At 39.3% G+C, this 72,089-nt stretch overlaps 3 protein-coding genes across 4 annotated transcripts; 2 read left to right on the forward strand and 1 right to left on the reverse strand.

Annotated features, from left to right (window-relative positions):
- The first annotated feature begins 3,696 nt into the window (after positions 1-3,696).
- Positions 3,697-8,877, forward strand: LOC139778124 (uncharacterized). Its single transcript, XM_071715938.1, has one exon. The coding sequence runs from the start codon at positions 3,697-3,699 to the stop codon at positions 8,875-8,877; it is 5,181 nt and encodes a 1,726-aa protein (XP_071572039.1).
- A 12,185-nt stretch (positions 8,878-21,062) lies between these two features.
- LOC139778130 (sodium- and chloride-dependent GABA transporter 1-like) lies at positions 21,063-32,719 on the reverse strand. 2 transcript variants are annotated; one of them, XM_071715945.1, is made up of 9 exons: positions 32,187-32,719; positions 29,194-29,542; positions 28,516-28,816; positions 28,204-28,390; positions 27,781-28,048; positions 27,042-27,416; positions 26,503-26,805; positions 24,457-24,624; positions 21,063-24,364 (listed from the first exon to the last, which is right to left on the reverse strand). In XM_071715945.1, exons 2-9 carry the CDS (start codon positions 29,344-29,346, stop codon positions 24,275-24,277), a joined length of 1,845 nt encoding a protein of 614 aa, XP_071572046.1. In that variant the 5' UTR covers positions 29,347-29,542; positions 32,187-32,719; the 3' UTR covers positions 21,063-24,274. The 2 variants fall into 2 exon arrangements, with proteins under 2 accessions (XP_071572046.1, XP_071572045.1); XM_071715944.1 differs by having other exon boundaries at positions 29,194-29,474; positions 32,187-32,718.
- An 8,875-nt stretch (positions 32,720-41,594) lies between these two features.
- Positions 41,595-43,759, forward strand: LOC139778136 (uncharacterized). The gene is made up of 5 exons (XM_071715956.1): positions 41,595-42,387; positions 42,500-42,580; positions 43,043-43,202; positions 43,404-43,570; positions 43,690-43,759. The coding sequence occupies exons 1-4, from the start codon at positions 42,235-42,237 to the stop codon at positions 43,448-43,450; spliced, it is 441 nt and encodes a 146-aa protein (XP_071572057.1). The 5' UTR covers positions 41,595-42,234; the 3' UTR covers positions 43,451-43,570; positions 43,690-43,759.
- The last annotated feature ends 28,330 nt before the right edge of the window (positions 43,760-72,089 follow it).

Genomic DNA, 72,089 nt, shown 5'->3' on the forward strand with positions numbered 1-72,089 from the left:
TGACTGATGACACGACGAATGCGCTGCCACAATCAGTGACTGATGACACGACGAATGCGATTTTGCGTCAGCTTGTGGAGCAGATGAAGTTGTCCGAAACCCGATCTGAGGCGCGATTTTCCTCTCTGGATGACAAACTCAATCAACTAAATAACTTAGCTAAAAGTGTCGACCGCAACAGCCAGCGTATCGCGGAATTGGAGCACCAGTGTGCTGCTCTCGCGAATGAAGTGCTCGATTTAAAGAACAGTTTAAAGAGCGACCTAAAGAATGAATTGAGGAGTGAATTAGAGGGCGACCGGAGTAGTTCTCGTCTTCCGCGATCTCCTTCGTCTCGAGTCTCACGAACTTCCGATATTATCATTTCCGGGATACCAGGTTCTCTAGCCGACACATCTGAACAGCTCGTTATTTGTGTTTTTCGCGCGCTGGGTACACCACAGCTTGTTTCCGATGTTCTTGAGATTCGAGAGGTAGGGGTTAGCAACGCGTCTGCGATGCATGATGTGGCGCCTAGCACTGTCTCCGCCTCCGCCTCTGATCGTGCTGCTAAACCACGATCAATTATTGTCATACTTAAGTCGCGAGAGATTCGTGACTACATTCTTGGTGCTATGCGCCGCAAGCGTCGACTGACTGTCTGCGATGTTCTCTCTAGAGATGTCCCCGGGCACATTTATATTAATGAGCTACTTCCTAAGGATATTTATAATTTGTTGCGCCGGACTCGTGAAAAGGCTAAATTGTTATCTTTTAAGCACGTATGGTGTAAAGATGGCCAGATCTTTGTCCGTAAAGACCATGGTCAATCTCCAATTCTTATCACTACTGAGACTGATTTAGCCGGGCTTCGGTGACTTGTTGATTCCGTCTGCTTCACATGATTGTCTCGAAATTGCTCACTTCAATGCTTGCTCCCTTCCTGCTCATCTTTTGAGTCAATTCAAGCCTTCTTACCGTTCAATTTTTTTCACATTATCTCGATTTCTGAGACCTGGCTTCACTCACATATTTCTGATGATCTAGTGCGTATCCCTGGCTATTATTTGTTGCGTGTAGACAGAGAGGGCAGGGAGGGAGGCGGTGTTGCATGTTACGTGCACGAATCGTGATGTGGCGTTAGTGCGTGATTGGTGCAGGTACATTTAGTCTTGGCTTGCCTAGTCACTGTACTTAAATCGTTGCTACTCCAACGTCTCAACTAGTTTTGTTTTAAGTATCAATGTTATTTTTCTGCGATTGTTGTTGGAGTGAGAGCACGACTGAATTCCGTTGATTTTTATTTCTTCAGCATTATTTCAGTTATTAATACTGTCAACGAAATTTAGTTCCGAAGCATTTGCTGAGGTGGAAATAATTAGTGATTATCATTACTCTTATCTTATTGTTTCCGCTTATGCTCACTGCTTTATTAAAATTGTCTTATCTGTTCTGTATTTTTCTAGTTCTTACTTATTTCAATTTTTTGTATTTATTTTACTCTTGTTTACTTCATGTATATCCTTGTATTTTTCATCATTTGCCTAAAGTCTTGACTATGGCATAATAAACAAACTCAAACTCTCTCTCTCTCTCTCTCTCTCTCTCTCTCTCTCTCTCTCTCTCTCTCTCTCTCTCTCTCTCTCTCTCTCTCTCTCTCTCTCTCTCTCTCTCTCTCTCTCTCTCTCTCTCTCTCTCTCTCTCTCTCTCTCTCTCTCTCTCTCTCTCTCTCTAAAATGCTATATAAATTGCTCTATAAATTGAAAAATATTACTTTTTTATCTAGTGAAGTTCAATTCCGTCGTATACAATTCTTTGAGATTCACTCAATTATTTCCTAAAAAGTTGGAAAAATTTCGTAACCAATTTCCAAAAAGATACCGGTTCCAAAAAATATCAATAACGAAAAACTATACAGTTTATAGCACTCCCCGGGAAATTCTACCCCTGTTTTATATGCAATTCTTTAAAATTCGATCAATTATTTCCCGAAAAATTAAAAAAACCGGTTTCCAAAAAATCAGTAACAAAAAACTATACACGTAGTGGCACTCCCCGGAAAATTCTACCCCTATTTCATATACTTTTGGTAGAAATTTGATCTATAATTCTTTGAGATTCGGTTAATTATTTTCCGAAAAATTAGAAAAATTAGAAAAACCGGTTTCCAGAAAATTGGTAACAAAAAACTATACACATAGTGGCACTCCCCGGAAAATTCTACCCCTATTTTATATACTTTTGGTAAAAATTCGGTTCAGGGATTTGGGCTGGGCGTTGATGAGTGAGTGAGTGAGTCAGTCAGGACATCTTCCTTTATATATATAGATATATGAAATGACTCGGGAAGACATCCCCAACAACTAATTTAAAAATAAAGCAAATCGGAGAGAAGGCCTCTTTTATGCATAATTACCATAATTCTTTGTGTAATAAATATACATCCCGACCTTTTTGTGTGTTACACTCTATAAATATATATATGTATAAATTATATACCACATTGTTTTTTTATTAATTCACATTTATTTACCGTTTACAAATCACGTTCCGTGAAAATTAAATTAACGTCATAAAATAACGTCTTTATAATGTATGTATACTGACATCAGCAATCTGTGTCATATCATTAGTCCGTCACTTTTTGGTTATAAATACGACATACAAACACGTCTTTTTGGTCACATAATAATCAGAATATGACGTCAAAATGACAAACGTTTGCTAGCTGGGATTATTATACTTGATTGTAGCAAAAAGTAAAACAACCCAGGTAGCATACCTACGTCAAAATGACATAAAAAACTTGTGATTACTGGTCCGATGATGTCAAGATGACCAAATAATACTTAATTTAAAACGTCTTTTTGTGATGTCTTAATGACGTTGTACAAAAACGTCATAATATCGTGATTTTTAAGTCATTTTTATAAATAAATTTTTTGTAATATAATTGCAAATATAAGTGTTCGCGATCGAACCGCAGTCCCCCGTGAATAATCGCGAGGAGAATTCTCGCTTAAGCCTAGCATTGTTTCGGGAAAGACCGTCGTTATTCCAGAAGTTCTCGAGAAGCCGAGAGACGATCGCTTGTTTTTCCACGCGTACTTACTCTGTCCCTTTTGCCTCAGCGCGCGACGTAAACATCAGGGACGGAGCACATGACCATGGCGAAAACAGCTGATCGGTTGCCGACTCCGAAAGTCGACGAGTAAATCGAAGGACAAGTCAGTGGGTCGGCGATCGATTGGCTGGGCTAATTGTTCGGCCCATTATCGGGGATGCGTGACGCGTGGGGATGAGGAGCTCGTACCTCCGCGCGCGCCGGGCCTCTCGAGCAGATACGTTCTCAGAGGCGAACAAAGCGTTTTTCGATAAAGCGAGGCGTTGCGCAAAGTCTCAACGACGACTCGATCCGCGTCTCGCTGAACAGTTCGCGCGACGATAACCGTGGCTCGCGGAATAAGCGTCGCCTTTCGAGGAATCTCAACCGCGTTTCGCGGACTCTTAAACTTGTAAATAACTGTGTGTAAATATACTTGTAAATAGACAAACTAACTTTGAGATAAGCCCCGTTCCCGTGCCTCTGATTCGATCCTTCTTCCGCTCACGCACATATTGGTCCTTCGAGCCGGATGTCGCGACCGATATCCGCGCCGCGAGTGAGTGGTCAAGGGTGAGCTTCTCGTGCTACGAGTGACCGCCTGGAAGACGAAGATGAGCGACTCCGAGATGGAGGGACTTATCCGTTCGCAGAACAAACTGCACGGCCGCATCGCGCGCGCCTACGATAACTTGAAGAAAGCGGGAGGCGCAAGATTTACAATGGGGCTGGTGGACGCGCGACTCCAAGCCCTGGAATCGAACTGGAAAAAATTCGAGGAGCAACACTGCAAGCTGCTCTTAATGCCTCCAGAGGCTCTCGCCGCCACTGACTATAAAAAGCAAGACCTCCCGACATTGGTGGAGGAGACTTTCGTGACGCAGAAGGGAATGTTCCTGGACGTCATTCGGTCGCACAAGGCGAGGGAGGAGGCCGCAGCTAAGATCGAGACTTCGGAGACGGCGGCGGCGACTCCTCGCACCACGTTGCCGCGAATTCAGCTGCCGGAATTCTCGGGCAAATACGAGGACTGGCCGTCGTTCCGCGACCTCTTCCGCTCCATCATCGGCCGGGACGCTAACACGACGCCGGTAGAGAAGCTGCACTACCTCAAAACTTCCTTAAAAGGTGAGGCTGAATTGTTAGTCCGGAATATCGCGACGACGACCGAGAATTATGACAGTGCGTGGGACGTGTTAAACACGTATTATGAGAACAAGCGACTCCTCACCCGCGCGTATCTGTCTAACTTCCTTGCGCTGACGAAAATGAAGAGTGAATCGGCGGTCGAGCTTCGCAAGATTTTCCACGGCGTCAAGGCAACGGTCAGTTCGTTGGCAAGTATCGGTCGGCCTATAAACCGCAGCGAGGACCTCTTCGTTTATTTAACGGTCGAGCTCCTAGATCCGCGTTTGCGCCGCGAGTGGGAGACGTCGATCGGAGACACGACCGAGCCTCCGACGTACGCGAATATCGAGCAATTCCTTGATCGACAGCTGCATACGCTCGAGTCGATGCAGCCTTCTAAAGTCGACGGAACCGCCGGCAAAGCCGCGAACGGAGCTGTCAAATCCACGCGTAGCCACCTTGCCCGAAAGCAGGAGGGAAAGCCCGACGCCAAGCGAGGACGTTGCCACTGCTGCCAAAAGGACCATATCCTCATGTTCTGCGAGGACTACAAAAGGAAAACGGCCCCGGAACGGAAGCAGCTCGTCGACGACAAGAACTTGTGCCTAAACTGCCTCGGTTCTCACAAGGTCAGTGAGTGCGCGTCGAAGAAGGGGTGTGCGGCGTGTGGCGCACGCCACCATACTTCCGTTCACGACGCGTGCCGCGAGGTCGAAGTCGCGAGGACGGTTCACGCGGCTCAAAAGCTTGGTGTAAAGCCGGGCGCGGTGCTCCTCGCCACCGCTCGCGTTCGCGTAGCCGACCGGTTCGGCGCCTTGCATCACGCTCGCGCGCTGGTCGACCAGGGATCCGAGTCGTCCCTCGTAACCGAGCGCCTCGCGCAAAGACTGAAATTACCGCGTTCTCGCACGTCGGTTTCGATATTCGGCGTCGGCGGACAGAAAACGGCCGTCGCGAAAGGACGCGTATCGTTGACACTCACTCCGCGAACCGACGGTCCCGCGATGTCGATCTCCGCGCTCGTGCTCCCCCGACTCACAATATACGCCGGCGGTGTCGAGGCCGGCGTTGACGCGTGGACCCATCTTCGGGGTTTGGAGCTGGCGGACCCCGAATTCAGCGCGCCCGACTCGGTGGATATCCTGCTCGGTGCCGATGTTTACGCGGAGATATTGAGGGAAGGACTTCGCAAGGGGGGCAGCCGCGAGCCCGTCGCGCAGAACACGGCTCTCGGCTGGATTCTGTCCGGCGCTATTGGCGGAGGTGCTTCGAGTCACGTCACGCAGTCCTATCAGTGCCGTGTCGAGAACGACCTGTCGCAACTAGTGAGGCGATTCTGGGAGCAGGAGGAGGTCCCGTCGGCTACCGTACCACTCTCGAAAGCCGATCAAGAGTGTGAGGAGCACTTCGCGCGCACGCATTCGCGTAAGCCCGACGGGCGCTACGTCGTGAGACTCCCCGTGATTGAGCCGATGCCGAACCTTAGTGGTACGCGCCGCGCGGCCGTTCGCGTGATGAAGGCCATGGAAGCGAAGTTCGCGCGGGATGCTCCCTTGCATGCGCAGTATACCGACTTCATGCGGCAATACGGCGAGCTCGGACATATGACAACGGTCGATCCTCCGGCCGATCCGACGAAAATGTCCGTCTGCTATCTGCCTCACCACGGAGTGATGAAAGAGACCAGCGCGACGACGAAATTGCGAGTCGTCTTCAACGGCTCGTCAGCGTTGCCGACGGGAGCGACGCTGAATAAGTATCTGCAAACCGGGCCGAACTTACTGCCGGCCTTGGCAGAGATCTTACTCCGGTGGCGACGCCACCGGTTTGTTTTCGCGGCGGACATTGAAAAAATGTACCGTCAGATCGAAGTCCACCCTGAGGACAGGGATCTGCAGCGCATAGTCTGGCGGGAGAGCCCTGGCGATGCGTTGCTGGAGTTCCTTTTAATCACGCTCACATACGGGCTTGCTTGTTCCGCGTTCCTGGCGATTCGCACGCTCTATCAACTGGCCAAGGACGAAGGAGTTGAGTTCCCGCTAGGAGCTATCGCCCTTCTACTGGAGACATACATGGACGACGTATTGTCTGGCGCGGACACGATTGCTAGGGCCAAGGAGATCCGTTGTCAGCTGGACCGAATCTGCATGGCGGGCGGCTTCCCGCTCAAGAAGTGGTCAGCGAACGAGGCTTCGATACTCGACGAGATCCCTCCTGAGGATCGCCTGCAACGCGAGCCCCGGTGGTGGCTGCCGGGAGAGAGCCACCTGACCCTCGGGCTGCGCTGGCATCCGCACGAAGATCAGTTCGCCTACTCGACGCAACTGATCCCACTGGAGGCTATTACGAAGCGATCGGTCTTATCTTTAGCCGCTCGGCTATTCGATCCGCTGGGGTGGCTCGCCCCTACTACCGTATTAGCTAAGATCTTGTTTCAGTCCACCTGGTTGCTGGGGTTGGATTGGGACACGCCGCTCCCCGACACCGACGTCCGACGATGGCTCGAATTCCAGGCCGAGCTCCCCCTGCTGGAAACGATCCTAGTCCCCCGATGGCTGAAGAGCGACCAAGAAGGCGTCAGACGCGAACTTCACGGATTCGCCGACGCCTCGGAAAAGGCGTACGCAGCGGTGGTCTACCTGCGGACCGAAAGCTCAAACGGCGAAGTGGTCGTGACCCTCGTGGCGGCGAAAACCAAGGTCGCTCCATTGAAGCAGGTCTGTCTGGCACGACTGGAGCTAAGCGCGGCCGCCTTACTCGTCCGACTCGCCGATCATGCTCAGCGGGTACTCGAGTTCAAAGAGGAGCCGATCCATCTGTGGACTGACGCGACCGTGGTGTTGGGCTGGATTCGAGGCCATCCGGCCTCCTGGAAAACATACGTGGCAAATAGAGTGAGTGAGATTCAGCTCACTCTCCCTGACGCCTGTTGGCATCACGTTCCCGGGCGTGAAAACCCCGCCGACTGCGCCTCCCGGGGTCTCTCGCCAAGGGAACTCGTGGAGCACCCACTCTGGTGGCAGGGCCCGGCTTGGCTCCGATCTAAGACCGGTCCGTGGACGGCCCCCTTGGAAGACGACATACCAGTCGACCTCCCCGAACGGCGCTCCCACATACATGCAGCGGCGGCCACCACGGAAGAGCCCGAGATGCTGACGCGGCACTCGTCCCTGACGAGCTTGGCGCGGACAACAGCCTGGTGCCGTCGTTGGCTGCGACGCCTGCGGGCGAGGCGGACTGCCCACGAGGGACAGCCCGATGCCTCCGCTGGCCCCGTACTGACACGCAAGGAGCTCAGCGACGCCATTGTGGGTTGGATCGGCTTAGTTCAATCCCGGCATTTCAAGGGGGAAACGACAGCTCTCAGAAAGAACACTCCACTGCCGGCGCGCAGTTCCTTGGCCCCACTGAGCCCCTTTCTGGACGAGCGAGGCCTGCTCCGCGTCGGCGGTCGACTCAAGAACGCCATGATTGCCTACGACGCTAGGCACCCCGTGATCCTGCCGGGACCGTCGCACTTAACGAGGCTTATCGTGGAGGCGTGCCACCGGCGGACGTTACACGGGGGAGTGCAGATGACCCTCGGGGCCCTTCGTCAGGAGTATTGGGTCCCTCGCGGTCGTGCTTTAGTAAAGGGGTGCATCCGGCGTTGCGTGACGTGCGTGCGATGGCGGGCGGCCTCCCCGCAGCCTCTCATGGGAAGCCTCCCTGGCCCAAGGGTAACTCCCGCTCGGCCGTTCCTCAACACGGGAGTCGACTACGCCGGACCAGTGTGGCTGAGGACCTCCAAGGGACGAGGCCAACGGGCCTCCAAAGCATTTATTGTCGTATTTGTGTGTCTGTGTTCCAGAGCGGTACACCTCGACGTGGCTACGGACTACACCGCCGACGCCTTCCTGGCTGCGCTGCGCCGATTCGTTTCCCGCCGAGGCTTGTGCCAAACGTTGTACAGCGACTGCGGCACAAATTTCGTCGGCGCCGACGCGCAATTGCGCGACCTATTCTCAGCAGGCGGCCGGGAGGGCCGACGCGTCGCCGAGCGCGTCGCCCAGGAGAGGATCTCGTGGCGCTTCAATCCCCCCGCTGCGCCTAACTTTGGCGGTATCTGGGAGGCGGCCGTCAAGTCGACCAAGCATCACTTGCGGCGAGTGATTGGCGAGGCAAAGCTCACCTACGAGGAGATGGCCACGTTACTATCTCAGGTAGAGGCGTGCCTGAATTCACGTCCTCTGCAGGCGTTGACCGACGACCCTGAGGACCTCAGCCCACTCACTCCCGGTCACTTCCTCATAGGCTCGGCCATCAACGCCATACCGGAGCCGTCACTGACGGAGGAGAAAACGGCTCGTTTGTCCCGCTGGCAACAGGTCCAGCAGATGCGGGACCAATTCTGGGCGCGGTGGTCCCGGGAGTACCTACAGACGCTAGCTCATCGTCCGAAATGGCTCAAGGCCGACATGGAGGTGCGAGCGGGACGCTTGTGCCTCGTGAGAAGTGAGACGACGCCCCCGACCAAGTGGCCCCTCGCTCGGATCGAGGAGCTACTCCCTGGAGACGACGGCCAAGTTCGCGTCGTCAAAGTGCGAACGGCGGCATCCACGCTCACACGGCCCGTGAGCAAGCTCGTCCTCCTCCCGGACTGCGCCGCACCGGAAAGCGAGGAGTAATCGCGAAATTGTCGTCTCCTTATCATGATCGCGGTATATGTCATAAGCGTAAAGTTAAAACCGCATATATCTCCCGCGTACGGCCATCGACTAAATACGCGAGCGAAACGGTCGCGAAAAGTAGACGCGTCGCGAACAAATTAACCTATTAATAATAGTTTAGTTAATAGTAGGTTTCCGGTTCTGCGAATACGCGACTCTCAGAGCGCATACACGTCTGCGAAAATAAATCGTAGGTTGCACCATACGAGGCGGGCGGAATGTTCGCGATCGAACCGCAGTCCCCCGTGAATAATCGCGAGGAGAATTCTCGCTTAAGCCTAGCATTGTTTCGGGAAAGACCGTCGTTATTCCAGAAGTTCTCGAGAAGCCGAGAGACGATCGCTTGTTTTTCCACGCGTACTTACTCTGTCCCTTTTGCCTCAGCGCGCGACGTAAACATCAGGGACGGAGCACATGACCATGGCGAAAACAGCTGATCGGTTGCCGACTCCGAAAGTCGACGAGTAAATCGAAGGACAAGTCAGTGGGTCGGCGATCGATTGGCTGGGCTAATTGTTCGGCCCATTATCGGGGATGCGTGACGCGTGGGGATGAGGAGCTCGTACCTCCGCGCGCGCCGGGCCTCTCGAGCAGATACGTTCTCAGAGGCGAACAAAGCGTTTTTCGATAAAGCGAGGCGTTGCGCAAAGTCTCAACGACGACTCGATCCGCGTCTCGCTGAACAGTTCGCGCGACGATAACCGTGGCTCGCGGAATAAGCGTCGCCTTTCGAGGAATCTCAACCGCGTTTCGCGGACTCTTAAACTTGTAAATAACTGTGTGTAAATATACTTGTAAATAGACAAACTAACTTTGAGATAAGCCCCGTTCCCGTGCCTCTGATTCGATCCTTCTTCCGCTCACGCACAATAAGAATGTCAACAGTTGTTACAGAACATTACAAACCAATTTGTATTACAAAATTAACTTCATAAATATCTATATATATATATATAAAATACTCTCCACCAAATAATATCATCATTTATTAAACCATTACAATACGTCCATTTCTTCCACCTTGGCAAAAGTCTGCACAATACCGAAAAAGAATAATAAATATAGATAACATAATATAGAAAAACAATCATATAAATTGAAAAAACAAATATGCATGAAAATAGAAAAGATAATAAACAGAATTTCTGCCGGAGAAGAAAAATAAATAAAATGAAGGAGAAATATTTATTATAATATATATAAGAAAAAATTGGGACTTGGTTGGCAGGTGTGACGGAGTGTGCATGCGTGTGTTGCTTGTCGAGAATATTAAGAGCTGTTTGTTGGAAAGAGGAGTGGAATCTTTGCAGTGGTGTGCTCTTTGGGTAGCGGAGAGTGTGTGTGTCGCGCGGTAGGGTTAGAGTAGGGTAGAGTGGAGGCGCCGCGCGTGGAGGGACGGAATTTGCGGTGAGAAAGGGAGTAAGTTAGGTTTAAGAGCGAAAGAGAGAGATAATAGGCGGAGCAAGATGGAAGGGATTGTGCCGAGTTCATTCGACGATAGATGCGATTTGTTGGAAGGAGAAACCGCGAGTGCGGAGCGCCAAGCGGCGAGTAGCGAAGATGCGAGTGCGGCGACGAATGAGAAGCCGAGTGTGGCGGCGGGCCAATCACTCGACGTAGTAGATAGGGATAGCGTATTGGGAGATAATGAGGAGGATGGGGAAGGGAATAGTTTGGAAACCCCGGTTACTAGATTCTTGTCAACAGAGGGGGTAGGTAAGAGAGGGAGGAGATCAAACAGGGAAAGGTTGGAGAGGGAGAAGGTTATATCCAAGGGGTGCATAGAGAAGTGGTTAGGCCAGGGGGGAGGGGGAAAGATATGGCGCAAGGAGTCAGAAAGAAGAGAAAGACATTATCGGAGGGGAATGGCAGTGACCGAGAAGAGACTGACTCCGACTTGGGGTCGGTCTTCGAATTTGAAGGAGCATGGGTGGATAGAATGAATAAACAAGAAAATATCATTGCAGAGCTGCAAAAAATGCTGGGGGGGGGCGGTAAAAGAGGAGGTGGCAAAGCTGAAGAGAGAGAAGGTAAAGGAGATTGAGAAACTGGAGAAGAAGATGAAGAGGGAAAGAGATGAGTTAAGGGAGGAGATGAAGAGGAAGGAGACAAAGTGGGAAGGAGAAAAGAAGCTGCTGTGGGAAAAGATTCTCAAACTGGAGAATGGTGAGACTAGAGAGGAGGAAATGGAGGTGGTGGAGGGGGGAAAAGAGGATGAAAAATCTCAGTCCTGGAGTGCGATTGCGAGGAGAGGAAAGAAGACGAAGACAGGGGTAAAGGAGACAGCTTTGGAAGCCAAGGTGCAGGAGCTATTGGATTGGAAACAGGAGAATCAGGAGCAAAAAAGAAAGAAAAGTTTGAGGATCAGCGGCCTGAAGTGGGACGGTAGAAATCCGCTGCAAAAAGCAAAGGTGTTTCTCCAGGAGAGGTTTAGTCTGGGACATTTGGTCGAGGACGCTTGGTGTGAAGGAGGGTCAAGAGAAGGGGGGAGACTGGGGGTTCAAGTGAAGGACCTGGCAGCAAAAATGGAGATACTAAGAAGGAAGAAGGAGTTAGGGAAGGAGCCGATTTTTATGGATGAGTTGCTATCCAAGGAGGAGGAGGAAATTCAATGGAGATTGAGAGGCATTGCGAGGGTAGTCAAAGGATGGGGGGAGCACACAAATGTCAGATTCAGGAGAGTCTTTTTGGTGGATAGATCGTTCAGTTGGAGACAGATTGAGAGGAAAGAACATGTCTCGCTGTTGAAGCAAACGGAGGAGAAATTTCGGAGCAAGAAGGGAAGAGCAGAAGAAGGAAATGCCCGAAAGGTTGCCGCAGAGACCGCGGGAATCGAGAATCCCGAGTCCCGACAAGGTTAGAGGTAAAATTAAGATAGGGTTCTGGAATGTAGCTGGGCTTAAGGGGAAAGGAGTGGACTTTTGGGAGTTTATAAGACAGCTGGACTTTGTTGGTATGGTGGAGACATGGATAAGGGAGGATGAGGGGGAAGCTTGGATAAAGAATCTACCTTCTGAGTTCGACTGGCACGTGCAATATGCGGTGAGAGAGCAGAGTAAAGGCAGGGGAAGTGGGGGAATAATTGTAGGAAACAGAAAAGGTGTACTGGTGACGGAGGAGGTCGACGACGGTAGGAGAGGCTTGGTGAAGTGGAAGGGACGAGGAGGTGGTCACAAGTGGACAATTAGTACGGTTTACGCTAAGGATGGTCCCGAAGAATTTAAGGAAGACATAGCTAACCCGGAGCAGCAACGTCCGGAAGAGCTGATGATAATTGGAGGGGACCTTAACGCTTGAACTGGAGAAGAAGGGGGGTGTACAGGGATGGGGTAGTAGAAGGAAGAAGGTCTAAGGACAAAAAGGTCAGCAAAGAGGGAGTGTGTCTGTTAGAATAGGTAGAGGAAGGGGGATGGTGTCTGGCCAATGGTACGAAGCAGGGGGATGAAGAGGGAGAATTCACGTACGTAGGGGCGAGAGGGGCCTCGGTTATTGACTATTTGTTAGTTAACACAGAGGGGTGGGACTTGCTAGAGGAGTTTGAGGTCAAGAGTAGGATAGAATCAGTCCATATGCCTCTGGTGAGTGTATGGACGTCGAAAGAAGGCCTGAAGGAAGAGGGGAGAAAGGAAGAAAGAAGACAGGTTGAGAGGATAATACAGTGCTGGGACGAGGAGAGCACAAGAATCTTTGCTGAAAGAACGGAGGAGATTAGTTTGTCGGAAGGGGGTTTGCTGGAGAAATGGGAAAAACTAAGAGGCAAGGTGGAAGAGGCGGTAGTAGAGAAGAAGGTCAGATGGAGAAAAAGGAAACTAGGCTACAAGAAATGGTGGGACAGAGAGTGTACCAGAAAGAAGAGAAAGGCAGAAAGAAAGCTAAAGAGATGGAGAAAAGGGTGTAGAAGCAAGGAAGCGGTGTTGCAGGTGAAAAGGGAGTTAGTGGAGCTCTGTGAAAAGAAGAGAGAAGAGTGGAGTAAAAGGGAAATGGAGGAGTTGAATGGAATCAGGACGGAGACAGAAGTCTGGAAATATATCAACAAGGAAAGGAAGGTCAGGGACAAGGTGAATGAAGAGATAACCATGGAGAGTTGGAGGCAGCATTTTATGGGTGTGCTGGAGGGGACAGATAAAAGGATTTTAGGGGAGGAAAGGAGAGGGGGTCACGATGAAGAGGACCTCACGGACGAAGAGATTGAAAAACAGATAAGGAGACTGAGGAGGGGGAAAGCGGCGGGGCCAGATGGCATAAGGAATGAGGCTTGGAAGTTCTGCAGGGGTCAGGTGAGAGAAAGGCTGAAGGAGGTGATCAAGGGGGTGTGGAGAGGTGAAGGTTGGCCGGAGTCGTGGAAGGAGGGTGTAATCTCCCCGTTGTATAAAAAGGGGGATAAACAATCCCCCGCTAATTACAGGGGAATTACCCTATTAAGCACGGCCTATAAGATCTATGCGGCGGTGCTGGCGGAGAGATTGATGAAGGATGTGGTGGAGAAGCAGATTCTTCCGGAGACCCAGACTGGCTTCCGGAAGGGAAGAGGTGTAATGGATAATATCTTCATCCTGAACCATCTGGTCGACAGGGAGCTGAATGGAGCGGGAAAAAAGGTGAATGCCTTCTTTATTGATTTAAAGGGGGCCTTTGACAGGGTGGATAGGAGTGTGCTATGGAGGGTGATGGAGGAGAGAGGGGTAAGGAGAGGTCTAACGGAGAGAGTGAAGCAAATCTACCAGGAGACTTGTAACAGGGTTAGGGTGGGGGACAGGGAGTCAAGCCCCTTTTGGACGACAAAGGGGGTAAGACAAGGATGTCCTCTGAGCCCGCTGCTGTTCTTTATCTTTATATCAGATCTGGAGGAGGAGATGGCCGGGGGGTTGGTAGGAGGCATGAGAATTGGACAGGGGAGGATTTGGACTCTGGCCTACGCGGATGACATTGTTCTGCTGGCTAGAGAGGAGGAGGCGCTAGAGGAGATGATTAAGAGGCTGGAGAAGTACTTGGGGAAGAGGAAGCTAGAATTAAACGTGGGAAAATCAAAGATCCTGAAGTTCAGAAGGGGAGGAGGGGTGGCAAGAGAGAAAGACTGGTACTGGAAAGACCGGAAGATTCAAGAGGTGAAGGAGTTTGAATACTTGGGCTTCATACTGCAGAGAAACGGAGGTCATGCGAAACATATTAGGGAGAGGGTAAGAAGAGCAACGTTAGTGATGAAGAAGACATGGAGCTTGGGGGAGAGGAAGTTTGCTAACGATTGGGGGAGGAGGATGATGTTGTTCGATAGTTTAGTAGGTAGCGTGATGGTATATGGGGCAGAAGTGTGGGGTTGATTAGAGCATAGTAACGTGGAAGGGGTGGAGACACGGTATCTGAGATGGCCTGGAAAGATGCACGCCAGGTTATGTGGTCTTGGAGGAAACCAAAAGGGACAAGATAAGGATAAGGACGGCCAAGCTGGCGGTGAATTTTGAAGAAAAGGCAAGACAAGGACATGGACGGAGAAGATGGGTGGTGGAATGTATTAAGGAGAGGGAGGGAAGAGGAACGTTGACAAGAGGGAAGTCGGAGAGAGAGGAATACTTAAGCAGGTGTGGAGTACAAGAGGCGGATCTGGAACAATGGAGAGAACGGGGAAGGTGTGTGGCAGAAGAGCTAAGTAGTAAAGATAGAAGGCGTCAAATGGAAGATACTAATTAAGGGGGCCAGATATAACAAACGATACAAAAGGATCAAGGTGGCTGGGCTCCCAGAATACTTGAGGAGAAAAGGGGAGAGTGGTAGTCACAAAAGGAGGGCGAGGGCTAGATGCGGGAATGAAGAGTTAGGAAATAGGTACTGGTTGCGAGAGGAGGAAAGGAATTGTAACATATGTGGTAGGGAAGAGGGTACTTTGGAACATCTGATGGAACGGTGCGTATGGAAAAGTACTAGCAGAGTGGTGATGAATGATATAATAGGCGAGAAGGAGACAGAAGGAGGTTACAGATGGCTCAGGGAGTGGGAGGATAAAAGGAAAGAGGAGAGTAGAAACAGAAGGGTTGCTCAGAGTCACGTAGGACAGGGGGTTAGGTTAGGCCGGAGGAGTGCTAGTGTGTGTGTGTAGGGGTTCCCCGTGGGAAAGGCCAACCAAGTCCTCGCGAAGGGGAGGGAGGGTCTAGTATGTGAAGGGTCGCCTATGGCCAGGTCGGGTAGAGTAAAAGAAGTTTTGTAAAGGGTTGGGTACGTTCCTACAAAACCCCATTTCTGTAATTCTCTGGAATTGGAAATAAACTATACTACTACTATAAGAAGAAATTGGGATATAAAAAATAGTGACAAAATAAACTATGGGAGGTTTCTAAAAAACAGCTCAAAATAGAAACAGAAATGATAAGCATAATAGCAGCAATTGATTAATTGTGAGAGAAGAAGAAGAATGTTAATTACTAATTTAGGAATGAAGAAAGAAATATAAAATAATAGAACAAGAAAAAAATATTTTTTTTTAAATATAATTTCCTAATTATAACTCCTATTTAAATCTATAATTTAAATCTATAATTTATATCTATAAAAAGAAATTATTACTTTACTTACTCTTTATATTTTCGATTATTAAGAAATATCTCGATACCCTCCCAAAAGACCTTATTATCTAATGCATATGCAACATACATAATATAGCGGGTACTACAATGATATACAATACATATACGCTACAATGATATACAATGTATATCATAAAAAGTTGGATTAAATATGTCTTAAATAAATGTATTATAGCGAAATCTGTACATTCGTGAAAATAGCCAATTTTTATATTATATAAAAATAGGTTATAAGTTTAAATTATATAAGAGAGAGAAAATATACGTTTATTTTTATTTTTACAGTAAAATTTATTTATAAGAAAATAGAGACGTTTTTAACTACTATACTTTTTTTATTTTTCTATATTACTTATTTTTAAAAATTTATGGACAATTGGTTAATTACACTTGCGAAGTTTTACCTTTGATGTAGTAGGAAAGGGTTATCCCTTTCCTCACTCTTATGAGTGAGTAAATTTCATTACTGTTGGCTTCTGACATAAGGGGCTTCATAATGGAATGAGTATCCAAACAGAAAGATTCTTGTTGGATCTGGATCTGCTAACAAATCCAATGTTCAGAAATCTAAATCTAAAACCGAAAGTTTTAGGATTAATTAATTAATGGATAATCATCAATCAATCAGAGAAGACACTTCTATTGTAGGATATTCTAAAATATAAATAGAAGCTTCAAACTATACAATGTTTTTATTATCACAATCACAAAATTGTCTATTTTAGAAGAACTAGACAAATAGTAATCCCTTAATTTCTTTTACTTGTATATAAATGCAACGTAACTGAAATTTAATGACACTGAAATCATTTCCAAGAAGCTTTTACCGTTTTATTTGTATATTTTAAATGCGAATAACTATGTGTAGGAAAGCCATTTATCTTTACACTTTAAACATTTTAACATTTTGAAAAAGTTGAATAATGAGCGTTATTCTAGTCTTAAAGTACCTATGTAAAAATGCTTGTAAATTTTGAAAAAATTGTTTTGTGGTAAGATATTTTAAGATATTTTATAAAGCTATTTATTTATTTTTTTTTGCCTCTCTCTCCTAGAGGCTCTCTAGCCCGAAGTGATGTTTTGCCACTAAAAGGATTAATATTATAGCGATCCTTATTCCCGAGATGCAAAAATCTCCTTATCGCAACGCGTTAATATATATCGATTCCTAGGATGAGACTCCACAAAAGTCCAGCCAAAAATTGATCTACCAAGATTCAAATTCTCGCGATGCACAGTGGGGCCAAAGCGTCCAAAACTTGGCCAAAAGTAAGAAAATTGAAACCGCAAACAAAACATGTTATGTACATACAATTAATAGAAAACATATCCATATGTACGTTTCTGATACATATTTGTCATTTTTACTGTTGCTGTTATTGTTATTATTTATCAAAGCTTAACCTTTAAGCGAACCGTTTATACCTTTATGTAAGATACTTCGTATTATAATATGCCTCAAAATTGGAAGTTTTCCAAGTCATTTCAGCATAAAAATGATATCTTCAGGTATTTTAATTATATATTTACATAAATAGTTAAGTTTTATTTGTTATTTTTATAACAAATAGTACATTGTTTTAGTTTGATGTAAATTTCTTACTTAGAATATCAGAGACTTTTTAATATTTATTATTGTTCCCGGCATCTCCCGGCTATACATTTTTTTTTGTTATTTAATACATTTATTTGCCTACAATATCGTGAAAGAAAATATTGCGCCTTCGTGTGCCTTTTAAAATTATTTAATATTTTATAAGAGTCCAACCGAAATCGAAACCGAAACTTTCATGGAAACCCTATAGAAAAGCTATATGTATACACGCTCACACGTATACTATACACTTTTTCTTTATAAATATTATAATATTTAATTATTAAAATAATAATCACACACATTATCACACAATCCTTTGATTACAATCCTATTATCACTGTAGTTTTGGTCGGACTCTAGGCCAAGTTTCGATTTTCGGTTTCGAACACAATATTATTGTAATAGTAGGATTGTGATAATATGTGATAATAGTAAGATATATAATATAATTATTATTTTAATAATTAAATATTATAATATTTATAAAGAAAAAGTGTATAGTATACACTATACATGTGAACGCGTATACATTGTGACGCGTTGCAGTTTCGCTGCACCGTTGCAGCGCCCCGCCGCCGTCACAAGGCGCGGTTTCGCGAACTTTTCACGCCCGAGGACGGTTCAATGAATCGAGGCGAGATCTCCAGGGGGGCATATTATAATTGCGTTGCGTTTACTGATCCCTTTTATTTTATTTTTGTATCATTTGCGTGGCGCCTCACCGAGCCGAAGGCCGGAGTCTCCTGGGAGGATGCCGAGGATCGCGGAAAACGGAGTCGACGGAAAGAACAGAGGCGAGAGATCGGACGAGGAAAGGCGGATTTCGGCGATGCTTGCGGGCCGCCGAGCACAGGGAAGCGCGGGAAGACCCGCGCGCGGCGCGTGACACAGCGGCGGGCGGATCCTTAATGGCAGGGCCCCAGGACGCTGGGGCAGAATAAGCTCACCTGCCCTCCTCCAAACCACTGACCGGATTCTGGGATGGACGGCCGCCATTCCCGGACCGAGAAGGAGGATCGCGGAGGTAATCACGTCCCGTCCGCTACCGGGAAGGATCCCGGAAAATCGCCGCGCGAGCAAAGGGCCGTTTGGCGCCCTGCGGAAAGCCGTAGTTCACGGCCCTACCCGAGAATCCACCGCGAGCCTGCGAGCTCACCCCTCATTGGTCCGCGCTCTAACGTCGCGGGGCCGCGTACGCCCGGGGTGGGGCGCTATCGATTCCGCCATCGAGCAAAAATTCGGGAGCATTCTTGGATCGTCCTCGATAGTCGACGCACGTAAAAGTCCACGTCGAAACCTTGCCGTTCGGTACTCGTACTCTGGAGCTCCTTAAGACTCCTGGCTGCTGCCTTGTTCGACCCTTGGGACGACGGCAAGGATCCTCGGGGGAGAGTTGACCTACGGTGAGGTTGCCTCGGTAATATTCAGCATGTAAAGCCACGATACCGCCCTCCGGGTTGCGCTCTCGCTCGGAAATAATTCAATGTCGACGTTGCTCGCCGACCAGGCGTAGATTTCGCGATCGAGAACGATAGCGAGGGGCACCGGAATGGTCTCGTGGCCACGGGATCGTGACCGGAAATTGCGAGCCTCTGGAGATTGCGGCCGATGCGTCGATGACGAATTCCGATATCGGGAATTTGCCACGTCTCGCGACCTTCGCGTTCGCGTCCGCGCGTTTTCTTTATGCGTCGCAATTAGTACGGTCGGGACTTAGATTCCACGCGCGACAGTAATTGCGTTCGAACATTTCGTGTTCGGCAATTTCATGCTTTAGGATATTTGCGTCAGAGTATCATTTGCGTTCGGTAATTTTTCGCGTTGAAGTAATTGCGTTCCGCTGGTACTTGCGTTGAGATCATTGATATTATTCGCGTTAGATTAATAATTGCATTTGGTCGTTTCTCGCGCTGGAATGAGTGCGTTCAGAGATTATTCGCGTTGGAATGTTACTCGCGTCCGGTGGATTTTGGCGTTAGGATGTCGGGTGCGTTAGAAAATAGTCGTTGGGCTGTTTCCTGCGTTAACGTATGATTCGCGTTCATTATTGCGTTCCGTTTAATTTTCGCGTGCGAATAATTGCGCTCAGACCCTGTTTGCGTTAGGATACGACTCGCGTTAGAATGGCGTTTGCGTTCATTATTGCGTTCCTTTGTCGCTCACGGTAATTGCGTATTTTCGCGTTAATTATAGTATTTTGCGGGGTTACTCGCGGTAATGTCGTATTTTCGCGTTAGTTGTAGTATCTTGCGTTGTTCCTCGCAAGAATTTCGTGTTTTCACGTTAGTTGCAGTATTTTGCGTTGCGTCAAGGGCCTCCGCCCATCACTCTTCGCGTTAAAATATCGCTGACGATAGCGTGTTGCGCTTGGACGTCCCTTGCGCTACAATTATTGCTCGCGTTAGATTAAGACACCCGCGTTAGATTAAGGTATTTGCGTTAGATTAAGACAATGTGGCGACAGAATTCCTGTGCGGTTTTGGACGTGGCGTTCACGCGCTCCGAGCGTGGCCCACTACTCTTTCGCGATACTTCGCTTTATTGATGCTATTATTTCGCATTTATTTCGGTCATTCCATATTCGGCTGTGTTGTTTTGCCGATATTCTATGTTAGTTGTAAGTTTAATTTTCTTGATAACGGCGCATTCCGCGCCTCTGCTGCGAATTAACGTATTATTTTACTGTATTTCATCCACGCTCGAGACTAAAATCTTTCATGCTACGTTATCTAATTGCGTTCCTTTACAATCGGAAAAATTTATCTAATGTCTGAGTTTGATATTCTCGTCTTTCTTTTGCTTATTAATTACACCATTAATGTCTGACCTTCATAATTGCATTCTTCCTCTGTTCATTAATTACACGACTCTTTACAATAAACTTTGTTCTCTAATTTCATTAACTCTGTGAGTATGATTTACGCGTCACCCCGCCGAATGTTGCGCTGCCCTTTTATCAACCCCGCCCACACTCATTAGTCGAGCTGGCCGCTCTCTCGCACGCCGGATCTCTTGCGCTTTGTGTTTCCGGATTTTCGCGGTTTTGGAGTATTTCGTGGACGCGTGTCTACGCGTCTGGCGCCCAATATTAAAGTTTCGCGTCGGATTACCGAGCCGTGCGAGGAGTCGTCGGAGAGGCCCATCAATATAAACATGGTATAAATATCACGTGAACCATGCATGTTTATATTAACAACCTTTAATGTACTTTGTCAAGTCCGGAAAACAGTCAGTATACCTCTCAACTCTGACATGTGAACACACGTTGGTTGTCGCTCCGTGATAATGTCTTGTTCCGAAATTCTTATGTGCTCATCAACGACAGCATTTTATCGCGGTGGTCACACTTCCATAATAAAACGCTTCCCCGCTGTCACTGACTTATACATGTAAAGTATCTTTTGCCTGTCTTTAATTGCATATTTTTTTACATCTACACTTATTGACTATTGTTCTTCCAGTATGAATTTTATGATCATTTCGGCTAAAATCTTCATAAACGTAGATGTTTAAGTCGCGACAAGGACTAATTTCAGACCAGGTATCGCTTCTCATGTATAATATATTTTTTCTCTTTTTGTCCTGACTATCAATTTTATTTTGTTGACCAAATTATTGTTACATTGAATTGTTTATTATTAGATGCTTGAAAAGGACCCAATCCTAAGGGTCGAAACGTCGTAACGTTTCAATATATGTATTGCCAATTGTTGTTAAAGATAATAAACTTTTCTGGTTTACATTTTATATTTGTTAAGTTCAATTAACATAGCAGACATATGTTAAATCTACACATGTATGTGTTGATTGCCTCTATATAGCCAAAATTGCCCGTCAACGTGTTGGTAGAAACACGGTTGACGGTAAGACGAACCTTAATTACACAAATGCAGAAAATGTTATCTTCTCTTTTACAAGAGGTAGATTTATAAAATCCTACATCTCAGAAGCTCAAAATGCAATACCGACTGTTATTATTACATTTAAAATTTATTATTTGTACTATCAGTAAAACAATATAAAATACAGTAAATCAGGATCGTTGACTCGCTAACAATAAATAATTCCAACATTATATTAATGTCTATTACGAATCTAATTATCGCGCGTAAAGCGTCGAACTTATAATGCAACGAGCAAAGTTGGGCGTATGCATACTTCGATCATAAAGTCTTCTTGCGATTTTTATGTACGTACAAAATGGCATCAAAAATTTTCCGAATTTAGTCTATAAAAATTTTTTTTGTCTACGATTTGGCCTCGATCTCCTATACCGTCTCGAAACGTCCCCCCGTGAAACTCGAAAAATCGGCCCTTCGAGACTCTCAAAATATTTCGTCAGGCTTTTAGTGATGAAGCTTTAGGCATATATAATATTTCGAGTCATTCGAGACATTTATTCATTTTTAACTGTACGTTACTTGCGCGGAGTGTAAAGTACAAAAATTAGTCTTAGAAATCTACTAAATTTATGAAGTAAAAACTTTCTTTATCGATCAATTAAATGCTGCACAAATAGGTTCACAATTGAAAAGAAACTTTTACGCTCATCTTTATTCAGAAAATCTATAGAATATTATTACCCTTTATTTAATGGTCATCATAGAGAACAATGAAAATTGGTGCATGTATAACGTGTGTTAAATACATCCGAGTAATTACATTTTAAAAAGTCACGCGAATAACGTAGAGTTAAAAAAGGACATATAGCCGCGCATCAGCAACTTCCGAAAATGTTGAAAAATTGAACAAATCATTTGTGAGAGAATCATCGCTGTCGACTATTTTGAAAGGGATGGAAACCAAATGTAAATAAGATAGGTAAGTTTAAAATTTTTTATATACTGTAAGTTCGAAAAATTTTCGATACCAACCTCGTATAACTGTAGGTACTCGTGCACGAAATCCATGTCGTGTGGATTTTTAACAGACGATAGTAGAATGAAAGATGTAATTTTATAATCTTATGAACGGTTGATACAATTATTATTTGCATATGATAGGCTTCACTTAACACTTCATACAAATGTCTCAAGATCTGATGAAAAATTTTTCATATAATAATATATGTATACAATTTTATATAATAATATATATAAATTTTATATAATAATAATATATAAAATATACATATATGTATATGTTTTTTTCTCTTGTATATTCTCTTTTTGTATAATCTCTGTCTGTATATACAAGAAAAATAATAAACTGAATAATTAAAAAATAATTAGAAAAATAAATTTTGTATTGTTTTTTTTACAAAAAGTAAAATTACGATTATATTATATGTATTCTGTATATAATCATATTTTATATTTATGATTATTACATTTATATATCATTATGTGCGGGCAATTTTTTCTCATTTTGTCAAACTTTATTTTTTATTTAAAGAATTTGAAAATTATCCTTATAATTATTTTTTTAAATACTTTTCTCTGTGTACAAACAGAGATTATAAAAGAAAAAAAACATATATAGACATATGTAGAATTATATACATTTATATATGTTTTTATATAAAACATTTTTTACCAGATAAATATAGTGTACATACAACATAGCAGCACAATATCAAAATTATATTTTTTACTTCATCCGTCTATCATCTTTATAATTTCATCATGGTATTGCAATGTCCGCGAATGTTTTGTCGCTTTTTATGTTAACTACATATTTCGCTATTATACTATTGGTCTATGGACGCTGCAGATCTAACGACAGGTACACGAAATAAATTAGGTAACACTAGTTTATTAAATAAGAGCAATATGATAATAAAACGCGCCTATTTATAATATTTATGGCAGCATAAATATGCGCACAGGGCAATCCTGGAATCGTACTGTCCATCCGTTCGTCGTAAATGTCCGGACGGCGGCGGTTTGGGACGTCCAATACATTATTAATACGAGTCACTCGCAAATGGCGAAGAATTTGGGCGATACAGCGGCATTTAATATGTCTACGAGTACTACATTGTTGTACTTGTCATTTATAACAACTTCGTGATGATTGCGTTACATGTTATGGAAGAAACGCTTCGCCTTACGTTCGTCGCAAATTAATATTTATTACAATCCTCGAAAAGAGAGACATAGCCGCACTTTGTTCGCCAATTGCAGCGTTAAATTGATGCGAAAGTACGGGTGTAAATGCGGACGTACGTAGGGCTATCACGATATAAGTTTGATGAATGATATCATCAGATATTTGTTATGTGAGAGCAACAGCCGATTGCACCGATTTCGCTTATCGCTAATAGCAATTAACTAAACTGTCACTCATTATGTGTATTTACGAACACGGTGACAATCTGGCAATAAATTTGGCGACTTTTCTATATTACATCAGAAATCATGTATAATTTGGGTCCTTAAAACTATATTTTCAAAGGAAAGTATCCCGTGCAAAAAATATTTTAGAACATAAATTAATCAGTTTTTATATTTGCAATAAAGTAAATTTTAAACAGCTTCGGTGCACGATGATGCAATTAGATCTGCATATTCCGTCTGATCCCAAGATGAACCCAATTTAGCCAGAATGTTACGAGCGTTCGCGAACTTCCGCGTCACCTACCCTGCGGGAGTTATGCGATCGTTACGATGACAAATAAATAATTTATGTACAAAGCCAGCGAAGCTTTTTGTCGAGAGAGTGTGAAGAGGGGAACCGAGGGCAGTGTCGGGTACGTTCGTTTCCGGCGTTCATTTAATTGCTGGCTCTCCGCTTCGCGTCGAATCGTGTCTTCAAGAACGAAAGAACGCCAAGCCTCGACGACCTACAAACGGTCGCGCGCGCATTCTTTTATGGTAACCATTATCACGATATCCTACAAAAAGCGGATGCATTAAGAGAAATTGGCAAGAACCTATTTTGTGAAGTTACGTTTCTAATTGTCGAAATTAAGACCCACTTTAGGAAACATTTGGATCATTTCTCAACCCATTTCTATTCCCAAGTGGCCTTACTTTTATTTCACAAACGAATCAGAAGAAAACAATCTTTAGAATCTTTATTTAAACATTTTTTAAGTCATTCTCCCGATTTTAAAGATTAGGAATTTATGACTACAAAATAAATCCTTATCAATTCCTTGTAATTCACCAATTTTACAGGATAACAGGAAATGACTGTATTATCAAACTAGGCAAGCTCGCGCTGCCTACCGAAGCGAAAATTATAGGGGCGTTAGCTCGACTGGTGGTTGACCCATCTTTGTTCGCAGAGTCGCGACGTCGTCCTCTATCTTAATTAACAATTTGTATTTCTGCAAGGAAGAAATAATTGTATTGAATAAATTATCGAATAAATTGTAAATATCTCTCAATAAACTTCTATTCTCGATTTGTCCGTACTTACCGTCCTATTGTCACCCGATGTAGTCATCCAGGCATAGACCATGTATCCGGGTATGCAGAGCATGGAGGATAGCGCTGTAAACCAGCCTAACACATGCGACCACCACGGGTATTCATAATCCAGATATTTTATAGGCGTCCACTGAACCAGATTGAAAACGAACACGCCCTGAGTTTAACATTAAACATTATATATTTTTATTAAATTATATGCCAAAATTTTATTAAAGTAAAGTCCACTTAACATTGAATGAAAATTAAAACTTATTTGCTAGATTGCATAAATTGACACGATAATAATTCTTGATATTTTTGTAGAGGAAAATCTGTAGATAGAAGAAAACGCAAAAAATCTTTTTACAAGAATTTTATATATCTTATATATGGGTAAGAATACGTCAGAAATATCACGATTTGGACGTGGTTTCCGGATTGATTTGCAAATTGGTGAAATTATAGTATTGGATAAGAGAAATTAAAAGGTCAAAGGATTTTTAAAAATTTTGAAAATTGTAAAAGTTACGCCATGTTGAATTTTTTACTAAGTATTTTTTTAAGTATTAATATTTACGAAACTATTCATCGGATTTTAATAAAATTTAAATATGTTATACTTGAAATCATGCCTTTTTAGACTATTGCATTATTGAAAACAAATTTTTTAATTTTGACCAAAAAAAAGTAAAAATATTTTTTGGAATCGTTTTTATTCGAACGGGACCAATTTGTCAGAAATTTTGTAAGATAATAAAATATTCCTTATAGTGTAACCTTTCTTTAAAAAAAAAAAATTAATGGAGACTCTAATAGGTTCTGAGATATCGCAATTTTCGTGAAAGCGTGCAGCACCGCGCCGCGCCGCGCGGCCCGCCCGTACAGTGCCACACGTAGTACAAGGCGCTTGTTCGAGCTTCGCTAGCGCCTAAGCTATTAACCGTAGAGTAGGGCTCTCACGGACTTTTTTATAGGAAATTTTATGCTCTACGAAAAAGGTCCAGTACAATTTTGTCGTAAAGTGCACCGTTTCGATACGGAGGCGTTAATATGAAAACAATCTTAACATATTGGCAGAAAAAACTCAAAAACCAATCTCTTCGTTGGTTTCTTCTACCCCTATTTTATATATAATTTTTTTAAATTTGGTTGAAGACTAAACCCAACTTAAACGCAATCAAAGGTTCATATACGAAATTTACGAAAACAAAGCTTCCTCTATGAGGAAGCTATGTTGAGCAAAAAATTTCCTATAAAAAAGTCCGTGAGAGCCCTACTCTACGGTTAATAGCTTAGGCGCTAGCAAAGCTCGAACAAGCGCCTTGTACTACGTGTGGCACTGTACGGGCGGGCCGCGCGGCGCGGCGCGGTGCTGCACGCTTTCACGAAAATTGCGATATCTCAGAACCTATTAGAGTCTCCATTAATTTTTTTTTTTTAAAGAAAGGTTACACTATAAGAAATATTTTATTATCTTACAAAATTTCTGACAAATTGGTCCCGTTCGAATAAAAACGATTCCAAAAAATATTTTTACTTTTTTTTGGTCAAAATTAAAAAATTTGTTTTCAATAATGCAATAGTCTAAAAAGACATAATTTCAAGTATAACATATTTAAATTTTATTAAAATCCGATAAATAGTTTCGTAAATATTAATACTTAAAAAAATACTTAGTAAAAAATTCAACATGGCGTAACTTTTACAATTTTCAAAATTTTTAAAAATCCTTTGACCTTTTAATTTCTCTTATCCAATACTATAATTTCACCAATTTGCAAATCAATCCGGAAACCACGTCCAAATCGTGATATTTCTGACGTATTCTTACCTATATCTTATATATATATATATATATATACATACATATAGATATATAAAATTCTTGTTCTTATATTGTGTTACTCATTATTTTAAGAAAAACCTATTTATTTTTAGCACAATTAAAGTACCTTCAAAATTAAATTAAGACAATAAAGGCGAAAGCAATCATCTCATGTTATTTGACTCTTCTCAGATATATGCGATAAAATAATAAACTTATTGTACTCACAACGCAAATCATCGGCGTAGTCACTGTCCAGCAAAATTTCCACCACATAAGAGGATAGTATCCAATCATATCGCGCAGAGCATCGTAGAATCGGGTTACGCCAAACGCCCAACTGATTGATATGCACTCGAAGAAGATGAGGAAGAGTAAACAGAAGCCGGAAACGGCGTACGAATCGAGGATTTGGAAAACGTACATGCCACCTTGAGAAATACACGACAATCCGATGACATAGGACAGGGCGCACACGAGGGCGATAAACAACTCCTTGCGACGACGTAATTTCTGAGGCCACTCGTCCACCTGAAGAAGAATCGATCAATTAACAACTTAAAACGCGAATATTTTTTTTTTCACTAAAAAGAAAAGGAATTTCTTGAAGTTAGAGTCGAACCAAGTCAAATATTTCAAATCTCAAAGAGTATAAGCTAAGAAAAAAGGTAATTAAATTTCCAATTTCACTTGATAACTTTTTATTGAGGATTAGAGTGAGAGAAATTAGTGAGAAAAGTTAGAAGTTAAGTTTGAAAAACAAATACTATAGCCGTGACGAAGCCTTCCATCGTGCAGAACTGGGAGTCGAGTCCGATGAGCAGCAGCATGAAGAAGAATAGGCACGACCAAAGCGGCGCGCCCGGTAATTGAAGAACCGCTGACGGATAAGCCAAAAAGGCCAATCCTGGCCCAGAAGCGGCCACTTCGGCGACCGGTTTCTGCTGTTCGTGCGCCATGAAACCCACCACCGAGAATATCACGAAGCCCGCGAACATGCTGGTGGACGAGTTGACCGAACAAACGATCAGAGCGTCCTTGTAGACATTGTTGGTGAATTTGTTGTAACTGCCGAGGGCCACGAGGGTGCCGAGTCCGAGACCGTACGAGAAGAAGATCTGTGTCACCGCATCGATCCATACCTACAAATTCCATTTTGTGTGAATGCATCATGAAAAGGGGAACCCGGAATATTCTAAAATGTCTACAGAATACTCTATCTCAAATAATATTATTGGGATACTATTTAAAAAATTTCTTTTTTACAGAATATCTTTACTTCGCACTGTGTCTATAAAATAAAGTTAAAATCTAAAAAAACTTAAGCGAAAACATAATTGACATATTATGGAAAATATAAATCTTACTATTATAGTTATATGTTATTGTTTATTATGTAAAATAAAATCGTTTCGATGAAGTCAGTTCAAGTGAGCTGATGTTTACAGAATTGTTTTAGAAATAAAATAAGTTTCAAGAGCTAATAAATGAAAGAAAGTAACTCACCTCGGATTCCCGAAGCTTAGACAAATTTGGACTGATATAAAATCGAATGCCTTCCATGGCGCCGGGCAGCGTAATGCCGCGAATCAGAAGGACAGTGAGCAACACGTATGGGAAGAGAGACGTGAAATAGACGACTTTGCCGGTCCACTTGACACCTTTCCAGATGCAAAAATAGCAGATTATCCACACTAATAATAATGTACCTGCTAATTCCCATCGGATATTGCCCACGGACTCGATACCATCGCTGATCTGCAACGCTCGACGTCTGAAAAATATAATTGCAAAATTATCAAGACTAAATAATGCGAAGATAGTAACACTTTAGAGGTGTCCACTTGATATAAGTCCGGTGATATAAAAATGCGTAAATTACGCGCGTCACGTACTCGAAAGTAAATGAAAAATTGTATTTATACTGACTCCCAAAACTCCTTCACAGGGTCCGTAAGTTCCGTCATTGTCACATTAACATGATTGAGCGTGCACATCTTGACGACGCTACCATTCCTCGGCGAGATCTGGCTCCAGCAAAACAACGAGCTTCTGTCGTAAGGATTCACGCAATACTTGGTGTTCCAGTTATTGTTGCAGCTTCCCCAAGGCAATTCTATAACGGCAGTTGTAATGAATAACGCTCAAGCTCTTTGTCCTTGTTTTTATCATTAAATGAAACATACCCGATAAGAGATTATGTAAAAGAGAATTTTTTGACGTAATTAAATGTGTGCTTACCGCTGCGCATTGACATAAAAAAATAAAAGATTGCCCAGGCCAGGATAACGATATAATAGACATTCATCCAGCAGGACATGACGGCGGCGGCGTAACCGATGCCTTTGAAGAGTGGCGCTATCTTGAAGACTCCGAGGCCGCCCACCGTGAGCATTTGCCCGAGAGCCAGCTCCATAAAGAACATGGGTATACCGGCCAGGAACAGCGTCAAGAAGTAGGGAATTAGGAAAGCGCCACCGCCGTTCTTATAGCATAGGTATGGAAATCGCCAAACATTGCCAAGACCGATTGCCAGGCCGACCTTAAAGAAACGGTGAAGAAATGGTGAACGTCGAAGCACAGTGCTAATATGTTATGTTAATAATGAAGATATTTTTATGAATAACTGTACATTTTTTAAAACGTCTTATGATATGATGTCTAAAAGATGTCTTAATGACGTCTTTAAGACCCAATTTATGTCCCGATTTTGGACATGGTGCTGTCTGGGTAGTCTTTTTCAATTTGATGTTCATATTAGAAATATCTTTGGCAATTGGCCAAACATTTTGTTTGTAATATCGTTTTGTCCTCACGCATTTGATCAATAATTATAGTTGGCAATATTAACGTAACGGACGATATGCTTAAGAACAATAATGCATTGAATAAGATTTGGCGACATGATAATGCCATTACCACACTGAGAATAAAGTCCAGCTTGGTGCTCCATGTTCCACGATCCGGAAGAGGTTTCTTGTTGGTCGTCGAACAAGTCAGATTTAACGTTGTCGTGCCGTTGTCAGTGTTTTCTGAATCAGCCATCTCAGGATCCCGCGATGCCTCTGTCATGATTGTAGGCTTTCGTGGTGGGCCCACTCGGTGTTCTCTCGATATTTTCCGGTCGTGTACGCAGTCCGGCTGATTATCGACCAGTGTCGTTTCAAACGCGAAGATGATAACGAGACATAACACGGTATCTGCCAAGCGAATATTTCACAAGTTGCTTACTCGAAGACATAACGCGAAGCGAATCTCGAATGAAGAACTGTAATAGACATGCGTTGCGTGACAAAATATTCGAAGAATTGTTCACTTTAAATCCGCATAAACAGAAGCTTTTCTCAAGTAAACGCACTTTTTTCTTTTTACTTTTAATTGATAGAAATTAACGCAAGCTCTTACAACTTGTGGAAGATGCTAAATAATTGTAACACCTAAACTGTTACATCAGTGTTTAGAAAAATGCACAGAAAAAAATAACATTTTTAAAGGATATCTTTATTTTTGACATGTAAATCTTAAAATGAGATTATACGTTAAACAAAGATAAATTACTTACATTAAAGCATTATATGTATCTACTTTAATAAAGAAAAATATATTTTTATTATTCAAAAATAATTTTTATTAATGGAAAGCAAAAAATATTGAATAGAGGATAACAGTACTTTCAAACCAAAAATTTTCATATTATAACGATAAAGACAGTTTTTTAATCTTATTTTAAAATTCAATATTTTCTACGTGAACACAAATAATGTTGATTCAATTTTATTATGTTAAGTACAATGAAGCAGAAGAAATTGGAAAAAAGAAGAAGATTATCATTATCATCAAAATAATCACACTGTACTCTTTATGTGATAATTATAATATTCAAATTAAATTATAATATTCTTGAAATACAAGAATATAAAACTCTTTTAAGAAAATTATATATTCTTGCTTATATATGAAACAATATGATTGTGTTGATTTGAATATAGTCGTCTTGATTAAAGATTAATTTTTTTTCTGTGTGCTTGCAACATCAAAATTTTTATCCTTTTCTATCGTAAAAAGAATTTTTATCTTTTTCTATTGTAAAAGTTTTGACAGAGTTCTCATTCTTTGTATGCTACGGATGTTCCTTTGGCTTCTGTCACCCGGAAAATCTGCGGAAACCGATTAGGGTTGAACGTTTGGATCAAACATAAATGCTTCTGGGTACCGAAAAAAAGTAAAAAGCCCATTAATAGTGAGCATTATACGATTGTTGAGAGAGCAACCGGCTAAGAGTATGAGTTCTCCTATTAAATTAAGCTGTGCTCGCATTGTGTCTCAATAATCATCGAATATTAAAAGACTCCGTTTGCATCGCAATGCGTTCAGATACTAAAATCGAATTTGTGATTGCGCGAAAATCATTAATTAATAGCGTGAGTGAAATATATTTTATGACCAATTATAATGCATACGTATCATAATTAACGCATATCAAAAGGTAATAGATGCATATAAAAGATAAATAAAGCTATCGAAAATAAATATAGTAATGTTTAAATATTTGAAGAGATTGCTTAATTTAAAATTTAAATTAATTCAACGTATATTCATACAAATTTCCCTGTTAATATCTATGTAGTGCTATATGATTTTATCTATATATTTTTATATAAAATTCTGTCTGCAATAAAGAAGAACTTGAAAGAATAATTGCAACAATTATTATTGTCAATGCTCAGTTGAAATTGTTCTAAAAAAATTAAGAAAACCTTAGTTATGTTTATTAATCTCACATGTGTCTGTAAAATGTATCTAAAGTTAAATAAAAAAATCTATATCAATATTAGGAAAATATTAGTTTGTATTAACTGTCTTTAATTTCATCTCTCAATTATTAATCACTTGCACTTCTCAAGTTGCTAAAACTGTATTTTCAAAATTATTTCCAGCAATCCGCGCTTATCGGACACCTTCTATCAAACTGACAGCAAGTCAATAAAATATTGGATTTAATTTCAGTCAATCAAACGAGAATTTCATCGAATTAACGGAGACATGCGAAGGCTCCTGCAAGAAAAGTAGCAAGGTATTCTCTGAGGTATACGTAGAAGAAGGAGGGTGGACGGTGGCCATTGGTTGCGGCCCGTTAAATACGAATGTCCGGCAGGGGGTCCGTATAATAAATATCGCGATGGTACGTGTTTCCTTGCTTCTCCCCTCCCACCACCGCCACCCATCTCGGCTCCCTCTTCCTCTTCCACGCTCATAAAAAACAGCTATATTCTAATTAGCCGAGGATGTGTCGTTCCGCGTGTTATTGCGAGCGACGCACCGGGATTTTCACCGTCGTCGTCATCCGTCACGAATATCGTCTCGGCGAAAAGCTGAAGTGTCGTAAATTTTCTCTCTGCTCGAAACGTTACAAATGTTTTTTTTTTCAGGAAGACAAAGTAATCGTGCGCACGTGGCGTCGGACTTGACAGTTTCAAGTACCATAAAGCACGAGCCTGCTTTGAAATGCTATACTTGACAATCAAATTGTTTAAGCCACGTGATATCAAGATGTCATATTTAAAACCTTAATCTAGACCAGGTACAATTAATTTAGACAATACCTACGCTTACGTCTATATACATAAATTAATACGATAATTTAGTCTAATATATCAATTTCGTTAAATTAATCCACTTCAGTTGCGCTAGAGCCGCCCGCGCCGCTCTACAGATGATCGTTATTTTTCGTTATTCTTCACGCACGCGCATGGCACACATGCTTCTTTATCAGATTTGATTTTTACATGACTGAAGAATAACGTTCTGCAAATCGAATCAATTGTCACTAATTGTTTATTAATTGCGCGATAAATTTGCCGTTATTTTAGCTTAACATCTTTGTTATACTGATTCCCAAACGGTCTACGAACCTTACTTAAATCCGGCAATGGAACTTCATATGGAAATCTCCGGCCCCGGTCTGATTTGTTTTTGCACACTGCACTTTCTAAGCACTCTTAATGGGCGCGCAAAATGTATAGTCTCGCGCTCGTTGTCGGAGTTGTGTTCGCGATGATTGTTCACGCTCAATCTCGGCGATGAAAATCTTCGGTAATCGATGGAACTTGAAAACTGATCAAATCTCTCAGCCAATCTTCAGTTTCTCTTCAACGAGCGTTTCTCCCGATCTCGATCTTGAAATCGCAGTCGATCTGCCGGCCGCGAAATCTCAACTACTCCTCCGGAGTACACCACTGATCCGCACGGGTCGCGATCGCTCGCGTTCGCCTGCCGTGGGTGTACTGGCTTGGGAAACACGACGCGGGTACCACGGGGAGAGAGCAAAGAATGATTCTCTGCGTTGCGAGCGCGAGTGTCACCCGCGGGATACTGTGTGCAATCGGTCTGCGATCAGTCTCCAGTCTCAGATCTTCCACGCACGTCGCGCCAGCCGGCAGTGACTGAAATCGGTCGTACAGGAAGAAAATCCGGGGGTACCCCCTTTTTCCTCTTCCCCTGCCCGTGATCCATGCCTACCTACCGCGCGCCCTTACGTTCTCCGCCGCCCCCGTCAATATTGTGGAACGTTATCTGCCGATAGTCTCTGCCGAAGAGCAAGAGAGAAGGAGTGTATGGGAGGAAGGAATAGAAGGTGACAGAGGAGAAGAAAGGGGGTTACGCCAAGATCGCAACAGTATATCATCATCGAGTTGACATCTACCTCCCTATCCTTCTAATTTTTTGTCACTCTCTCTTCCGCGTGCTCGCAACTGCATTTTTTTCTCTTGCTTCCCTAATTTCGCTTTTCTGCTTCCCATAAAGTCTTGCACCTTATGGATTTTCTTGGCTATCAGGCCATCTCATCTCGCCCGGATCTTCCTGCATACATGTACTACTCTCTTCTTCGCGAGCCTAGCCGTATCAATAGGATAAATTACATAGCACTTTCGGGATTTGGAGGATCTAAAATGATACTGTTGTAAAAATAAGAGTAGGTTTTTTAAATAAGAGTATACATTCTGCGTAGAAATATTTATATCTTTCTTTAATACAAAACAGAATAATGGCGATTACATTTCTGAGAAATAGCTAATTATTATTCCGAATATGAGAAAAATAAAATTACAATATTCAAACGTTTTCTCATTTATAATAAAACAAATAATAATAATTTTAATAATCAATAACGTAGTTGTCGATTAACGAATTAAAATGTATGTTTTTGACAGAAAAGCAAAAGAGATTTACTGCACTTATAATTTATTTATAGAATCAAATATTAAAAAAGTAGACGAAATATTTATATTTTGTATTTAATTTAAAGCATTGCAAACTGTACTTTTTTTTAAACTCATTTTTACTCAATAACGCTTGTGTGTGCGTGTAATATGTATGTGTAAATTATATTTCAAAAAGATTCAAGTTTGGCTCAAAATTAAATAATCCATACAAAACAACTTATCTTTGAACAACACAGCAAAGACGTTTTTATCTTTCAAATATCCTCTTTGGCAAGTTAAATAGATTTCTATTCCATTTGACACTTATGTTCCGGACTCCCTTTTTTTCGATGCCACGTATGACATAATAATTACGTCTCTCAAGACCCTCAATTGCAGACGCGTGCGTGTCGCGGTCCTCCATTATCACTTCTCCCGGATAATCCTCATTCAACAACCGTTAAATGTATTTGCTAAGCTAAGGAATAGATGAGATCATTGCTTGATTTTCTTGCACTCTTCTTGCTCCGTTTTGCATTTCAATTCCTGAAACGATTATTAAGGTTGAAGTTGAATAATATTGGATTCGAGCTTGTTTTATCTATTTGACAGAAAGAAAAAACAAAATTACCTTTGTTTATTGAGTTGTTTTGAAAAAATACTCAAATGTAATAGTATTATTTGGTAAAATGCATTATTATTATTTTTCTCTCCTGAAACATTCAATTGATAAGTGTTTTGATAAGTGACAGATATTAAATTATTAAATCTGGTTGTGTATTTTTTAATTAACAGCCTTAATTGTACAATTATTTACAGAAATGATACGTTTCCGATATAAAATTAATTTATAAACACCTAATGTTTATTAGCATAAATCCCGAGATTCTTTTTCAGGCAGAATATTGTAATTTCATTTCTTCATTGCGCGATCAGAGAAAAGTGCATCCAGACTTCTGAGAGCCATCAACCCAAATTAGGCGCTATCGATGCGGAAACAAAACGGCGCGCGCTTATTACGCAATTACAGCGCAATTCTTTTCCATTTTGCACTATTGACCCATGTCTCGTCAAATTGATACGCGATCGCGTACAATTAAGGCTGCTAGTTAAAGATACACGTATTTATTAATTTAATATCTATCACTTATATGTATATACTTATCAATTGAATGTTTCAGGAGAGAAAAATAATAATAATGCATCTTACCAAATAATACTATTCGATACGTGAATCACATACTGTGATCTTACAAAAGATTAAAAATTTTCAATATCGCATGCATGACGATGAAAAAGATGCCTTCAAATGATCTTACTTATATACAAGACGATATTTATGATTTAAAAAACCAGAGACCGAGATTTAAAATAAGAATATGTGTTACATATACATCATGGATCACCATTTATTTATTAAAGCGAAAATAAGAAATCTTTATAGAAAAAGAAATTTTTTTTTACATTCTTCTGTACAGTTAAGGGTAAGAATACGTCAGAAATATCACGATTTGGACGTGGTTTCCGGATTGATTTGCAAATTGGTGAAATTATAGTATTGGATAAGAAAAATTAAAAGGTCAAAGGATTTTTAAAAATTTTGAAAATTGTAAAAGTTACGCCATGTTGAATTTTTTACTAAGTATTTTTTTAAGTATTAATATTTACGAAACTATTCATCGGATTTTAATAAAATTTAAATATGTTATACTTGAAATCATGCCTTTTTAGACTATTGCATTATTGAAAACAAATTTTTTAATTTTGCGGAGTTTGGCTTATTGGTTTGCGACTTATGAGGGATTCACTTAATGCCAAAAAATATTGGTGCACGGAACAAAATGGCGAATGTGCGTTTTGGCAACGTTCGTCGCGTTTTCCCGTCGCCGCCGCTGCGACCGATTTCCGAACGTTTCCGATGAAACGAAATGGCTATAAAGTAGGTGAGCAAGACTAGGAAGCTGGTATATCCGGAGGGTTCACGTGACACCGATCCATCCCCGCATCCGTTCTAGGTACAGTCCGTTGTATAGGTCATGAGGAGAGCTCCGGATTGATAACGCAGTGCCGTAAAACTCGCGCTCGTCAAGCGTTCCGAGCGAGGCTTTTTCGGCTCGCGATGTCAAAGTCGAAATTCATAAATTTCACGATTGATCCCGTCGTTGTCCGTCGTCCTTATCCTTTTTTTCCCCTGTCCTCATCCATTTAAGCTTTTAGAGTCGATCGGTACAGTAGAGCTTGATCGGCACCACGAAGTTACGCAATGTGGTGGATCGAGTAAATTTGCTCGCGTCACTCCGAGTCTAATTCCTTGTTTCGTTTTGGTCACTCCATGCTCGAGCCAGTAATATTTCGAAAAAATAACAATATGTTTTGTGTGTCACGCGGCGTGATTGCTTGATGGCATTAGGCACCGCAGAGGGGAGCATCCTAAATGACGGGAGGATGTGCGGGAAGTGGCGCGGGAACCACGCCGCTTACCATCTTGCTGCTCAGAATTTTCACTGGGGATGGACGCCACGTGTCCGCGATGATTTTTTAAAAATTGGAATTTGAGGCGTCGGAGAAGTATATTAAGGAAGCGCGTTGTATTTAGAAAAAAAAGAAATAGTTGAGACAAGTTTACAGGAGTTTGTTTTAAAAATCAAATTTTCTGACATTCAAATCGGACACGCGGATTCGTCTTTCCATCTTTCAACAGCTTAGAATTTTCATGTTCCAATGCTCCTCATCGTAATTCTTCGTGATTGCATCTGTTGGCATCTAACGTTAACGAAAAGACTGCTCTATTTGCGAAAGAAGTAAACAGAGAGAGGGATATATCAGCAGTAAAGCTGAAAAAATTTTGATCAAAGTATATATTGAGCTTTGACTGCGCCTAATATACGACATTGATGCAATCGTATCTTGACTGAGCAGTTTCCATCAATACTGATCGATGATGTTTGGATCGCATGTCAAGCTGGATTTATAAACAATAAACGATAACTCTCAATTTTATTAGCTTAAGGATTCGTTAACAACTATTAATTCTAGTCCGATACACGTGTTTACCATGTTTATTTCTGGCTTTTAATATACTTTAATCGATTTTTGCTAGACGCTTTTCTAGCATATGTAAAAATACCATATGTATTTTCATGTTTATTGCATTAAGGAGGGTGGTTAGTAAAATCAATTTGATAAGAATTAGTTCAAATTTACGGAGAATATACGTCTATGGGAATCTGTCGTCCATGCCAAAGTTGAAGACAATCGTCTGCATGGTTGTCGAGTAATTAATTATTGAAGTTATACTCTTGTCTCTCTCTTATACACGGGCGACACAGCAGAAATGTTACCTAACCTGTAATGTAACTCTCGAAAGCATATTAAAAATGATAAGAATTTAGTGAAAATAGGTGCAAATAACTCTTTACATATTTAGGAAGAACTTTTTCGAAGACTGAAATGATTCGTCTTTATAGTTATCAAGAAATTGTAAAAATAAAACAGGACCACATTTATTATTTCCACATTTCAATGTGGATAATAACGTATTTGGGTTTCAATTGTACAAACAACTCTTTTTAAACCTTAAGAAACAGCAATTAAATGCATTCCACATATTTATTTGCTAAAATTCGTTTATTTCACGCGACGAAAATCTAACCTATATGCTTTTCCCCTGCCGCGCGCCTCTTCCCGCACAAAGAACGAACCAACCTCCTTAACATTTTTATAAAACTTGTAACCAAAAAATGCTGAAACCCTAAAATAACATTTAGCAAGTGGATTAAAGTACTTAATTGACAGAGATATGTATTATTTATTTACGCGACTTATGTCCATTTCTATCAATGTAGATTATAACTTTAATCTCGGTTTAATTTACTTTTTATAAAAAAAACCTACGGTTTACCGTGCACCGTTGTCTCGATAACTAATCTCTCCGTTCGCCAGTTGCTCTTTTGGAACCACCGGTGGCTGCTTGCTACCTTGTTTAAGTGCTGAAATATGTGACGTCCACCATGGCAGTCGGCAACTCATTACATTAAATAAGGAAGGCTTTATGACTCACTTATTTTATCTTTTGACATGTGACTTTTATCGATGTAACCTAATATATTTATACTTGAAAAGGACCAAAAATAATGGTCAAAACGTCGTTTTTGCTTCCTCATAGAGGTTTTGTTTTCGTAAAAAAAAATTTTTTTTAAATATTTTTGGCAAAGTGTTTACAATGTTCTAAAACGTCGAAATATCACTTTTGTACAAAATGTCCGTGCGTGCGTGCGTGCGTGCGTGCGTGCGTGCGTGCGTGCGTGCGTGCTTTTGTTGTCCGTTTATGCTCTAACTTCCGTAATTTTTGAGATATCGGGATGCATTTTTTTTAATCGATAGAGTATCATGTAAGGAAGGTTGGGATTGAATTTGGCAATAATCGATAAGCGGTTTTTTTAAAAGAAAATTTTGAATTTTTGTAGAAATGTTTGTGGTTGCTCTAACTTCCGCAAATTTTAAGATATCGGGCTGTTTCTAATTTTATTATATTCTTCAGTCTTTTCTACCCCTATTTCACATATAATGTTTTAAGATTTGGTTGATTAGACCTAGCTTTATACGCGATCAAAAGTCAATAATTTTTGGAGAAATGCCTGTAATAGCTCTAACTTCCGCAAATTTTAAGATATCGAGCTGTTTTTAATTTTATTAAATTCTTCAGTCTTTTTTACCTTTATTTCATATATAATTCTTTAAGATTTGGTTGATTAGATCCAGTTTTATACGCAATCAAAGGTCCATATGCAAAAGTCCATATCCCAATCAGCAGACAATGTTTTTTAAATGTGTTTTTAATATTTATTTTTTATTAATTATACATTTGTACAATTCATTGTAAAAATAATATTTATTTAATGTTTATTAAATATTTATTTTACATTGATTATTTATTTGAAGTAATGATTTAGAAAAAATATTTATTAAACGTTTATTTAATATTTGTTTTACATTAGTAAGTTATTTGCAATAATAAGTTAAAAAAACATTAATTTAACATTTATTCGACATTAATTTAATATTTATTTTATATTAATTATTCATTTGCAATAATGATTTTAAAAAACATTTATTTAATATTTATTCGACATTAATTTAATATTTATGTTACATTAATTATTTATTTGCAATAATGATTTTAAAAAACGTTTATTTAACATTTATTCGATATTAATTTAATATTTATTTTACATTACTTATTCATTTGGAATAATAATTTTAAAAAACATTGTATAATAGCAATAGTGTATTGAAATCGACAACAATTGGCAAAAATATATACATAAACTTCACAACGTTTCCACCCAAGCTTCGGGTCCTTATCAAGTGATCTAGCAAAACGAAATAACGCACGGGGTCAAATAACAACGTCAATAATCAAATGTATAAAATTCTTGGGTGGAAACGTTGTGAAGTTTATGTATATATTTTTGCCAATTGTTGTCGATTTCAATACACTATTGCTGTTATACATTATTGGCGAAACAATTTCCTACTTCTTGATATTTGTATAATATTTATTCGACATTAATTTAATATTTATTTTACATTACTCATTTATTTGCAATAATAATTTGAAAAAACATTTATTTAATATTTATTCGACATTAATTTAATATTTATTTTACATTACTCATTTATTTGCAATAATAATTTGAAAAAACATTTATTTAATATTTATTCGACATTAATTTAATAATAATTTTACATTACTCATTTAACAATTAAGGTTACATTTTCATCCGGCTATAATTGGCAAATAATCATCGTGACGATTCGACCATTGGTTTTGGTCCTGTATTCGTCAAGACGTTACTAATCTTTGATACTTATACATATAAGCATATCATTTTTAAAATAATTTAAATTAAATTAAATTATTAAATTTATTGCGAAAAATATTACCTCAGCCAGGGTTCGAACCTGGAACCTCCCCAGTAAGCAAAAAATCATTATTACAATGTTATTGCAACGATATTCTAGAACTTGTAATGTTGTTAAATATGTAGTTCTTAATGTTGTATAGAACATTATTATGAACATACTTTGACCACAATTCCGAAATTTCAGTAATGTTGAAATGGGAGTGCCATAACGTTGCAAATAACATTGCGCTAAGGTTTTTCTATCATTCCTGTAATGTTTTTGAGATAAAAATTTAAACGTACTATCAACTTTATTACAATATTATATTAAGATTACCATAATATTAATTCTAACATTTATTTAAAGTCCTTATTGATGTTTTATTTCTATTACAGGCAACATGTTTTCAATAAATATGCAATAGTAATAAAATATCTCAATATTTATTGTCTAATTAATATTTAGATTGCTTTTATAGACCAGGCTTGGACAACTTTGAGCTTCAGAACCACGACACTTCTTTTCTATCCACGGAAAGTAGGGGAGTGTCGTGGCTCCGGAGCTCGAAGTTGCCCAGGCCTGTTATATACTAATCTGCATTGGGGAATAATTCACTAATTATCATAAAAAAAGTTTTATTTATATAAAAATAATATATACCATATATATTACAGTTTTCAGTTTATCACAATAATATCTTTAGTGAAGAACACTGATCCTAGCGGAAGGTTTTGGGATAAAACTTATCTTTCAAATAAAAAAAATCAGATTTCTGTCTCAAATCCAGGAAAAAATGCATTTTAAGGCAAGATCAGATGTGGTCTCACATCTCGTCGTTGATCCTTGAATAAAAACTAAACGTGATACTGAGAAAAAATGTCAAGCCAAATAATTTTATCAAAATCTTCCTTTTTTATTTGAAATGTGTCCCCTCGAATGAGGGTGTTAGTGCCTTCGACCTTATCCTTTTAGATCATATAGGACAAATCACTATTTCTAATGTATTGTATAAAAACTTTCTTTTTACTATCGCCTAGACCTATGTATTTTTCTTTCATTCTACAAACTTTCTAAAACGGATTATTAAACCACATACAGGTCTTTTAATCCTTAAACTTTTGGATTCCCGGGAAAAAATGATTAGATATAATCATATATAATTATATATGTTTTTATATGGGGTCATATCTAATTATACATGGCCACATGTGCAATCAGTGGTCCCACATACAACCAGATATAGCACCATATCTACTTGTATATAAATGTATATAATTTTATGTGAAGCCAGATATAATGATATGTGAGTAGTGCACTCTACATATAATTAGATATAGTATTATATACAACTATATATGCAGTCATATATAGCCAGATATATTAATGTGACTAATCTGGCGCTATATACAACCAGATATAGCACCATATCTAATCGTATATAAATGTATGTGAAGCCAGATATGATGATATGTGAGTACTGCACCCGACATATAACTAGATATAGTATTATATACAACTATATATGCAGTCATATATAGCCGGATATATTAATGTGACTAATCTTGTCCTATGTACAACCAGATATAGCACCATATCTAATCGTATATAAATGTATGTGAAGCCAGATAAAATGATATATGAGTAGTGCACCCTACATGTAACTAGATATAGCATTATATACAACTATATATGCAGTCATATATAGCCAGATATATTAATGTGACTAATTTGGCGCTATATACAACCAGATATAGCACCATATCTAATCGTATATAAATGTATGTGAAGCCAGATATAATGATATATGAGTAGTGCACCCTACATATAACTACCCTAACAGCACGATATATTGCAGCAAGATTGCAGCAATATTGCCACATTGCACTTGCAGCGTAAAATTGCAGCAACATTGCAGCAAAATTGCCATAATGCACTTGCACTGCAATATTGCTGATACATTGCAACAATATTGGAATACAATATTGTGGCAATCTTGCAGTAATATTGCTGCAAAGTGGCACTGCAACATATTAAAAGACATATATATACATATACGTACGTATATTATATATATGTATTATATATGTATTATATATATACATATACGTACGTATATTATATATATGTACCAATTTAATAGAATGCATTTACGTACTGCTTCTATGTACATATAATAGATATAATGTCAATATTAAATATTTGTGCAGCTATATATATGTTCAGATATTGCGCTCGAATTCCTTCGCGCTTTGCAAACGCCCGATCGTTTCATTCAGATGGCGCGACGCGTGAGTCGCCACTCTCAAAGCGCCCTCACCTCTTTCCTCGCTCTCGTTCGGTGTCATGGCCGCACTTGCTGCGTTTCTTCGGACGAGACGAGTACGTTTTCCTTCTTTCGTAACTGATTGAGCTAAGCGGCACGTATTCTGGAGACCAACCGAGCGAGATTCGACTTCCCAGGGAGAGCTTACCGCCAGGAAAAGGAGAGCTGTGGCAGCTCGCGTCCGAGAGGGAGGAGTTTGGTCCAGCGAGCAGGGCCTTTCCGATATTCTCATTTGGGACGCCATATTGGAAGATCGACATTGATCGTAGTAATACAAGGGGCTCTGCAAGGTTAATTCTCGTCTTGAAATCTTGGAATTGCTCTCATTCTTGTGGCTCTGGTTTATATTCTAGCCCTAGAATTGATCTCGTAGACAAATCTCTCTTTTCTTTTCTTTTCTTACTTTGATTTTAATCAGTAATCCAGACTCCTTAATTCCGTCCTGTAAGATCTGGTTTTATTTCAGTTTGTTTTCTATTCTATCTGCAGGACAGATTACTGATTTGTTTTGTTTGATTGGATAATAGAATGACTCAGATAGAGTCAAAAATACAAATAGGAAAAGTTCCGAATAAAGACTTAGCTGAATTAGAGGATGAAATTTCCTTACCAATAAAAAGTATAGCTCAATTGGATGAAATCGAAGAGAAGCTGAAAAGTCGCGCATTTTTGGCAAAAATGGTAAGTTATATTTTACAGCTTTTTATTATAATTTACAATATAAAAAATTCAATGCCATTGAATTTTAATTACAAGTAATATTTTTAATTCATTAAATATGTGTCTGAATCAGCAACCTCACTTGCCTTCAAAGGCCAACGTCTCCAACTGGGATCTCATATATATTCGTGGAGACATACGAATACAAAAAAAAGTAATTTTTTTGTAGTCATATATCTATATATCTATAATTTGTATATCTATATACAAATTATTGTACAAAATTGATTAATTATAATTATTTTTTTAAATGTATAATGCATGATTTAATATCTTGATTTTTTATTTTGGGGTATCTTTTGGTGCATCTTTTGGGTAAAAATATTTTGCATGATATACATCAAAAAATATTTGCACACCTGTAATACATATAATTACGAAATGTATCCATAAGTAACTTATTACATACAGTATATATAATTATGGACACAATTTGTAATTACGTATTATTTCCTCAAATAAAGTTATTGTAAGAAAACTTATAAGTGTGCAAATACTTTTTTGATTCAATGTACTCTTGATAATCATTTTTACTTCTGATAACTTTCTAATATTTTTATTCGTCTTTTACATGTGTCTTTAATTTAATACAATCTTATGTTTCAATATTTCACAGGTCATTTATGTAAAAAGATTCGGTGGAAGCGATGTAAATTTGATGACCACCGGCATCCTAAAAAAATTATTGGACGACTGTGTTGCAGAACAATTTAGTTGGGATGGCAAAAGGAACAAAAAAGAATTCAAAATTCTTTTAATAGCAAAAGTTTTGAAAAGTAGAATAGTCTTTATATTTTTTACTAAAGGAGAAGGTGGTAATATGGAACTATTCACTTTAAATCTAGAGCTCTTAGTTCCATATATTATCAGCAGGATTCCATATTTTACACCACTTTCTCCTCTATTATTATTAATATGATAATGTCACATTAATTTCGCGAGAAATATACAACTAATGTTATGTAAAATATTTTCAGGGGCAGTATCCAGTGCATGCCCGAATTATACCGAAATAGAAATTTAAAAAATTGTGTCTCAATGGTTGGCTCAAGCCAAGGTCAGACGTATTCGTCGAGAAAATAAAACTATAAATGAAACTGCAGAGAATAATGATAGTGAACATGAATAAATATTATTTTTAACGGTAAATTATAGAAAATATTGGTGTGTGTAATTCAAAAAACATTGATATACTAATAATTATTTTAAGTAAAATTATATTAATTCAATAACTAATATTTTACTTGTATATTTTTGTTACAGAAGCTGTTTGAAATGTTACAGAAGCTGATTGAAAATTACTTAAATAATTGCAATATGTTATATGTTAACATCATAATATATAATAAAATAAATTTAAAATAAATGTATAAATTGCAATAAATTACATAAGTTTTAATATATAATAAAAACTATATAGATGGATAAAAGATAAAAGCCATAGTGGTGTAAGTCAATATCTTGAAAAATTTGACTTACACCACTATGGCTTTTACCTCTTTATATAATATTTGTCCAATGTAGTGTTACAACATTGCTGCAATATTGCAGCAAAATTGCGCTATAATATTGCCACAACATTGCTGCACATTGCAGCAAATTTGCGCTACAATATTGCCACAACATTGCTGCACATTGCAGCAATATTGCGCAGGGTAGGACATAGATAGATTGCTGCAGCATTGCAGCAATCTTGCATGCAATATTGCAAGCTTGCCGTGCAATATTGCTGCAACATTGCTGCAATATATCGTGCTGTTAGGGTTGATTCTTATTAATTAACATTTTTATGTTGCAGCCTTCTGGTCTTAAAAAAGCATTGCCATGCACATTCTTACCTTAGAGCCGTGGAGAGATGATACAATTCTATTGAGACTGGAGCATCTTTTTGAAGTCGGTGAGGCGCAGAAGTTGTCTCAACCAGTTGAGATTAACATTCATGTGAGTTTTTAAACTTATAAATAAGTTTTTAATTATTTTATTACAATTAGAGCCAATATATTACACAAATTTGATGATGGTTAATTTGAAGTTGTCTATGTAATAAAAAATTTAAGACTTACAATTTTCTTATCTTACTTCAATAGGACTTATTCTCGACGTTTACGATTGAATCGATCGAAGAGATTACATTAGGCGCTAATCAGTTGTTAAGCGAAAATATACGTATGAAATGGGAGCCAGAGGTGAATGATATTATCCAGAATGAGGAAGAAAGCAGACAAACTGTGGAAGTTAATGACAATGTAATCAGAGTCCTCTTGAAACCAATGGAAATACGGATCTTTATTCTCAAAGTGAAGCAAAGAACTCTTTAATTTTTTAGCGAAGACATTTAATTTTCACAACGATAACTTCTTATAAAAAATTAGTTACCTCATTGTATTCTATGTCCTACTATACATGTAATTACTATAATAAAATATAACTTCATAGTGCAAAGTTATATAATAAAAACTGTATTATTTTGTGTTTGTCTTACCATAAACAAATAAACAAATAAAAAAAAACAAATAACGAAATATAAGTTTATTGATTTTGTTATCTACATATATTAAGAAATAACTATAAATTTGTTTCTGTTTCAATTTAATCGCATTTTATTGAATCCAAATTAATGACAATATCGAAAACATATAATTGCGATAAGTATTGAAGGCATAAAAATCAAGTTTAAATTACATTAATATGAAAAATAACTCGTTCGTTGAAAAGGTAGATGCTAAAGATTTTGACTTTTGACACTGTAATATGCACAGGATGATCTACAGAACAATTGGAAATTTTTAATACGATATAGAACTAATAAAATTAAATAAAACATTTATAGATAACATGGGTTTATAAGGATTCTTATTTTCCATTTCCTTTTGTTCTAGAATCAACCTGTAGACTTGAGATATTTATAACTAAACTACGTTAAGTGTAATTAGTAATAGTCTTAATCCTACATCTAAATTCAAATCACAAATTACTCTCAATTTGTATTAATACTCATTTGTATATAAATTCTTACATATATAAAAATTTAAAGTTATATTATATTTGTGGAAAAGAAGACAGCACGTTCACTAATTAAATAAGAAAAATATCTTTATCATGTTCTATGAATGTTATTATATAAATCAAGAACATTTTTAGTTACCTTTAAATCCGATGAAAAGTATAATTTATTTATGAAAGCTACTCTCTTGGATACTATTAAAAATAATTATAAGAAGGATTTCTATATAGTCGAAGAAGAATACAATAAATTAAGGACATACTCTGAAAAGCTTCAGAATGTGGAATTATCTATTGGAACAGAGGACGAAGAAATTGATACAAAAATCCAAGATATAAAGTAAAAAATTCAACAAACAGAACTGGAAGTAACAGAGAGCAGTGAAGCTTATAACAGCGTGAAACAAGAACATTTGGCTGCAAATGAGGCTTTATCAAGCAAAACAAAACGATTTGAAGATGTCAAGTTACTGGAGAAGAAAATTCTAAAGTTAAAATATTTTGAATATTTTGATTTTAATATTACTGGATATCTTCCTAATTAAATGTCTCTTTTTTCCTTCTTCCAAATTCCTTCTTCAATAAAAATTGTTATTCTTCTTTAATCTTCTTTGCTCTTTTCTTTTCTTTTGTTCTACAAAGTCAAAAACATATATATTTTTTTATTTGAGATATGTATTTTACTTATATACATATTTTATCTAAAATATTTTTATTCTGTGTAATTATTCATTTTTATTTTAACTAATTTATAATACAGAAAATTAATATAAATTTTATTTATGTTACGTCCAACCCCGGGATTAGGATAAGAAAATCTGGGAAGCGAAGGAAAGGCTAACCAGGGGGGTCGGGGTAAGGAAGGACGCAACTCGAAGCTTAAGAATACTGCTCGCAGGTACGCGCTCTGCGGCGCGTGGCGCGAGCCCGAACACACTTTTATGACTCAGGAAGGGTCAACGTTTGTAGGGACGCTAGGACGCCTTCCGTGAGCGTTGCGATCGTCGGTCCTCTTTCGAGTCAAGGAATTTAATCCCTTTAACTCGGGATCGGACCTCGTGCAATTTCGAGAGGGAGATGAGTAGGAGAGGTGTTCAGTTATAATGAATGCAGATTGAAATCAACGTTTAACATAAGACAACATTTATTATGACAATATAAACTAGGTAAACAATAAATGAGAATTAGGCAAATGAGTAGAATACATTTATGAAAGCGAAGGTCGGACATATATGTAAGGTATGTGTGTTATTAAATTGAATCAAACATACTAAGTCGGATGCAGTGAGATGTATATGGTTGTGAAACATATAAGATCACAACACACATAAATTAAATTTATTCCAACAAGTTTCATGGGTTAATCTAGTGTAACGACCTCGGGATCGATATGGTCCTCGAGGGTGACGGTGGAGGTGGTCGACGGAGTCGGGGATGGTCCTCGGGAAGAGGAGGGGGAGTCGGGAGGTTCGAGGAGGGCGACCGGATCGCGGTTGACGGGGACCACGCGAAATGGGGCCACCCGACAAACCGGACGATAAGGTGCGGGGGAAAACCGAGATGGGAGGATAATGGGGCGAGATTGTATGACGGGGCGACGCTGTTGTGAGGAACAGGGTTCCTCTGAGAAGGCTGGTAGGGGCGGTGGAGTGGCGAGACGCGAAGCACCGGGCTGTGTGGGACAAGGTTCTTCCGGTTCCCTGCGGGCCCGCTTGTGGCGACGTCTCCCGTGTTTCGCGGCGTTTCGCGACTTCTTATTGGTGGGACCGGCCGAATCCACTACGAATTAGCGGATTGTTAAAATTTAAGTCCGTCACGTGCGGGGAAGTCTCCTCATGCTTTGGAGAATAAATCTAAAGAGTACTTCGAGTCCACCAACGAGTCAGCTAACCCAAAGCAATATACCCCGAGTCCGCTTACCCAGCTAACCCAAAGCAGTGTACCCCGAGTCCACCGACGAGTCAGTTAACTCAGAGCAACATACCTCGGATCCGCCGAGCCAGCTAACTCAAAGCAACATACCCCGAGTCCACCGAGCCAGTTAACTCAAAGCAAAGGAGATTGTTCGGAATCGACCGATAAATCGGCTAATTCGGAACAGGGGTAGCAAGAGGGATGGAAGGGCTATACTGGGAGACTTCCCTAACGCGTGGATATATAAAGAAGAAGGGGAGCATATATACATATATGGGACGTTTCACGTCAACCGGATCACTTGTCTGCCCAAAATTTGAAGCGACCTACGAAGATGTTCGATAGCTCAAAAAATTAGTCTTTACTAGTACTTTCGAAAGTCATGTGCCCCGTTTTGAAATCCAAAATGGCTGATCCAATATAGCGGCTGAAAGCCTGAAAATTGGAGAAAAATCTACATAATTTAACGTAATCATGTTTTTAAATATTGATTCGGTTTTGAAATGGCTTGGTAAGGAGTTTTCAGTGTCTCTGATCACGATCCTGGAGTTGAATAACTGATATCTAAGATGGCGGATCCAATATGGCGACTGAAAGTGTAAAAATTAGTAAAAAGCTAATCTTATCTTGGTTACGTTACTGAAATTCAAGACGGCGTATCCAATATGGTTGCAGAAACCGTAAAAAGACTACTTAATTTAAACTCCATTTTCTCTAATAAATATTTTATAGATTATTTTTTAAAAAGTCTACTAATTAGGAATCCGATAGTCAAAGGTAAGAGCAGTCAATTTGAAAAGAACCGTTGAAACCACCACAGTAACTCTATGAGCAACCTATGGTATTAGTTCACCACCTATCCTGAAAAGGACTGTTGGAGAAGCAACACCAGCTTACTGAACCGCGAAAAAGAAATTTTCACCAACTATCCTGAAAAGGACTGTTGGAGAAAATATATCGATAGCTCACTAAGTTACCGATGGAAATGCTTACTAACTATCCTGAAAAGGACCGCTAGGGAAACCACCACAGTAACTCTCTGAGCAACCTATAGTATTCGCTCACCAACTATCCTGAAAAGGACTGTTGGAGAAGGAACATCAGCTTACTGAACCGTGAAAAAGAAATTTTCACCAACTATCCTGAAAAGGACTGTTGGAGAAAATATATCGATAGCTCACTAAGTTACCGATGGAAATGCTCACTAACTATCCTGAAAAGGACCGTTAGGGAAGCCACCACAGTAACTCTCTGAGCAACCTATAGTATTCGCTCACCAACTATCCTGAAAAGGACTGTTGGAGAAGCAACATTTGATTTTAAGATTTTTAAGAAAGTTGGGAAAGTTTCATCAACTTCTGAAAAGACTGCTGGAGAAAATATAATATTAACAGCTCACTGAGTTACCGATGGGATTGCTCACTAACTACTCTGAAAAAAAAAAAAAAAAAAACGTTAGAGTAGTAACCACAGTAACAATTTGATTTTTAAATTAAGTAGTCTTTTTACGGTTTCTGCAACCATATTGGATACGCCGTCTTGAATTTCAGTAACGTAACCAAGATAAGATTAGCTTTTTACTAATTTTTACACTTTCAGTCGCCATATTGGATCCGCCATCTTAGATATCAGTTATTCAACTCCAGGATCGTGATCAGAGACACTGAAAACTCCTTACCAAGCCATTTCAAAACCGAATCAATATTTAAAAACATGATTACGTTAAATTATGTAGATTTTTCTCCAATTTTCAGGCTTTCAGCCGCTATATTGGATCAGCCATCTTGGATTTCAAAACGGGGCACATGACTTTCGAAAGTACTAGTAAAGACTAATTTTTTGAGCTATCGAACATCTTCGTAGGTCGCTTCAAATTTTGGGCAGACAAGTGATCCGGTTGACGTGAAACGTCCCATATATATATATATATATATATATATATATATATATATCCCATATATATATATATATATATATATGGTGTGTGTAGAACTTACTACTTGTCGGTGATCGAATAGCTGGTTCTTTTGAAATCGCTGGCTCTCCTTGGGTGCTGTGGATAGGCTCTCGTTGGCACTCGATGGGTTTAAGTTCACGCACAGAATTTAACTTGAACTCAAGATGAGATTTGAATCTGGCGCAGTAAATTGAAAGGAGGCGACGAGATGATCTGCCTGAAGAGGAGCTGCGCAAGAGAGCAAGTCCTGCGATGTCGCGATTTATATAGGAAAGTTCTAAGGATGGGAAGGGTGAATTGCGTGTGGGATGTGTCAGGTTTTCATTTTGGGAACTTCTGGTTGGCGGGATGTTTCTAATTTTTGTCTGAAGGATTTCTTATTGGGTGGGATAGTCTTCACCCAAGAGCTGGATTCTTAAGTTTTCGCCTATCCTAGAAAGCTAGAGACGGTTGTCGATTTTTCCGGGTGTTCATTGGTGAGTCCCCTCGTAAGGCCCCCACTGTCTTGCTGGGGGTGCAACCTATCGTTTTCTCCAGTGACTCATCTGTTTTTCGACTATCGCCGATTTCTCTTTTATTAGGGTCCCTTATTTATCTCGCGACCCTGCTCGAATTACCGACAGACAACGCATATCCCTCCAATCTCAAGTGCAGTTTTATTGCAGTTTTATTGCTAAGTGCAAACAGAAACTTCCGCCACGTGCTCTTACAAGATTTCCAAAAGCACGTTTTAGATCTCGTTTCTGTTTGTCGGAACATTGCGCGGGAAATCTGAGCTAGTCGCACGATACTGTACAGATCCCCATCAACCCCTGTCTGGAATTAAGGCCCCTTTTACGCGTCGTGTCGCCGGGTTTATTGTTATGGGCCCGATAAGGTTGCTGAGAATCTGGTCACCATACGCCCCGTCCGTCACCAATTCGTAATCTGGAGGGTTGGTTTTATTTGATCATAAAAAAAAAAGGAATGTGAGGAGATCTAAACTCACTCCCCGATCGACAACCGTCCGTGCTCGGTTTGTGTATCCTAATCTTAAGGGCCACTCTTAGGCGCACAAGAATTCCCGCGAAAAAGGGAAATCGTGGAGTCTGCAGGACGTAACATTTACTTGTGATGAATTTTCATCTTTGTCCATTTTTTGATTTTGTGGAGTTTTTACTCCTTTTAATAAAACTTGCATAGCCATGTGTCCATCGATTTTACGTATATTTTGTAATAAGTTTACAATTAAGTATGCAGGATCTATTGCAAAATTAGTAAAAATACATTATTACATAAAATTTAAAATATGTTTAGCATTATATTACACTAAAAAAAATTATTTATTTAAATTGTGTCCAAGAGATTATTTACTTAATATAATACACATATTTATTTAGAGTTAGATATTTTTATTTATTTAAATAAAAATATTTATTTTTAAATAAATATGTGTATTATATTAAGTAAATAGAGACAAGTTTAAGAGCCCTCGGCGGGGGAACAGGTGGAAAGCTCGAGGAGGTAGAAATTGGGTCGAAGACAGAATTGTGTGAAAGGGTGGAGGCGCAGGAATGAAGAAGGTTACGAAGGAGGTTGAGAGGAAGAAGAGGCATTGGAGGTGAGGAAAGATTCGAGGTGATGTGGCCAGAAACCGAGGGAGAAGAGAAGAGTTGAAAGTGAGGTTAGGATGACGGTGAGGAACTGGAAGGAGGTCGCCGGGGATGGAAGAGGTGAGAGGCGGTGGAAAGGGAGTGTTAGCTGGAGCTGGAGCAGGGCCTGGCGGGCAGAAGTGGAGAAGTGGAGTCCGCTGGTTGGCTGTCGACGAGAAGAAGGCGCTACGGAGGTATCGGTCCGAGCCGGCGCGGGGAGGCGACTGCTTCGAAAGAGCATGTTGGCACCACTGCGGGGCGGCAGGACGTGGCGCGCAAGAGTGTGCTGCGGGCAGAGCAGGTCGGTAAGGAGGAGAGAGTAGATACCGGCGACGGAGGAGTTGGCGTGAGAGGCGTTTGGATTAAGGCGAGCGCGCAAGAGAACTGCACGGCAGCCAATGGGAGAGGAGCGGAAGAAATCGAGAAATCGATGGATCGAGACGATGGTTCGATCGAGGAGGTGCGCGCTAGGCAATAGCATGTGGAAGCTAGTGGTCGCAAGGCAATGAAGAGCTGATCGGCAAAGGAGAAGCGGAAAAGCGGAAAGGTAGAAAAGCGGAAAAGAGAAGTCAAGGAAGGCGAGGAAGAAAGCAGAAGAGAGGGAAAGTAGGAGTGAGTGGAGTCAAGGAGAGAATAAAGAGGAAGAAAAGACCCGTGAGAGTAGGTGGAGGAGCGGACGGGGAGTGAGAAGGGGAGCGGAGGGTCGAGACAGAAGACTGAAGGAAGCAGAAGGGGTGGTGCAGGAGAGGGGGCGCAGGCAGAGAAGAAGAAGGTACGTGGAGCGAAGGAGACGGAAGACAGAGGGGGGAGATGGAGGAGTCGCAGAGCATGAGGGTGTGGTGCAAGATAGCAGAGGAGTTAGAGAAGATCAGAAAGGTGCTGGAGGGAAGAGTAGGGGGAGCGGAAGGTGCAGAGTGCACAGGAAGCGAGGCAGGAGCCAAGTTGGAAGGGAAGAGCGGCAAGGAGGTGTGGAAGGAGTCGGGAGGAGAGGTCGTAGGAGAGAGTAGGGAAAGGGGGGAGAAAGTGATGGCAGATGTAAGAGAGGCGCAGAGAGAATCCAAGGAAGGGGGAGAGGAAGAGAGGAAGCTTGTCTGGGACAGAGGTGAGAGTATTAGAAGGTGGGTGGATGAGGAGGCGAGGAGAAGAGTTGGGTCGCCGGAGATGAGAGGGACGGAAGTGACGGAGAGGGTGGGGTATATGGAGAAGAGGGAAGGGCCACAGAAGGGGGAGGAAAGAAGAGAGAAGGAAGAGAGCGAGAAGTCAAGAAGCCTGAAGGAGAGAGTAAGGAGGCTGGAGGAAGAAAGAGAGCAAAAGGAAAGAAGAAAGAGGAATGTGGTCTGGAGGGGGATAGACGGGCGGGACGCTAAAGAAAGGAGGGGGGTGATGGAAAGGGTGGCGGAGAAGGTGCTAGGTAGGGTCCCGAGAATTAGAAGGGTCTGGGAAAGAAGTGGGGAGGGAGGGAGAGAGGTAGTGATAGCGGAGCTGGAAGATGAGAAGGAGAGAGAGGAGCTGCTAGGAAGGTATGGGGTATTCAGGCAGAGGTGGGGGATTGGGGTGGATGAGGACCTATCCTTGGAGGAGAGGAAGACGAGGTGGAGACTGTTAGAGAAGGCGAGAGAGGAGAGGGTCAAAGGAAGAAGAACGCGGGTGGAAAATAGGAGAATCTGGGTGGATGGAAGGGAAATTGTGTGGAACGAAGATGAGGGGAAATGGGAGGAGAAGTAGTGAGCGAGGAAGGGAGGGAGGGAAAGAGTATGTGAAAGGCCGCTATGGTCAGGTCGGGTTAGGAAGGGACAGGATTGTAAAGGGTTGGGTACGTCCCTGGAAAACGCCGGCTATGTAAAAGCTATGTATATGTCTGTTGTGAGTTAAGGAGGATTGTAAAGGTTTGGGTACGTTCCGTAAAAACGCCTTGCAAACCCTGTGGGGACAAGCAATAAAGACTACTACTAATATTAAGTAAATAATCTCTTAGCCACAATCTAAATAAATATTTTTTTGGATCCAAATATTTTTTTTCTTGGTGTAAAAATACGTTTACAAAGGTATATGTGAACATGTACACTACCCATTCAAAAGTTTGAAAGTACTACATTTTTAAACTTAACAATTCCTTAGGACAAAGTAAATTAATTAACGATTCGTTATAAATAACATGATTAAATGTATTAAGTTAAAAAATAATTAATTTTTAAAGAGTTAATTATTAAAAACCAAGAAAGCAAGAAAAAAGAAATATATTTTAAACGTATATTTTTTATAAGAATGAATTATTAATGTTACTGTTATTTATTATAGTTTTATTTTTTACTATTGTTTAATAAATAGTTATTAAAAGCAAGAAGCAAGTAACATGTAGCAAGCAAGAAATATTTTAAATGTATAATTGATATATAAATTAAAATAAATTTTTATTATTATTGTTATTTATTATTGCTTTATTATTGTTGTTATTTATCATTGTCATTTGTTATTGTTATTTATAAATGCTATATTTTTTTATTAATTTTATTAAATTGAATTATTATTATTGTTTTTTGTTAGTATACTAAATACTATATATATATATATGTACCAGTATTACTCATTATCCCTGTGATTTCGATTTTATCTCCTTTCCGTATGTTCATGTCATTATATTCTTCATCTTCAAAGTTTACAATATGGACTTCCAGTTTGCACTTTCCATCGGTCACTGACCCGCAACCAATTCTCAATTCTAAATTCTCAATTCGGTAATTATTCAGTTTACACCCCTCACCTCCGATTTTGATGAACTTAGGCTTAATCGACGCGTTTTTGTACGAAACGAAAGAATCTGGCAGAAAAAAGTGTCGCTCTGCCTCGCGACGCGAGATATTAAACGTTAAAGTTGACAGGAATCAGGTTATGATTCCCGTCATACCGACGAGATATCGCAACACTGAACATGCCCTGCGGCCACATACGCATGCTCAGTGGCCGCACGCGCATGCTCAGTGGCCGCACGCGCATGCAAAAGTGCGCCAATTTTAAATATGATGACTATTGACTGGTCAATCGTGCGGAATAACCAAGCGTCTTGATTTAAGCAGTTAGGTATCACGCTGGGAGTTTGTTTAGTTTTATTATGCGGGGGAAGGGGTTCCGCCGCAGGCTACTTCTATGTAAAAATCACAACTTCTATAAAGCAGGGCATATACACACGTGTGTGTGCCCTGCTTTAACGAAAATCACAACTTCTATAAAGCAGGCATACACACGTGTGTGTGTGCCCTGCTTTAACGAAAATCACAACTTCTATAAAGCAGGCATACACACGTGTGTATGCCTATCACCTAACATCCTTGGGTGGTGTAGCGATCATGAGCACACACACATGTGTGTATATCCTGCTTTATAGAAGTTGTGATTTTCGTTAAAGCAGGGCACACACACATGTGTGTATATCCTGCTTTATAGAAGTTGTGATTTTCGTTAAAGCAGGGCATACACGCACGTGTGTGTGTGTGCCCTGCTTTAACGAAAATCACAACTTCTATAAAGCAGGGCATACACACGTGTGTGTGTGTGTGTGTGTGCCCAGTACATGCGTGGGCGGGGAAATTTTGCTCCCCTGCACCCCCCTTCCCATGCATGTACTTTATAATTTCGCTTTACAACTTAGCATGTACTTTAAGTTGTAAAGCGAGTTCCACGCTGCCTACCGGCGGGGTGGGTGCGGGGGAGAGGGGGGCCGAATGCCCGCCCCTCGCACCCCCCCGTTGTGTGTGTGTGTGTGTCCACGCGAAACGAGGTGCCACATGGGTTCATGACGCGCTTTACAACTTAAAGTACATGCTAAGTTGTAAAGCGAAATTATAAAGTACATGCATGGAAAGGGGGGTGCAGGGGAGCAAAATCCCTTCGCCCACGCATGTACTTAAACGAGCTTGTAAAGCGCGTCATGAACCCATGTGGCACCCTCGTTTCGCGTGGACACACACACACACACACACACAACGGGGGGGTGCGAGGGGCGGGCCTTCGGCCCCCCCTCCCCCGCACCCACCCCGCCGGTAGGCAGCGTGGAACTCGCTTTACAACTTAAAGTACATGCTAAGTTGTAAAGCGAAATTATAAAGTACATGCATGAGGAGGGGGGTGCAGGGGAGCAAAATCCCCCCGCCCACGCATGTACTTAAACGAGCTTGTAAAGCGCGTCATGAACCCATGTGGCACCTCGTTTCGCGTGGACACACACACACACACACAGACGTGTGTATGCCCTGCTTTATAGAAGTTGTAATTTTTGTTAAAGCAGGGCACACACACGTGTGTATATGCCCTGCTTTATAGAAGTTGTGATTTTTACATAGAAGTAGCCTGCGGCGGAACCCCTTCCCCCGCATAATAAAACTAAACAAACTCCCAGCGTGATACCTAACTACTTGAATCAAGACGCTTGGTTATTCCGCACGATTGACCAGTCAATAGTCATCATATTTAAAATTGGCGCACTTTTGCATGCGCGTGCGGCCACTGAGCATGCGCGTGCGGCCACTGAGCATGCGTATGTGGCCGCAGGGCATGTTCAGTGTTGCTACATCTCGTCGGTATGACGGGAATCATAACCTGATTCCTGTCAACTTTAACTGTTAATATCTCGCTTCGCGTGGCAGAGCGACACTTTTTTCTGCCAGATTCGGTCGTTTTGAGCAAAAACGCGTCGATTAAGCCTAAGTACATCAAAATCGGAGGTGAGGGGTGTAAACTGAATAATTACCGTTAAGTCTATTGTTATGGATACTTCCAAAATTGCTTTTTACATAACTTTCTAATGTTAAAGAAAAAAAAATATATATTATACTAGCTGATTACCCGGGCTTCGCCCCGGAGAACATATGTAATAAGACACACAAATAGTCTCTCTCTCTCTCTCTCTCTCTCTCTCTCTCTCTCTCTCTCTCTCTCTCTCTCTCTCTCTCTCTCTCTCTCTCTCTCTCTCTCTCTCTCTCTCTCTCTCTCTCTCTCTCTCTCTCTCTCTCTCTCTCTCTCTCCTCTCTCTCCTCTCTCTTCTCCCTCTCTCTCTCCCTCTCCTCTCTCCCTCTCTCCCTCTCTCTCTCCCTCTCTCTCTCCTCTCTCTCTCTCCTCTCTCCTCTCCCTCTCTCCCTCTCCCTCTCTCCTCTCTCTCCCTCTCTCTCTCTCCCTCTCTCTCTCTCTCTCTCTCTCCCTCTCTCTCTCCCTCTCTCTCTCCCTCTCTCTCTCCCTCTTTCTCTCTCTCCCTCTCTCTCTCCCTCTCTCTCCCTCTCTCTCTCTCCCTCTACCCCTACTTCATGTATAATTCTTTGAAATTCAATCAATTATTTCCCAAAAATTGGAAAAATTATAAAAACCGGTTTCCAAAAAGATCAATAAAATAGTACACTTTATAGCACTTCCCGGGAAATTCTACCCCTACTTCATATACAATTCTTTAAGATTCGGTCAATTAATTCCCGAAAAATTGAAAAAATTTTGGTACCGGCTTCCAAAAAGATCGGTAACGAAAAATTATACACTTTATAGCACTCCCCGGAAAATTCTACCCCTGTTTAATCTATAATTCTTTGAGATTCGGTCAATTATTTCTCAAAAAATTAGAAAAATTAAAAAAACCTGTTTCCAGGAAATCGGTAACGAAAAACTATACACTCTATAACACTCCCCGGGAAATTCTACCCCTATTTCATATACTTTTGGTAGAAATTTGATCTATAATTCTTTGAGATTCGGTCAATTATTTCTCAAAAAATTAGAAAAATTAAAAAAACCGGTTTCCAGGAAATCGGTAACGAAAAACTATACACTCTATAACACTCCCCGGGAAATTCTACCCCTATTTCATATACTTTTGGTAAAAATTCGGTCGAATAGTTCAAGAGTGTATAAAGGACATACATACATACATACATACATACATACATACATACATACATTCATTTTTATATATATAGATTAGATATATTATAATAAGAAACATATAAATAAGATTCTAATAATAAATTATATTTATAATAGAATCTATATATATAAAATAGAATGTCTGTATGTATGTATGTTCTTTATACACTCTTGAACTATTTGACCGAATTTTTACCAAAAATATATGAAATAGGGGTAGAATTTTCCGGGGAGTGTTATAGAGTGTATAGTTTTTTGTTACCGATCTTTTTGGGAACCGGTATCCGAAATTTTTCCAATTTTTCGGGAAATAATTGACCGAATTTCAAAGAATTGTATGTAAAATAGGGGTAGAATTTTCCGGGGAGTGGCATAAAGTGTATAATTTTTCGTTACCAATCTTTTTGGAAAACGGTATCAGAAATTTTTCGAATTTTTCGGGAATTAATTGATCGAATCTTAAAGAATTGTATATAAAACAGGGGTAGAATTTCCTGGGGAGTGTTATAAACTGTATAGTTTTTTGTTACCGATCTTTTGGGAACCGGTATTCAAAATTTTTTCAATTTTTTGGAAAATAATTGATCGAATCTTAAAGAATTGTATATAAAACAGGGGTAGAATTTCCCGGGGAGTGCTATAAACTGTATAGTTTTTTGTTACCGATCTTTTTGGGAACCGGTATTCAAATTTTTTCAATTTTTCGGGAAATAATTGACCAAATTTTAAAGAATTGTATATAAAACAGGGGTAGAATTTCCCGGGGAGTGCCATAAAATGTATAATTTTTCGTTACCGATTTTTTTGGAAATCGGTTACGAAATTTTTCCAATTTTTTAAGAAATAAATTGAGTGAATTTCAAAGAATTGTATACGACGGAATTGAACTTTAGTCGATAAAAAAGTGATATTTTTCAATTTATAGCATTTTTGTAGATTGGTGTGTATGTATGTTTGTTTAAGGAGGTTCAATGGCTACAAAAAAATGAAGCCAGTTTCATGAAATTTTAATATGTTGTTCTGGAATGCAAAATAGAATTGTATGAATTGTTTGGGAATTTTTCACCGTCCCGTTTTGAAAAAAATCTACTCCAAATGAAGTCGTTTGAAGGAAAACGACTCCCGGGCGAAGCCCGGGTAACCAGCTAGTATTAATATAAAAATGTATGAAACTTACTAATACAGTTTGATGTGTCGAATACTTCACTTAGTTTTACTTTTTCCGGTATTATATTTGAAGAAATAGATGTATATTTCCCCAAAGGTGAGATAACAGTATCTTTTGGATTTGTAGCTCAAAGGCTACATTGCCAGAGTTGAACTGTTTGTTCTTTGGTGATCTGGCCTGTATGCCATCGAGATATATTATCTACATTGATATAGATATATTATAATAATAATTTAATACAGAATTAAATTGTTTAAAATTATAATGCACAGTAATAATGAATAATACATAATAAGTAATAATAAGTGTATCAAGTATCAACAGATATTTATAATTAAATGTATGCTTAATATACAGAAATGTTTCTTTATTCGTTTATTTTAAGAATTGAAATATATAATAAATCTAATAATACATAAATTCTTCTTTTGCAATATGGATGTAAAGATTATAAAGACATTGCAAAACATTTTATTGCAAGATTGTGATATTGCAAATACATTGTAAAAATATTGTTGAAACGAGACAACGAAACGAAACAAGAAATTCACTTAAATTTTATGAAAAGTACAGGGAACAAATAAAAAGCACATGTATGATTTGAAATATTAAGGAGTAAAAGAATTGTATTCAAATATCATTTTATATTTTTATTTATATCTACAGTATTGCTACATTGCAATCTACAACATTGTTATATTGTTTACAATAATATTATAATATTGCAGATTGCAATAATGATTGAAAAATAAGCAATGTTGGAATAAATTATTATAAAAAGAGTAAGATAACTTACATAATTTGGTCCTATAAACTTTTCGACAGTTTCAATATTTTCGTTCCAAGCAACTATCTGAACACGCTTACCGTTTCCGTTATTAAGAAAAAATTTAAAAAATTTGTACTGTTGATTAGTACCCAGTGAACGTGGAGCTTCTATTCCGTCCACAAATCCAATAATTTCTCTATATAATAAGTAATATATTTATTAGAAAAATTGTAATATTGTAATATATTTATAAAGAAACATTCTCCTAGATAAGAATTGTAATTATAATGTTATAAATCTTTCTTATTTTTTTTAATATTAATAATTTGTTAAAAAATATATGTATTATATTTATTCATTCAATGTGTTTATTTATTTAATATGTTAATTTATTTACATGTGTGTGTGTGTTTGCGTACGCGTACGTATGCATATGTATGTATGTGTGAGACCAATAAAAAGTATTGTAATTTATTTTTAATTTTGGAGTCTTAAAAACTTATTAATTGCTTAGAATATTATTGATTAAATAACGATTTGCTATAAATAATGTGATTAAATTTATTAGGTTGAAAAAGAGTTAATTTTTAAAGTGTTAATTATTGAAAAGCAAGAAGCAAAAACGTTTTAAATGTACATTTTTTAAAGATTAAAAAATTAAGGCTTATATAGATATTACAATAAAAGATTGGCTTTGTTTCGGTTTACTTATCTTTTAAAATGTATTGTGTGTATGTGTGTTGGTGTGTGTTGTGTGAATGTGTGTGTGTATGTGTATATGTGTGTATGTGTGTGTGTGTATGTGTGTGTGTGTGCGTGTATTTGTATGTATATGTACGCGTGAATTATTACTTACACAGTCGAGTCGTATAATTGAATTGCATCTATTTCTTCATTCTTGGTAAATAGCTCGGTGGGATTTACATTTTTTAATTCTTCAATTTGTTCTTCGGAAATCATTTTTATAGCTGTTTTTAAATAACAAAATATGTATTTTAGTATATTTTGCATTTAAAAAATTTATATACGTGGTAATTTTACATAAATAATCGAATATGTGACTATGTATGTTACTATATTTAGACGAAACGTCGTCTGATTGAATAATCGCTAAGATATTTTTTTTGTTGTTGTTGTTTTTTTAGAACATTTTATTCATTAAACATTTTTAGTCAAACAATTTCAGAACATTACAACATTTTCTTGATAAAATTTCTTGCTTTACAATATTCTTCCTCGTCGTCCTCGTCCTCGTCGTTGTTCTCGTCCTCCTCGTCGTTTAGTCTGCGTCGCTGCTTCCCTCTTATCTGCTCGTAAGAATTCAGAAGATTCCGTCTGCGTTGAGGAATCCTGTTTCTCCTGATGAACCGTTTGAGTCGAGGAATCCGGAAACTCCAGTCGAATCGTCTGCGTCCCTTCAGTGGTCCTTCTGATAGGCGACAACGAAGGCGGAGAGATCAAGGATGGAAGAACCCATGGATTCTTTGGTGAAGATCCTTCTGAGTCCGGCGTCGACGTCCCAATCTCAAAAGGCCGTTTCCTCTTTGGCGTTGTTGATGCCACAGGAGTTGGGCGACTTGCGCCGAGAATTGGCGAAGAGCCGGAAGGGCGGCCGGCGCCGGAAATCGGCGTTAAGCCGAGGGACGAGCGACTAGCGCAGGGAGACGGAGAGCGACTAGCGCTAAGAGACGGCAAGGACTTTCCTATCGAGCGACTAGCGCTAGGAGTCGACGGAGCGACTGAGCGACTTGCGCCGGGAGCAGGGCGCCTTGCGCCGGCTGAAGACGGCTTGAAGCCGTGAGCCAGGCGTCCTGCGCCGGTATCCTGGCGACTGGCACCAAGAGGAAGCGACTTAGCGCCTTCCACAGGGCGTCTTGCGCCTCGGGCTGCGGCTGGCGCAACCACCTTCCTCTTGACCGCGAAGATTTGGTCAAGAGGAAGTGGGCGAGTCTTGCGCCTCTTGCAGATCCCTTCCTCGTAGGAACGAGGAGGATCTTTTTTATCAAAAAGACGAGGCGTTTTGACCCTGTATATGTAACGCCAGGACAATTCGCCGAATCGCCGATTTTCCTCGAAATCGGTTGCCTTTATATTTCATCACAGCTGAATTTGAAGTACGAGTTACGACATCCATCTATGGGCGACTTTTTGCAAAACCCGGTTGCTAGGATACACGAAGTCCTGTCAAACAAATCGAAGTAATTGCAATTTGACAGGATGTCTCGATCTTTTTAACCTGTCGCCGCGTCGTACAACGTTCCGTACTTTCCGCGACTTCCTGGTGGCTGACAACGGCTACCACACTATATGTTGCTATATATTACTGTTGTGTATTTATATATAAGATTAAAAAAGATTTAACTCACTTTTTAGAATATTTAATTGGTTTTTTAATTCCTTCTTCCTTCTTCCTTCGTTTTCGTTTCGTTTAATTTAATTAAACAAATGAAATTTGTTATTTATGTTTAAAGGCATTAACTTCATATGAAAAAAATACGTTTGAAGTGGAGTCAAATATGTTTTATTAATCAATAATTTGGCTTTCTCGTTGCGCTTACTTCGTGAGCAACTGTCATTGTGAAAATAACGTGTTGAAATGTTATCACACACTTGACATTTTGTTATAGTAACGTTTCATGCGGAATACCTTCGTATGCGTAAGAAATATCGCAAATTTCTTATTGCAACGTTCTTCAAAATATTGAGAACTTTTGATCGAATTGATCTAACATAGCAATCAAACTTTTCGATCAAATTTAACGAAGGTAAGTTTGAACACACATACGCATGCACATATACATATACAAAACTCACACACAAACACACATATATGTGTAGTATATATATCCAGGTAGCACATACACGTTTCAGAAATGTTTTATAAGCGTTTTTCCGAAACGTTTTATAACCGATTTCTAGAAACGTTTCTCATGAGTAAAAATGTCCATTCAAAAAACGTTTGATGGAACGTTTCTTTTCCGATAAAATAACGTTTAAAAAACTATTACAGAAACGTTTTGTTTTAATAATAAAGACATTTTAGATAAAGACATTTAAAATTTCTTTTCATGTCTTTTGAACGTATTTATGACGTCTTTGAGACATGCGTGAGAATGTTCTAGACGCTTTATGCATATATCATCTATAACGTCTATTTTTTTCGAAGAAATTCCTGAATTGATCCACATTCGTGCAATACATTAAAGTGAAACAGATACTCTACTACTATTTCACTCTAACTTGATTGCATTACTGATGTGTACCAGTTTAGAAAGTTCTTCAAAACGGAACACACGTATAAATGTTCTTTCAAAGGCCATGTTCAACAGAACGTTTATTTTGCAACTGTTGGAAGTTTTCTAAGCTCAGACTTGTCCGATGATAAATAGATTAAGATCAGTAAGACAAAATTAATTTAAATAAATAAGTGGATATATGTGCATAGATAAAATGACTTATTTTGTGCAATAATTAGTACAATATTTAAATGTCTCAAAAAAGGCTATTAAAGCTGTTATCTATATATATATATATATATATATATATATATAGGTATACCGGGTGAATCTTAATGGATGCACCAACTTTTTACCATAGGAGATGAGTTACCGACCGCAACTGTAATGAACCGAACGATCCATAGGTGACACCAGCTTGAATCGACCGCTTCGATCGACGAGTCCGAGGTGATGTACAGGCAAGTTAAAAACTGTGAATCAAATAACGTATATCGTATGTACATACTTTTCTAATATATCCAACTGTCTTACGCATTTTTCTTTTTACATATAATTTTATTTAATAACACGATTTCTTATTATTCTCCATCTATGCGCAACGTATTTACCGCATGTACTACGTTTACGCGAGCGTTACTTTTGTAGTAACTTACGATAATTCACTCGTTTACGCAGAGTAAATTATCGTAAGTTACTACAAAATTTCCTTTACGCGAAGGAATTATCGTAAGTTACTACTGAAGTAACGCTCGCGTAAACGTAGTAATATAGTACGGGATCCGGCCGCGTGATTTATACGTTTATCTGTTATTTTATCGAAATGCGATTTTAATGGAAGATTACATATCAGGTCATACATCGCGGCCGGTGTGCCTAGCCGGTTGCTAGCAACCACTATAGTGGTTGCTAGCATTTGAATGACTCGCTCTCGCCTGCGCGAGCTCTTCAATCTTACAATGTGTTACAATGGAATAATCACAGCAATTTCCTTGAATTTCTTTAATATTACAATAGTTCCTAAACAAGTTTTCAAAAATTCCTTTTATAAATAAATTCCGCCGCTCATTCGTCTTCCGACTCGTCTGAACTCGCAACATCATACTCCAAATCATCAGAATTATCATTCGCGTTTTCAGATCTTTCATTTATCGACACGCGCAATTTTTGTAAATTCGATGTGGCAAAATGCTACAGATCCGTGTTGTATTAAATTACGCGCTGAAGATTGCGGTTGGTTATTAGATGGTTTTTTGAAACCAACGTGGTTCGTTGGGTACCCAACGCCGTTGAAAGTCAAAGATGTATTGCGCGTGTCGATGAATGAAAGTTCTGAAAACGCGAATGATAATTCTGATGATTTGGAGTATGATGTTGCGAGTTCAGACGAGTCGGAAGACGAATGAGCGGCGGAATTTATTTATAAAAGGAATTTTTAAAAACTTGTTTAGGAACTATTGTAATATTAAAGAAATTCAAGGAAATTGCTGTGATTATTCCATTGTAACACATTGTAAGATTGAAGAGCTCGCGCAGGCGAGAGCGAGTCATTCAAATGCTGGCAACCACTAGTTGCGGCAGCTTTTACGCAGGCAACCATATTCCATCGTGTAGAGGAAAAATTTAGCTTCAATTTGTGTAAAAATTGTCTCGATACACGATGAACGTTGATAATTAACAAAAAAGAACCTTTTTGCATCTGGCTGCCAGGAGGTTGCGGCAGACTGAGAGGTGGGAACCGATTTTTTTCAAGTTTTTTAGATCACTCTCTTTCAGATGACGCTTCATTTACTTCGCAAACAAATGAACGAAGTTGTCTTAAAAAATTTAATTAATACAGCTCTAATTGAGGGTACTTGCGGCAAGATTTTGCTAGCACACCGGCCGCGATGTATGACCTGATATGTAATCTTCCATTAAAATCGCATTTCGATAAAATAACAGATAAACGTATAAATCACGCGGCCGGATCCCGTACTATATTACTACGTTTACGCGAGCGTTACTTCTGTAGTAACTTTCGATAATTCCTTCGCGTAAAGGAAATTTTGTAGTAACTTACGATAATTTACTCTGCGTAAACGAGTGAATTATTGTAAGTTACTACAAAAGTAACGCTCGCGTAAACGTAGTACATGCGGTAAATACGTTGCGCATAGATGGAGAATAATAAGAAATCGTGTTATTAAATAAAATTATATGTAAAAAGAAAAATGCGTAAGATAGTTGGATATATTAGAAAAGTATGTACATACGATATACGTTATTTGATTCACAGTTTTTAACTTGCCTGTACATCACCTCGGACTCGTCGATCGAAGCGGTCGATTCAAGCTGGTGTCACCTATGGATCGTTCGGTTCATTACAGTTGCGGTCGGTAACTCATCTCCTATGGTAAAAAGTTAGTGCATCCATTAAGATTCACCCGGTATATATATACAGGGTGTTCCTGAATGTTTGGTACTTTTCTCATATTTAGATAGAGCGAGCCAAACTGAGTCGGAAAGTCATGTACCATTTTGCAATTTTCGCAATAGTTGATGAGTTATTAATCGACTTTTAAAAACGCCGTATTAGCCCGGCCCACCGCCAAATCCAAGCGCGCGGCGAGATGCGGCCGCCCCGCGGTCGGCGCGCGGGCAGTTGTTTTCTACAAGCGGCGATGATTACGCACGAGCGGCGCGTAACGCCGGGCCCCGTCCTGAGCGATGATAGTTTCTCGCCTTTTTTAAATAGAAATAAAATTTTCTAACAACATAGAAAAATTTTTTATGCGTACGTATGTACATACGTGTGTACATGCATACACAGGAAAATATCAATTGTATACTGCTTAAAAAAGCGATTACTCAATTTACTTTTTTTCTTTTAGTAAGTAACGGTTGTCTTTAAGAAAGAATATTTTCTTGATAATAGTCTTAAAATGTACAAATTTTAGAAAGAGTCTTTATCATGTACTCGAAAGAAGAATTTATACTCCTTCAAAGAACATAATAAAATTTTATCAAAGAAAAGTCAAAATAATAAATAAAGTAATATGAGGACCCTCGAGATTAAAATAGGAGAAGTCAAGGCTATGAGGGTCAGAGGCAGATCACAGTGCGTAATATCAGAAATAACTGATTTATTTCGTCGTTTTGATACATTACATCGATCCGTACGTTTCGGCTGAGTTTTGAGCCATCTTCAGCGGCAGTTACAGAAATTAAGTTACACGTTCTCCGTACCGTATGGTGAGTTTACCGATTCAAAGTATCAGAAACATAGACCAATTGATCCATATCTGTAAATTTGTTCAATTAATGTTGAGATATTAAAAAGATTCCTTAGGAAACTCACCATTCGGTCTGAATAACGTGGAATACAGAGCCATGTACATAATGAATACTCTCTGCGAGAAGACTTGACGATCTTATCGACACGACACATGCACAGCAATGATATGGAAGGTCTTGCAAGAAGAGGCATGTCGTAGGTCAACACACCGGCGAGGATTATAACAAAGCACGATTTGACACCGTCTCAAAATGACACAGATTTTTTGCATCATGCATATATCACGGTTTTGAGCAAATTGTAATCCATGCTCATGAACTTTGGTCGTTGGCAAATCGGAGTTTTACTATTGGTATACATGCAATATTGTGACGGTGTCAAATCGTGCTTTGTTATAATCCTCGCCGGTGTGTTGACCTACGACATGCCTCTTCTTGCAAGACCTTTTATATCATTGTGTGTCGTGTCGACAAGATCGTCAAGTCTTCTCGCAGAGAGTATTCATTATGTACATGGCTCTGTATTCCACGTTTTTCAGACCGAATGGTGAGTTTCCTAAGGTATCTTTTTAATATCTCAACATTAATTAAACGAATTTACAGATATGGATCAATTGGTCTATGTTTCTGATACTTTGAATCAGTAAACTCACCATACGGTACGGAGAACGTGTAACTTAACTTCTGTAACTACCGCTGAAGATGGCTCAAAGCTGAGCCAAAACGTACGGATCGATGTAATGTATCAAAACGACGAATAAATCAGTTATTTCTGATATTACGCACTGTGATCTGCCTCTGACCCTCATAGCCTTGACTTCTCCTATCAAAATAATTAGCAAATCAAATTTTTGTTTTAATTTTATATTCTTAACTAAAGAACTGAATAATTAGAATTTAGAATATTATTTATTTTAAGTAATATTATCAAGAAAACATTTTTTGTAAAGATCATCGTTACTTAAAAGAAGAGAAAACTGAGTAATTGGTTTTCTTAGCACTAGAACGATATTTTTTTGCGTGTGCGTATACGGCACGCCATTTTACTATTTAATACCATCATAAAAATTCTACCAAATTAAATTGATACTCAAAAGAAAAGAAATTATTATTATGTCTAGACATACTTATAATTCATCGAATTATTATTAAGCTATAATTGAAAATGCAGAATTACAATTATGTCTAGACAAAATATTAATTCTGAATTTATTTTACGTTATGACATAAAAAATTTTCGGGAATTAAAATTATGTACATAATTATAATTCCCGAATTTTACTTATGTACGCAATTTTAATACTTAAATTTCTATTATGTACACAATTGTAATTCTGGAATTACTTTTTTTCTTTTGGTAAGTAACGGGGTTCTTTAAGAAAGAATATTTTCTTGATAATAATTTTAAAATGTATTCATCACAAATAAAAAAAGTCTTTATCATATACTGGAAAAAAGAATTTATACTCCTTCAAAGAACATTATAAAATTTTATCAAAGAAAAATCAAAATAATAAGCAAATCAAATTTTTGTTTTAATTTTATATTCTTAATTGAAGAATTAAACAATTTGAATTTAGAATATTACTTGTTTTAAGTAAAGAGAGTAAACAGTTACTTAAAAGAAGAGAACTAAAATAGAGAAATTGGTTTTCTTAGCACTAGAATAATATTTTTTGCTTGTGAATTTTGCGGACATAAATAGCAATCGCGATATAAGATCGCGAGCCAAAAAATAATTATTTTTTCTTTCTGTGGCAAGAAAATGATAGAGCGCTATCATTTCCACACACTACCTTGCGGCAGATAGCATGGTGTATTTTTTTAAGTGGTATTCTTAGTAGGTCTAATCCACTTTGTATTAAAATATTCTCATATTTTAATGAAAGAACTGTTCGAAGTGCCTTCCTCGTTCTCGTATACAGAGTTCGGCCCTTCGATTAATATTGCGCGTCGCGCGGTGCGCCATTTCCGGCGTGATGGTATCGAAAGCTGCGAGAATTTCTTCTCGTACCTCAGCTTCTGTACCACCACGCCGGTGTACTCGACTAAATCTTTAATGTAACCCCAAACGAAATAGTCGAGCACGTTAATATCCGGCGACCGCGCCGGCCAAATGATTGTGCCACTTCGACCCATCCATCTGTCCAGATATTGCGCGTCTAAAACATTTCGCGCCTGTCGCGAAAAATGCGCATTTTCCAGTACGATGGGGCTCCTGCGGATTTTTCGCGAAAGGCGCGAAATGTTTTAGACGCGCGATATCCAGACAGATGGATGGGTCGAGGTGGCCTAATCATTTGGAAAAAGGCACTTCAAACAGTTCTTGCATTAAAATATGAGAATATTTGAATGCAAAGTGGATTAGACCTACTGGGGGTACCATTGCACTTAAAAAAATGCGCCATGCTATCTGCCGCAAGGTGGTGTGTGGAAATGATAGCGTTCTATCATTTTCTTGCCACAGAAAGAAGAAATAATTATTTTTTGGCTCGCGTTCTTGTATCGCGATTGTTATTCATGTACGCACAATTCACACGCAAAAAATATCATTCTAGTGCTAACAAAACCAATTACTCCATTTTAGTTTTCTTTTTTTAAGTAACTGTTATCTTCACAAAGAATATTTTTTTGACAATAATCTTAAAATACACTCATCACTCTCTTTACTTAAAACAAATAATATTCTGAATTCAAATTGTTTAATTTTTTAATTAAGAATATAAAATTAAAACAAAAATTCGATTTGCTTATTATTTTGATTTTCCTTTGATAAAATTTTATAATGTTCTTTGAAGGAGTATAAATTCTTTTTTCCAGTACATGATAAAGACTTTTTCTAAAATTTGTGATGAATACATTTTAAGATTATTATCAAGAAAATATTCTTAAAGAACCCCGTTACTTACCAAAAGAAAAAAAGTAATTCCAGAATTACAATTGTGTACATAATAGAAATTCAAGTATTAAAATTGCGTACATAAGTAAAATTCGGGAATTACAATTATGTACATAACTAGCTGGTTTCCCGGGCTTCGCCCCGGAGGACATATGTAATAAGACACGCAAATAGTCTCTCTCTCTCTCTCTCTCTCTCTCTCTCTCTCTCTCTCTCTCTCTCTCTCTCTCTCTCTCTCTCTCTCTCTCTCTCTCTCTCTCTCTCTCTCTCTCTCTCTCTCTTTCTCTCTCTCTCTCTCTCTCTCTCTCTCTTTCTCTGTGAGTATCATTGCTTGTCTATTCTCTTTGCTCCTGCTTTAAGTGAATCTGTCTTCTGCCGTAAGCCGCCTTCGGGCCATTTTTTTGGCGCATAAGGATGAAATTCAACATCAGATTATGAAGAGGGTGAATCCTGCGATTCTAGCGTTATCCGAGACTAGATTGACTGTAGAAATTGAGGATAGTGAGGTCAATGTACCGGGGTACAGTATAGTTAGATGTGATGCTGAAAATAGAAATACAGGAGGAGTACTGTTATATGTTAGGGAGGATATTAAATTTAGGATAGTTGATAAGAAAAAGATAGTGTCAAACTGTTGGTGCGTGGTGGTAGAATTGAGAGAGAATTTGTTTAAAGGTATAATAGCAGTAGTGTATCATTCGCCGAGTGCGTCAAATGGCGATTTCGTGAGATTTCTGGAAGATACGGTCGAAGATTTAATAATAAAGTACGACTGTATAGTGATAGGGGACTTTAATATAGATATAATGGTAGATTCATTTTACACAAAGAAATTATTAACGGTAATGCAAAGCTTAGGGATGAGGCAGTATGTTGATTGTCCAACGCGAGTTACAAAAGATAGTCGAACGAGCATAGATTTAATTTTTTCGAATAAGGAAATAAAGGTACAAGTGAACGAGAAACCTAAAATAACGGACCATGCATGGCTAAAAGTAGAATTTAATATGAATAAAAAGGGAAATAAATATAAAGAATTTAGAGGCAGGGACTATAGTAAATTTAATGTAGATGAATTTCTTAGAATAATGGAAGAAAGAACTGAGCAAGGTCAAGGGCTGGATATAAGTATAAGGGCGGAGAGATTTGTTAATAGTATAGTAAGTGTATTGGACACTGTAGCACCTAAGAAAAAGTTCAAGATTCCGAAAGTATGGGAAGGGAAAAAGTGGTATTCAGATGAAATTAGAATGGCAGCAGATAGAAGGGATGAGGCTCACAGTAGAGCAATAAGCACAGGTAAGGAGCAGGACTGGGAATATTTCAAGAATGAACGAAATGCAGTAGTAAAACTTATCAGGGCAAAAAAGAAAGAATATTATGAGAATATGGTAGATAACAATAGGAGGGATCCTACAAAGATGTGGAAAACTTTGAAAGAATTAATTAAGGGTGAGCAAAGGGGTTCAGAAAACATCGATAATGTAGATTTTGAAATATTAGAAGACATGGAAGAATGCAATATAGCTGATAAATTTAATACATATTATGTAAAAAGTATTAGTAACATTGTGCAATCTATTAGTAATAAGGGGATAAAAGGCACAGATAAGAGACCTATTTATGTAATTGAGAATAAGGGGATTATGGAAAATTTTGAGTCAATTAGCGCAAGAGACCTGGAACAAATTGTTAGGGAACTACCACGAAAGAACGGAACAGAGGAAGGGATAAATAGTAATATACTGAAAATGGTGCTACCTGTGATAAAAGAAGAGTTTGTTGGGGTAATAAATGATTCGCTTAGGACAGGTAAATTTCCAGAAGGATGGAAAACATCCACGATAATACCGATACCAAAGGTAAACAAACCAAAAAAAGCGAGCGAGTATAGACCGATTAATATGTTACCGATATATGAAAAAGTATTAGAGTTAGTTGTAAAAAAACAGTTGGAAAAATTTCTAGAAGACAATGAAATAATAACCGAATACCAATCGGGATTTAGGAAACAGCAGTCGTGTGAGACAGCAATTCAAAGTTTTATCGAGGAATGGAAGTTGATAATTGAGGAGAAAAAAATGGTGGGGGTGTTATTCCTGGATCTCAGAAGAGCGTTTGAGACAATAGATAGGGTAAGATTAGTGGAAAAATTATATCAGTATGGAATAAGAGGAGTGGTGTTGGAATGGATAATATCGTATTTAAGTAATAGAAAGCAGCAAGTTAGATTCAATGATATATGTTCTAAAATAATTGAGACAATATATGGCGTGCCACAGGGATCCGTATTAGGACCTCTATTGTTTATTTTGTATATAAATGATATAGTTAAAGTCTGTCCGGAGGGAAGTATATTTAGATTATTTGCAGATGACACGACCGCAAGTGTAACAGGTGAAAGTTGTGAGGAATTAGAAATAAAACTAAATATGGTGCTCGGTATACTTGAAGAATGGATGAATGTGAATATGTTAAAAATGAATGCAGATAAAACCAAATATATGATAGTTAGAAGTATAAGGAAAGAAATAAAAGCAGACATAATAGTAAAAAGTTTGGATAGAACTATAATTGAGCGTGTCGAAATAACGAAACATCTGGGTGTAATGATCGATAGTAAACTCCGTTGGGAGAATCACTGTGATTATATGTTAAAGAAAATAGGGAAAAAAGTGAGTTTTCTGAATAGAATAGGAAATGATATATCGGTGTACACTCGATGTACTGTGTATAAGTCTATCATAGCGCCTCACTTTGAATATTGCGCAACGATGTTAGTAGGCATGGGTGAAACGCAACTGAATCGACTGCAAGTGGCACAAAACCGTGCCATGAGAGTCATACTGCAATGCTCGCGATATACAAAGGTAGAATTGATGCTGCAAACTCTTAAGTTTATGAATGTAAGACAGAGGCTAATGTACAATGTATGTATTTTTATTTTTAAGATAGTAAGAGGCATAATGCCAAAACATTTAAGTAATAGAATAGAAATAGTAGGAGATGTGAGTGGACGGCAAACGAGGCAGGCTGAGAATATTAGAATTCAATATCGCAGGACGAGAAGCGCACAGAAAAGTCTATTTTATGAAGGTTTGAATATGTATAACGCCCTACCGATAGAAATTAAACAATGCGAAAGAATTGAACCATTCAAACGTAGGTTAAGAGAATATATTGTACCTCATGTAGAGGAATTAATTTAAGGATATTTTATGTAAAAAATAGCCGAGAAGGCTAATAAAGCTCTCTCTCTCTCTCTCTCTCTCTCTCTCTCTCTCTCTCTCTCTCTCTCTCTCTCTCTCTCTCTCTCTCTCTCTCTCTCTCTCTCTCTCTCTCTCTCTCTCTCTCTCTCTCTCTCTCTCTCTCTCTCTCTCTCTCTCTCTCTCTCTCTCTCTCTCTCTCTCTCTCTCTCTCTCTCTCTCTCTCTCTCTCTCTCTCCCTCCTTCCCTCTCTCTCTCTCTCCCTCCCTCTCTCTCTCCCTCTCTCTCTCTCCCTCTCTCCCTTTCTCCCTCTCTCCCTTTCTCCCTTTCTCCCTCTCTTCCTCTCTCTCTCTCTCTCTCTCTCTCTCTCTCTCTCTCTCTCTCTCTCTCAGCAGAAAGATACCGGTCGTACGAGATCCGTCATCGTCGCACTTAAGTCCCACGAAGTTTGCGATTATGTTCTCAGGGCCGTGCGCCGTGGACGTCGGCTCACAGTCAGTGAAGTTTTTCCGGGCGATGTCTCCGGTTATATCCGTGTCAATGAATTTCTTCCTGCTGATACGTACGATCTTCTGCGTAAGACTAAAATTAGGGCTAAGCAGTGTTCGTATAAATATGTTTGGTGTAGAAATGGTAAAATATTTGTCCGCAAAGACCATAATCAGCCTCCTATAGTCATCGCCTCTGAGGCTGGCCTGGCCGA

Source organism: Temnothorax nylanderi, unplaced genomic scaffold, assembly GCF_030848795.1.
Source record: "Temnothorax nylanderi isolate EJ_2023f unplaced genomic scaffold, tnyl_v1.0 TNYL_tig0173_pilon, whole genome shotgun sequence".
Lineage (NCBI taxonomy): Eukaryota > Metazoa > Arthropoda > Insecta > Hymenoptera > Formicidae > Temnothorax > Temnothorax nylanderi.

Excerpts from the sequence above, each read along its gene's own strand:
- LOC139778124 (XM_071715938.1), top strand. The coding sequence starts at position 3,697 with ATGAGCGACTCCGAGATGGAGGGACTTATCCGTTCGCAGAACAAACTG.
- LOC139778130 (XM_071715945.1), bottom strand. The coding sequence starts at position 29,346 with ATGACAGAGGCATCGCGGGATCCTGAGATGGCTGATTCAGAAAACACT. Across the intron at positions 26,806-27,041 it reads AAGGCTTCGTCACGGCTATA|GTGGACGAGTGGCCTCAGAA; the intron begins GTATTTGTTTTT and ends ATTCTTCTTCAG. Across the intron at positions 24,625-26,502 it reads CTACGCCGATGATTTGCGTT|GGCGTGTTCGTTTTCAATCT; the intron begins GTGAGTACAATA and ends TGTTAAACTCAG.
- LOC139778136 (XM_071715956.1), top strand. The coding sequence starts at position 42,235 with ATGACTCAGATAGAGTCAAAAATACAAATAGGAAAAGTTCCGAATAAA. Across the intron at positions 42,388-42,499 it reads GCGCATTTTTGGCAAAAATG|CAACCTCACTTGCCTTCAAA; the intron begins GTAAGTTATATT and ends TGTCTGAATCAG. Across the intron at positions 42,581-43,042 it reads ACATACGAATACAAAAAAAA|GTCATTTATGTAAAAAGATT; the intron begins GTAATTTTTTTG and ends AATATTTCACAG.